At 36.6% G+C, this 72,089-nt stretch overlaps 2 pseudogenes; one reads left to right on the top strand and one right to left on the bottom strand.

Moving 5' to 3' along the window:
• The first annotated feature begins 3,957 nt into the window (after positions 1-3,957).
• LOC132267852 (small nucleolar RNA R71) lies at positions 3,958-4,056 on the top strand (annotated as a pseudogene).
• A 45,586-nt stretch (positions 4,057-49,642) lies between these two features.
• On the bottom strand, positions 49,643-49,741 carry LOC132267826 (small nucleolar RNA R71; annotated as a pseudogene).
• Between the last annotated feature and the right edge of the window lie 22,348 nt (positions 49,742-72,089).

Here is a 72,089-nt window from a genome sequence, read left to right as displayed (position 1 = left end):
CTGGGCCTGACTCGGCGTGGATGATGCCTACGAGTAATAGTCTTTACCTTAGCCATGGCCTGCAAAACAGAAAGAAAAACACTTGCAGAAGAAGTCAGTACAGGCATAAAGAAGTAAAGTACAGTACATAGAAAAATGTATGTCAAATAAGATAAACAACATAGAACATGAATCTACGCAAGTGATGATGGAGCTAAATAAACAGTGACATTAAGTGAAGCATGCTAAACAATATAAGTATGGAATGCATCCAATGTGGAAAACACAGGCATTGAGCATGTATAAGATAGCATGGAATCACAAAAGAGAGTGTATGAAGTGTGGGATGCAAATATGTGAAGTTCGATCGATCACAAAAATGTGAGATTGATCTCTATAAGATCGATCTGAGATAAGTTTGATCGATTTTTGAATGATCGATCGAAAAAAACTTCGATCGATCGAACTGGTACGAGAAATTCGAAAAGTCACAAATCTGTGACGTGGATGGCACGGGGGCACCCAAGCAAGCTTGTGGGGCCCTCTCACACAACAATAACACAGTATGGGTCACTTGTCAACTCTATCACATTCGGAATCAAATATATACATATATATATATATATATACACATATATATACATGTATCATTAAGTCAAAAATGGCAAGAATCAAATATGGGAATCTCAGATCTAGTATGGAATCATCACAGGCATGTAAGTTGAAGGAAACACAAACTTACCTAATCCGAGGAGAGAAGTGGATCGGGAGAGAGATAGACGACATCTGAGACGAGGGAGAGAGATTTGAGGTTCGGGAATGCCGCCGGAGGTCTCGCCAGAGATGGGAGAGGTAGGGTTTGCAGCGGCGAGGGAGATGAGGGCTTAGATCGATGTTGAAATCGATCTAATGACCCTAAGGTTTTATTTTTAAAAACTGGTCCCGACAAGTTCGATCAATCAGGGAAAATTTTCGATCGATCGAATATAAATCGATCTAAAAATATTGAGATCGATCTCCCGACAAATTTTTATTTTATTTTATTTTATTTTTTTTGGGAATGAAATGTTTTGGATTTTTGGAAATTAAAAATTAAAAGTATTTTTTTGAATTTTTGGAAATAAAACAAAAGAAAATTGTTTTTGGGATTTTAAAAAATTTTAAAATGAAAATAAAATTTGAGTTTTTGAAGATAAAATAAAATAAACACTAAAAATAAAAATAAAAAGAAAAATAAAATTGGAGTCAAAGTCAAAGTCAACAAAGGGGCACAGATCGATCAAGCTGAGATTGATCGAGAAAATGGTTCGATCGATCGAATCAGGTAAAAACCTGCAGACAAGTTCGAACAATGCACAGAGAGGCCTTTTTCATGGATCTCAAAATTTTTCTAAGTGTGGAGTGAAGATCGATCCAAGAAAAAGTTGGATCGATCTAGGAACTTTCAGATCGATCCAAAGAGATTTTCGAATGATACACAGAGGGCTGATTTATGTAGGAATATTCAGATCGATGGAACAGAGAAATGATTGGATGCAGGAATGGGTGTTCGATTAATCGAACCTCATTTGAGATCGATCAAATAGGGACAAAATGCCTATTTTCAAAATGAAAGTGCATGCATACTCAATCAAAATCCTAGCCATGTGTATGAATTCCAAAGCATATCTAGATGACGCAAGAAATGAATGATAAAATTGAAATGAGGGAGGAATAGGGTTGTAAACCCTACGAAGCATTTACTAGTCTTTAATGTCTCTAGTAAGACGTTGGGTTCTTTTAGCCTGGATCAAACATCTTATAATGCATCCCCTCCTTAATGGGGTGATAGGTCCTTTGAATTCTACCCAACAAACGGTTCCCTAAAGAACTTGTTGGATTAGGTTCAAAGGAATTTGTTGGTTCTTTGTCAATGTGATCTTTGGGCTTCCATGCCCTCTCAAAGTAAGTTTTTGAAACATCATTCTTTAGACTCAAGGTTGAAGATGAACTTTTTGAAGTTTTGGTTTCAACCAAAGACTCCATTCTTTCACATTCATTGTCTAGACATTTTGTACAACATTTACTTCTTCATGCTTGTCAAATGAATTTGGGGTCGGATTAAAGATATTTAACTTCACTTTCATATGCCCAAATGAGATTTTCATTACCCCCGTCCTCCTTTTGTTGTTGGCATTTGCGGTTACCAAGAAAGGACGGCCAAGGATAACGGGAATTTGGCTCTTGGGATTTGGAACTGGTTCCATGTCAATGACAACGAAATCGACCGGGAAGAAGAATTTATTAATTTTAATCAAGACTTCCTCAATGATACCCTGAGGGTTTTTGATGGATCGATCGGCAAGTTGTAAAACTACCGATGTCGATTTCAAATCTGCTAAGCCTAATTTGACATATACCGAGTATGGAAGAAGGTTAACACTTGCTCCTAAGTCTAGAAGAGCCCGATTAATGACATGGTCACCAATGATGCAAGAAGTAGTAGGTGAACCGGGGTCCTTAAACTTTGGGAGGGTGTTATGTTGCAAGATTGAGCTCACTTGCTCGGTCAAAACCACTGTCCTAGGTGCTTGGCTCTTGTTCTTCCTCTTTTGGGTGCAAAGATCTTTCAAGAACTTGGTATAAGCCGGAATTTGCTTAATTGCATCCAAAAGTGAAAGATTAATCTTTACTTGCCTACACATTTCAATGATTTCATTAGTCTTGGTCTTTTGTTTATCTAGATAAATGGATCCTTTCAAGACATCCGAAAATGGAGCTCTTGGCTTAAAAACTTTTTCAAAACTTTTCTTTGAAACATCATCAAGACAAGAATTTTTAAAATCCTTTTTCAAAGCTTTGTTCAATTCATCCTTCAAATCAATTTTGGACTCACTTTTCAGATCATTTTCTAACAATTTCTCATTTGAATGATCATGCATATGCAATGAAGGAGGAATATGATATGAAACGGGACGGGTGCCAACTTTTGGTTGCACCGGTTCACTCTCTTCATTTGACGTACCTACCTTGTTGTCCACAATCTTCCCACTTCTCAAGGTTGTCACCGCATTGACATGCTCAATTGTGGGACCTTTTGATGAGGAATGAGTCTCCATAACACATTGTTGCTTTAGTGGGGAATTTAAAGGCATTTTCCCCTTCTCTCTAGCATTCAAGGTACTAGCTATTTGCCCTACTTGGGTTTCTAGCTTAGCAATGGATTAAGAGTGAGAATGAAGCAATTGAGTATTCGCCTCTAGAGTACCTAAAGCGGTCAAAACTTTCTCTTTAAAAGCGGGACTCCTAGAATTTTCTTGAGAATATGATTGATTTGGGAAATGAGAATTAGAAAATTAATTTCTATGTAATTGGAATGATGACGATTTAAAACCTTGGGAACCTTAGCCTTGCATTGGTGGCGGAACATACTTCCCTTGAAAATCACCTTGGAGAGGGTTTGAGCCTTCCCCTTGGCTTTTCCAAGAAAAGTTTGGATGGTTCCTCTAACTTGAATTGTAATGAGTGCCATAGGGATTATTCCCTTGATTAACAAATGTAGCATTGACTTGCTCATAGAGCTCACTTTGCACATGTCCATGGGGACAATTGGAAGTAAAATGCAAGATACTTGAACAAGTCATGCAAGATTCATTAGATGTACGATGATGAATATGACTAGGGTAGAAAGATACTTAATTTGCCAAATTTTGGTTGATCAAAAATTGATCAAACCTGTAAGATAAGGATTTCATTTTAGCGGCTATGTCATTGGAGTTGTCAACTTGATATAAGCCGACATTCTTCCTTCCACCTAGGTTTCTACCATTTTTAGAAGATAAGGACCTATGCAAGGAATTTTCACTCATACTTTCATACAATTGCCACATATCATTTTCATGCTTATCAAGATAAGAACCACCCGTAGATGCGTCAACCATACCCTTGTGATTATCCGGTAAACTTTTAAAGAAATATTGAACTAGTTGCCACTTAGGTATGTCATGATGTGGGCACTTTCTAAGCAAATCATTGAACCTTTCCCATGCCTCATGAAACATTTCCTCATCCCTTTTAGAAAATTCTCTAATTAAAGTTCTCATGGCATTGGTCTTAGAAACCGGATAGTACTTTTTCAAGAACTCTTGTTGTATTTCCGCCAAAGAGGTTATCGAAAAAGGCCTAAGATTGTTGAACCAATATTTTGCTTTGTCTTTAAGGGTGAAAGGAAAAAGTTTAAGTCTTAAAACTTCTTTCGGCATGTCCGTGTATTTCATGGTGGAACACACTTTAAGAAACTCATCCAAATGCTTATAAGGTTCTTCACTAAGAAGTCCATGATAGTTAGGAAGCATTTGAATGGTTTGTGGTTTGATTTCATAGTGATGTGCTCTAAATGGAGGAAATTGAATCCAAGTGGGTGCATTATATTCATTAGGCACATAATGGTCTCTTAATGCAATGGGAGGATTCACAATTGGTGGTGCTACACAAACACCTTGATTAGCTTGAACCATGGGAGGTTGTGGAGCAAAGATTGGTTGAGGCATTCCCAATGGAATTTGGCCTTGTTGTTTTGGTGAGATGAATGGTCTAGGCATGCCTAATGGTACTTGAACATTTTCATGATGCACATTCTGTGACCAAGGTTCTCCACATGGTCGTCATTCAAATTCTCCATTGGTAAAATGAAGTGATGAGAACTACCTCTTTCCCTAGGATTATGAATAACCGATTCAAGATAAAAATTAAGAGGGACAAAAGTAGGATTTAATGACCTACAACCATGCATGCACTAGCAAAGACAATAACAAGAAATAAGCAAGTAACAAACACTTCGCCCCCACAACAAATCAATCAACAAATCTCCACATACAATGATTCCATACTCCCATGCTTGAACAATATGCAAAGATAGGTAAATAGCCTCCACGCGGACTCAAGATTTAAATAAGAAATGAAAAACAAGCCTCCACGTGGGTCGACGATTTAACTAGAGATTGAGTTAGAAATATCTCACAAAGGGTCCTTAAGCAACTTCAAATCATTTTCAACTTCCAAGCTTTGCTATGCTTTGCATTTTTTTTCAGATTTTTAGTCCTTTTTGTGCTTTAGCTTAGCTTCTTGCTTTGAATTCTCCTTTGCTCAACTTCCTTCACTCAATTCACCTAGCCAAATAAGAACAAACACAATAAGTAACCAAAAATAAAAATAAAGTAAAGACATGATCAAAAGAGTACTAATCCCTAATTATTTCCAAAACAAGGCGTTGCCAATTCAATCCCCGGCAATGGTACCAAAATTTGACGAGGCTGCTTGTATACGCTAAAATAATGTAGTGAATGTGCGGTTCAAGAAAAGCCTTTTTGGCCAAGTTTAAATTTATAAAAATCACAACCACCACTACTACTAACGTAGCAAGAATGAGTAGGGATTGTCCCAAGGGATTGGAGGGTTACTAGTAATGGAAACAATACTTAGGGTTAGTAGGTCGAGTGATCAAAGGTAGATTGTTTGGTTGATTAAACTACAATTAAGATTAAGCAAGCTCAATATAAAACAAGTAATTAAAGGATAGAGAAAACAAGAGATAGAGGTCTTGGGACTTAGAGATCACCACTAAGCATCACTTTTCTATACACTCAATTCATAATTAATGAGAGGGAAAATATATGTTGCAATAATAGTAAGTGTACGTGGTTGTTTCAACAAGCATGGATGACCAATTAAGTGTATATTGTCTAAACAATACAATGAATAGCACAATATATCAAACTAAGCCATTAATCCTTCCTTTAAGCTCACAATCCCAAACACATCACATAATTAGAGAAATATACTACTTGCATTCATAAGTATGGAATATCAAACAATAAGTATGAATTATCCTCCCATTTAACAACTAAGGTAAGTACACTACATCTAAGCTAATGACATGAAAATTAAACTAATTAAACTAAGGGAGAGGCACAATTCATCAAGAAATAAGTATGAACAATCGAATAAACCACAAGAGCATTCTATTAAGCACTATGTCTTGACAATCTCTAGATCTATAGCATCAACACACATAGACATGCATCAACAACACAAGAGATAGAGATAAACACATGAACATCTATTCTAGCATACATAGACATATGGATAGAATGAAATGATCAATTGGAAGAATAAAACCACACAAATTATTGAATAAACAAGATCTATTTATATAAATATGTCAAAACATGTATTATAACACAAATCCCCTAAAAAATACATAAATCAAGGTAAAGAAAGCATGTTTAGGGCTAACTCTAGCCCCAAGAGGATGTCTAGCCACTCATAAATGGTGTCCTCCAACCCTCAAGGGCTATCTCCATGGTAGAAATGCTCTTCTTCTTGAAGTAGATGGAAGACCTCCCAAGAATGTGTCTCTAGCCTCCTCTTCTCTTTTTTTCCTCTCTAAGGATAATAAAAAATTGTATCTATCAACTCCTAAAAGCATATATGTAAAAGTGGCTCATAATCCTTATATAGGTAGCTCAAATGTCACACCCAATGGTCTAGGCTCGTATAAAATGACTCCTCTAATGATTGCACAATGAGACAATTTTTAATGAGTTGGAAATTAATCTAATTCGCACTTGAGAGGGTTCGATCGATCGAACCTATACTGAGATCGATCGAACTTGGCTGAGATCTATCAAACTTTGGCTGGATCGATCTCCCATGGCGACACCTTTTTGGATAAGGACAGATATGAGATATTTTGGGGAAAGAGACAAAAGTGGTTGGTAGGGTAGTACAACAGGATAAGATGGAATCTTTTCGATTAATCTAGGAATTGTTGGATCGATCGAACTTTGTGGGATCTTTGGATAAGGACAAAAGAGCTTGGATCCATCTTGGAAAGTCTAGATCGATGAACTTTCGATCGATCGGAGTATTCTTGAGATCGATCGAACATGCTAATTTCCACACTTTGCTTCATTCTGCTTCCACTTTGCTTCTTTCTTCCATCCAGCTTAAGTTAGCTTCTTTTAAGCTCTTATTTGGCTGAATTAGCTTATTTTGGGGATAAGCACCTGAAAAGGATAATAACACGAAATTAGTCTAAAACGGGAAAGTAAGATAGATAAAGATTCTAAGATACCTAAGCTTAAGGGGTTTAAATGCGCACTTTTCAGCGCTCATCACTCAACTTTGCTAAATTCCTTCTTGGTGCGTACCAAAGGTAACAAGTTGGTTAGAATCAAAACTCACTATCCATGGAAGCGTCAAAGATGCACAGTATGCTCCATATTTGGTCACTCCACTTCTAATTGTACCCAAGCTACTAAAAAACACAGTAATCCGACTTCTCATAATGATTCCTAGAATTGGCAATTGGTGACTAGGAAGAACAAGAGTTTTATATGCTACACCATTCCCAATCCTTTCATATTATCTCACCTTAATTCAAATGATGCTTCATCCTCTAGAGATATACAGAAGAGTTCTGATGCTATGCCACCAAGTGAGGATGTTGCATTTGGTTCCCAAGTTGAATGTTGCAGTAAGGAGGATGTTTTTGGAGGTTCCCCCCCTTACACCCTTACCCACAGTACAAAATGAGAATATGAAAGCCATTAATTTCAGTGATTTATCCCCCCACATAAGGTCCCAGTCAGGCCTCCTTCCAGTTCTAGCTTCAATATCAATTTCCAACAGGTTTGATGGTTTACTTACTGAACGGAACAATAAATATTCAGTTGAATTGGCAATAAGCTTAGATGATGATAACATATCCTCCTGTAATAATCCATCTTATTCTCCTCTTATGGAGAAGATTCAAGACATGAAGCCAAGGAAGCCAGTGCACTCTAAGAACTCAAAGTAAAACTTGAGATCAAAGAAGAAGAATCAAGTCTCAACTCTTAAGGGGTTTAGAGGATTGTGTAGTTTAACCACCTTATCTTCTCAATGATTTGGGTTGTTTGGAATATAAGAGGGTTGAATTCTCCCCTCAAATAGGTTGAGGTAAGGAATTTGATTAGAGATTCTGGTCTTTGCTTGATTATTGTACTAGAAACTAAAGTTTGTAACTCTAATATAGACTCAGTACATAAGAATATTGCTCCTTCATGGCATATTAGGTGCAACAATCAGTCTTCAGTTTTGGGTAGGGTATGGCTCTTGTGGAAACCTACCTTGATTACAATGCTTGCTATCTCTAAATGTAGTCAAGTTCTCAACTGTTCTGTGTTACTTATAGACTCAAAGGTAAGATGTTTGGCCTCTTTTATCTATGCTGCTAACACTACAGTGGAAATAAAAGTACTATGGAGGTTTTTAAGTCAACATTGCATCTCTAATGAGCCTTGGATATTGATGGGTGATTTCAATGTGCTATTATATGTGAATGAGTCATTTGGGGGTGCTCTCAAATGGAAAAATGGTATGTTAGAGTTCAAATAATTCTTATCACTGAATAATCTTGAAGATATGAGATACTCTGGCATCCTACACACTTGGTCTAATCAAAGTTTTGGTTGTGCTAACATTTCTAGGAAATTGGACAGAGTACTTGTTAATCATACATGGATGTCTACCTTTCCTCAAGCACCATGCTCTTTTTTACCCTAAGGCATCTTTGATCATTCACCAATGGTGGTGACACTTCGCTCCTTTGCTCCCAAAAGGAACATACCATTTAGATTTTTTAACTTTTGGGCCCTCAGCTCTGATTTCCTACCATTGGTTGCTCACACTTGGGAGATGAAAGTTCATGGTTCTAGAATGTATACACTGGTTCAGAAACTTGTAGCCGTTAAACAGCCAATGAAGCAGCTCAACAAAAAAAAGTTCAGTGTTATTTCCTTGAGGGTTGCAACATGCAGGGATGAACTCTCACAAAACCAACTAAACCTGGATAAAAATCCTTTAGATGACCTCCTAAGACTGAATTAGAAGGAACTAGCTCAAAATCTGTCTAAGTTATGCCTAACTGAGGAAATGTTTTACAAGCAAAAATCTCAGGTTCATTGGCTCAGGGAGGGTGACCACAATACAGCCTACTTCATGAGGAATTTCACTTCAAAGGCCAATAGAAGAAAGGTTATGTCACTTCTTAATCATAATGGTGATCAGGTACATGGCAATGACCTACAAAAAGAAGTCTATCCTTGGGCACAACTACACTCATTACACAGGTATATCCTCCTTCTCTAACCTTATTACTAAAACTGTACTTGCTCACCTCCTTCCCTCCGTCACTGCCATCCCCACTGACATGGAAATCCAATCCTGTATCCTTTTATTCCATCCCTATAAAAGTCTTGATCCAGATAGATTTAACTCAAGCTTCTTCTCCCATTCTTGGCCATTATTGGGCAAGAGGTAATCTTAGCCATCAAAGATTTCTTTATCTTAAGGAAAATGCTCTAGTAAATCAACTGCTCTTACATTGCTCTAGTTCCTAAGAAACCCAATCTTACCACAGTCAATGATTTTAAACCCATTTCCTGTTGTAATCTAATATACAAAACCATCTCTAAACTTTTGGCAAATAAGCTTTCCCCCATTCTTCCCTTACTAATAAGTCAATCCCAGAATGCATTTACTAAGGGGAGACACATCTCTGATAATATTGTGTTGGCTCATGAGCTATTGAATGGTTACCACAAGTCCAGACACCTACCAAATTGCACTCTCAAAATTGATATCAAGAAGGCATTTTATACAATCCACTAGCAGTTTATAATTGATTTTCTTAGAGTTTTTTGCTTCCCTCAGTAGTTTGTGGATTGGATCACCAAATGCATTACCATACCCACTTACTCTATTTCCCTCAATAGTGAGCTATTTGGGTTCTTTAAGGGGAAGAGAGGGGTTAGATAAGGGGATCCAATCTCTCCTTTACTCTTTGTTTTGGCAATGGAAGTGTTTTTACAGTCATTTTCATTTCATATTGGCCTTAATCCTGGATTTAAATTTCATTGGAGGTGTAATAAAATGGCCATCACTCACCTCTCATTTACTGATGATATCATGATTTTCTCACATGCCAACATTGCCACAGTTTAAACTTTTCTTAATATTCTTAACCAATTCTTATCTTGCTCTGGGTTAGAGATCAATAGAATAAATAAATTTATCTTCTTTACTGGTGTAGATGCTCACATTAGGAATGCTATTCTCCAGCTCTTGTAATTTGCTGGTTCCTTGCCAATAACATACATTGGTGTCCCACTGTTATCTTCTTCTATTGTCTCCAGGGACTGTCAATCATTGGCTGAAAGGTTAACTGCTAGAATCAGTAATTAGACCTCTAGATTTCTCTCATATGCAGGGAAGGCTATTTTAATCAAGTCCATACTTTGTTCCATACAAGTTTATTGGTTACAAACGTTTATTCTCCCAAAGAAAGTGTTTGAACAAATCAATTAAATTATGAGGAGATTTTACTGGTCTGGGGTGGATTTGAAGAAAAGTGGTGCTAAAGTTGCTTGGTCAACTATATGCAGACCTAAGATCAATAGTTGCCTTGGATTTCCTAACTTAGAGCTTTCTAACATTATTGGTAACCTAAGGCATATTTGGAAGCTATGCATTAAGATAGACAGCTTGTGGGTTACCTAGACTTACAGATATCTCATTAAGGCAAGGAGTATTTGGACAATCAAGCCTACTACACTGAGCTCTAGATTCTGGAAGAGACTTTTGAAATTGAGGGGACTATTAAGAGGACTTATTAAGTACAAGGTTAGTGCTGGCACTAACACTATGATGTGATTGGATTTTTGGCTTCCAAATGGTCCAATAGTCTCTCAATCGGGGCTCACTGAAATGGAAAATTTTCAACTGGACACTTATGCCACAATTGATAGCCTAATTTCCAACTTTCAATCCAGGTTCCTGCTTTCTTTCAATCACATGACTTCATTTCACAACTGCACAGTCTTCCCCCACCCTCTAATTCCCAAGACACACATGAATGGTTGCCCATTCCATCACTAAAATACTCTCTTACTCACACAATGTCATACGTTAGTCCCCTCTCAATTATTTTCCCTAGGCACCATCTCATCTAGTTCAAACACCACATTCCGAAGCATAGCTCAATTACTTAGTTGGCATTTAGAAATAGATTCTACACACTTGTAATACCCCTAATTTTAAAAGGATAGTCTCGGCATTTATTTATTATTTTTATTGTATTTTTGTTGATTATTTGGTTTAATTATTTTTACTTATTAATTTTATTTAATTGTTTACCTATGTGACATGTATTTAATTGGCATTTATTGTTTAAGTATTTTAATTGTTTAATTATGAATTTTATTTTCGTTAATTGTTTCTTGTTTTCTTTAATTGGGTTGTGTATTTAGCTATATATGTATTTTCTGTAATTGGATTAGTTGGTCATTCTAATGTGTAAATTGGTTTATTTAAATGTTTTAATTAGATTAAATTATAGATTAAATTAGTATCAGTTACTATATTAAAATAAATTACTAACTGGTCTAATTTTAAACAGTAGGGTTCCCTAAGAGGTTACGCGTATGTAGCCGGGTCTCTTATAACCTAGATTGCTATATGGGCCGACTGACTAGAGTTTTACATTAGGGCTCTGGCTTTAATTAAACAAAGCTTAGGCTTTAGGATTTTTACGCCTATTTATACATAGTTGTATCTATATTAAGGGTTGGAAAACCCCTACTCACATAACATAGAGACAGAGAGTTACAGAGTGAGGTTCTGAGAGAGCAGAGCAAGTTTGTGAGGTTTCCAATGGAGGCTGCAAGATTTGGCTTAGGAAAAGGGAAGAACAGAAGTAATAGGAGGCTAGACAGTGTTGCAGTGGTTGCCGGAAGTTAGGATGACGGCAACAAGTTTTGAGTCTAAAACTACAGGCAAGTTCTTCTCTTCCTCCTTCCATCTGGATTGTGTTCTGTGCACCTAGATAATCTCTAGGGTTTAATTAATTATTAAATCAGAACTTAAATGCTTACCATATAAAATATTGATGATCTTTGCATGTTAAAATAAATTATGTTAAATGCTTGCAAGTCTTGTTTCAATTCTCTGTTTAAGCATGTTTTGTTGTTAGCAATTTTAGTTTCTGTAATTGTTTTTAACCTCTGTAAATAAATCATGGGGATGATTATGGGCTGTTATAGGAATCTTAAGATCAGTAGCGAAGAGGAACAGAGGGGTTGGACTAGAATTGTTATTGCAAAATAGTTGCAGATTTGTTCCTAACGCGTGTTAGTTCGGTAGCCAATTTAACCTCTGTAATTGATTCTAATGGTTGTTATCAAACCTTTGGGATGCTCATGGGTGTTAATAAGATGCTTAAAATCTACTTTAGAAACCAATAGAGTGGTAGGAATTGATCAGAGAAGGAGCAGATGGATTGAAACGAAGCAACGCGGACAGAGGCTCTCAAAGGAGGTGAGAGCCGGCTCCATGGATGTGGCACCCGGCACCCACATCAAGTAGAGCCAGCTCTAAGGACTCCTAGAGCGGGCTCTAGGCTGAAAGGGCCTGCTCCCAAAATTTGGAGCAGGCTCCCTTTGCAATATACGATTAATTTTATTTATTTTTAGTTTTTAAGGCACTGTTTGGTATTCTGGACACTGTTTGAGCCTTGGGATGCTTCTAATGGATTGTGGGGACTTTTCAGAGGATTTAATTACTTGATTCTAAGTGTGTTTAAACTAGTTGTTGCATGGTTTAAGTCTCTAAGATAAAGGATAAAACAGTATAAAAGCGTATGACTTAGTACACTGTTATCGGATGGGACGAAATAAATTGTTTAGGTTAATTTAGCAATTTGTTGGACTATAATAGGATTATAGAATTTATTCTAAATGCATGATAGAGTTATTGATATATTGGATTGGGTCTATGCATGCTTTGGATGCTACTTGTGTAAACTATTAAACTGTTTCCTACAATTACATGGTTTAATTCTGGGATTTAAATTGCTGAAATCTTAAATACTTTTCTGCAATTATTTGGATGGTGGTTTTGGACTGTAAATTACTTGTTCATTATGTATACATTGTAATTCACCTGGATATGGAGGATTGTATGCACCGGTATGGGACGGTGACATACTGGTGACGGTTTAGCTCCAAACACCTAAACCTAACCTAACGGATTTAAGGAATGGATTTATAAATATTGAATCCTAATTTTTGTTAAGACATGTCAACTGCAACTAAGTTGAGTGGCTTCCTGGATTAATGGATGGAGGTTAAGTCACATCAACACAATAAGTTGAGTGACTAACCAGTTGGTTTGTTGTATGTCAGTTTATTAAATATTTGAACTACATACCCTGGAATTGGATGGATGTTATATATATGTTTATGGTACCACGAGCTGAGCTTGAGTCTCGGACTCGTTGGTTAGGGTGCGTATATGTGGTCGATGCGTAGCTGGTTATAATAGGTTGAGGTGTACCCTGTTGGGTCTAGGTACTCATGCCCACCTTTGGGTGCGTATTCGCATTTTGCCTTCTATTCAGGTTGAGACCCCTATTATAGACTAGTGAATGTCCCTTAGTGTGGATATATTTATACGTATGGACTAGATAGATATTGTGAGGTGTCTACGGTGTATCTGCGTATCGGGTCATTGTATGGATTGCAGTTAGATTAGAACTTGCTCGTGGGTCTGACCCACTCCTTTATTATTCTTTTCAGGTACAGGACGGTTCCAGCCTTAGAGCTTGATCGTGCTTGTCAAGGGCAGTCTCACATTCATCTGATTACGTAGAATTTTCTCGATATTTCTAGCATTTTCTATTTTAACTTTTCAGTTTTAGTTGAACTTTTGGTTAGGGGTCCACCAGTGGATTCCTAAGTTGTAACCTTGAAGTTTTTGGAGGATTGGAGTTTCATTATGTCAGTTATGCATGGAGGGTTTTATAATTAATGTTTCTTTTAGTTTTATTCCATCTTTATTATTTCATTTTGTTATCTATGTTGGCTTTAAAATACTTTAATTGTTTAATATTCGCTCAGGTTTGGGCCTGGGTCTGATCAACCCGTGTCTCGGATCCGAGGGGTATCACAGTTGGTATCAGAGCACTCCAGGTTCATGTGTCTCTAGGACGTTTCGTATTAAGACTTCCGCGTAGCATTTTTTTTATATAGAGCTTATGTTTAGGATTCGTTGAATTCTTTTACGATTCGTTTAAACTCGTACTGATGTCTGTCTTTCTATGTTAACAGCATGGTTAACACTAGAAGAGGACAGAACATAAACAGTCGACAGAGGAGAGCGGCACGTAGACAGCAGGAACGTCTACAACGTCGGCAAATGGAAGAAGAGCAGCAAATGCCAGAGTTTCAAGAGGAGCAGGAGGAAGTTCAACAGACTCAGGGTCGGGTCAGAGATCCAGAGATTCCTCCACACCTCAATGACCTTGTTGCTCGGGTTATAGAGGCTGGGGTAACAGCTGTACTTCGGAACCAACCACAGGGTCAGCAGGCACCTGTACCAGCACCAGTGGTTCAGACAGATTCTTGGGGAAAGGCTAAGAGCTCTTTCACAAAGGGGAGTCTACCTGTGTTCTCAGGCTCAACCGATGCGAGAGCAGCTCACCAGTGGAAACAGGACATTGAGCGTTATCTTCATTTGGTTCAGTGCACGGAGGTTCAGAAGCAGATGCTTGCTACTTTCAAGCTAGTTGGGGACGCACTACAGTAGTGGGAGTCAATTACCACCCCAGAGGAGAGGATGACATTGTCTTATGATGAATTCAGTGCTCGCTTTGACGATAAATCTTTTCCCTATGCAGTTAGGGCAGCTATGAAGACCGAGTTTCTAAATCTGCAACAGGGAAACATGACAGTGGCGGAGTATGAGTAGTAGTTCACATGCTTGTCTCTCTTTGCATCGGAGGAGGTGGACACAGAGGAGAAGAAGCGCAACAGTTTTGTCAAGGGACTGATGTAGTCTATCAAGAGAGCTATTACAGGTAGTCCAGCCTATACTACCTATGCTCAGGTGGTAGACGCCGCTGTACAACAGTATCAGTTGACTGTGGACATCAGACAGGCTCGTGGTGAGAAGCGGGGTGATAAAGACTCTACTAATCAGTCAGCTGAAAAGGGGAACGGCAATGGTCACCGGCAGAATGACAAAGGCAAGTTCCAGGGATAACAGCCTTGGAAGAAGCACAAGGGTGGTTCAGATGTTCATCGGAATGGGGCACCTATTCAAAGGCAACAGAATGGGGGACCACAGGCAGGACAGGGTCAGCCACAGGCTAACCGACAAAGGAGGCCATTTGGTACTTTCTAGGGTAGTTGTTATACTTGTGGAGAGTATGATCATACCACCAGGCAGTATCCTAAAGCAGGACAAGGATAGGGACAGGGACAGTATGTGCAGCAGGGACAGAGGGTGCCAGTGCCTCTACCAGTTCCACAGGTTCCACGGATTCAGGGATAGACACATCTGGCTTTACTGGCACCGCCGCAAACTCAGGGACAGGCACCACAGTAGTTGCACTATGGTAGGGTGTATAACCCCATACCACAGGATGTTCAGGCACCTCAGACTATTGAGGGTAAGTTTCCTATTCATGGTTTACATGGACGTGTTTTATTTGATACGGGTGCTACACACTCATTTGTAGCTAAGACTTTTGTTGCTTTATTTGGGATGAGGACGAGGGTATGCACTAGACCTCAGGGTATTTCTACACCATTGGGCGATACAGCTATTATACATGAGAGTGATGGGCCAGTGACACTAGATATTGGCAGACTCAGATTTCTAGCCAATCTATTGGTCCTGGACATGCACACTTATGATGTGATACTTGGGATGGATTGGTTGTCTCACTACCATGCCCAAGTTGATTATTTTGATAGATCTATTATTTTTACCATACCTGGTCAGGATATATATGTAGTAGCTATGCCTCGTTCTAAAGGGGGCGGTAGCACCTATTTGTTCCATGTGGAGGAGGAAAATGAGGAGGGGATTACTGTGTCATTGGATAACATACCAATTGTACAGGATTTCCCGGATGTATTTCAGGAGATTCTAGGGTTGCCACCTAGTCGCGAGATTAATTTTGTGATAGACTTAGCTCCAGGTACTGCGCCTATTGCTAGGTCACCCTATAGGATGGCACCGGTGGAGATGAGAGAACTGAGGGATCAAATTCAACAGTTACTCAGCCAGGGTTTTATTCGTAAGAGTACATCACCTTAGGGAGCACCGGTTCTGTTTGTGAAGAAGAAGGATGGTTCGCTTCGTCTGTGTATAGATTACAGGGAGTTGAACAAGATTACTATTCATAACAAGTATCCTTTGCCCAGGATTGATGACTTGTTTGATCAGTTAAGGGGAGCCACATACTTCTCCAAGATTGATCTGCGTTCTGGGTATCATCAGCTGAGGGTTAGGGAGCAGGATGTTCCTAAGACAGCATTTCTCACGAGATATGGTTCTTATGAGTTTCGTGTTATGCCGTTTGGGACGACTAATGCACCTGCAGTGTTCATGGACTTAATGAACAGAGTTTTCCGGGCTTATTTGGATCAGTTTGTTATTGTTTTTATTGATGACATCTTGATCTATTCTCGGTCGGAGGACGATCATGCTCGACATCTTCGGTTAGTCTTGCAGACGCTTCGTGAGCACAAGTTATATGCCAAGTTCGAGAAGTGTGAATTTTGGCAGCGGGAAGTGAAGTTTCTGGGTTACGTGGTGTCAGAAGGGGGATAGCGGTTGATCCAGCCAAGGTTTCAGCTGTGGTAAAGTGGGGTCAGCCTACTTCACCTACCGAGATTCGAAGTTTTCTCAGTTTGGTAGGATATTATCGTCGGTTCATCCAGGGGTTCTCCAAGATAGCAGGACCACTCACTCATCTGACGAAGAAGGGTGTACAGTTTGTGTGGGATGAGCACTGTCAGCGGGCTTTTGATGAGCTAAAAAGGAAATTAACTTCTGCACCAGTTCTGGCTACTCCACAGAGCGGGATAGAGTATCTTGTCTACACGGATGCTTCATTGCAGGGTCTTGGATGTGTTTTGATGCAAGAGGAGCGACCGATTTCTTATGGATCTCGAAAACTTAAGCCTCATGAGCTTAATTATCCAACACATGATTTGGAGTTGGCAGCAGTAGTCTTTACCTTACGTATTTGGAGGCATTATCTGTTGGGTGAGTCCTTCAGATTATTCAGTGATCACAAGAGTCTGCAATACTTGTTCACTCAGCGGGAGCTGAATATGAGGTAGCACAGATGGTTGGAGTTTGTAAAAGACTATCATTTTTCTATACAGTACCATCCAGGGAAAGCGAATGTGGTGGCGGATGCACTCAGTCGCCGACCTGTTGGTAGTCTTTCTGCTCTATTCACTACTGAGTGGAATGCTTTGAAGAGTGTGGATGAGTTATCAGATGCTTTTATAGCTTGCATGGTGGTTACACCTTCCATCATTCGCAAGGTTTTACAAGCACAACTCACGGATCAGCAGTGCATTGACAAGGTTACAGAGATAGCTTCTGGAGAGGTTCCATTTTACTATGTTGGGGCTGACGGAGGTTTGAGGTACAAGGGACATTTAGTAGTACCTTCTGCTGATGGTTTGATGAAAGATGTGATGACTGAGACTCACTACTCTGAGTTTTTTGTTCATCCAGGAGGCGATAAGATGTATCAAGATATGAAGCGGCAGTTTTGGTAGGCAGGTGTGAAGAGGGACAATGCTCTTTTTGTTTCTTAGTGTAGTACTTGTCAGATGGTTAAGGTTGATCATCAGAGGCCGCCAGGAGCTCTATAGCCACTACCAATTCTGGAGTGGAAATGGGAGAGCATATCTATAGATTTTGTGGAAGGGTTGCCAAATTCTTTCAAGGGGCATAATTCCATATGGGTCATTGTGGATAGGTTGACCAAGGCAGCTCATTTCTTGCCTATTTGCACTGACTACACTTTGGAGCAGTTAGCAAGGCTTTACATCTCAGAGATTGTGAAGCTACATGGCATTCCATTGTCTATTATATCAGACAGGGATTCGAGCTTTGTATCTGGATTTTGGAAGAGCTTCCAGCAGGCTTTGGGTCCGGAGTTACATCTTAGTACTGCTTATCATCCTCAGACTGACGGACAGACTAAGAGGGTGAATCAGATTATGGAAGATATGCTTCGATCATGTGTTCTTGATTTCAAGGGCTATTGGGAGGATTACTTGTCACTTGTAGAGTTTGCCTATAACAATAGTTTTCAGAAGACTATTGGGATGGCACTTTTTAAGGCGTTATACGGCCGACCGTGTCAATTGCTTGTTTGTTGGATGGAGGTTGGTGAGAGCAGATTCTTGGGTCCTGAGTTTATCAAGGATACTTCTGAGAAGATAGCTCTTATTCAAGATCGCATGCGTACTGCCCAAAGTAAGCAGAAGAGCTATGCGGATCATCGCACTCGTGCTTTGGAGTTTCGGGTTGGGGATCAGGTTCTTGTCAAAGTATCTCCTATGAAGGGTGTTATGCACTTTGGGAAGAAAAGGAAGTTGTCTCCGCGGTTTGTCGGTCCATTCACGATTACGGATCGAGTGGGAGCTGTGGCTTATCGGTTGGCACTTTCAGATAACTTGGATCGCGTTCACATCGTGTTTCATGTTTCCATGTTGCAAAAATTTCTACGCGATGAGGATCGGTATAAGCATATCGATGTTGGGGAGATTGAGTTGCAGCCGGATGTAACTTATTTGGAGCCACCATGTCGTATTGTTGACCGTCGGGATCAAATGCATCGCAATAAGGTTATCCCTTTGGTTCGTGTGCAGTGGAGTCATCACAATGAGGCTGAGTCCACTTGGGAACGGGAGGATGTCATTCCCTTGCAGTTTCCTGAAATATTGGAAGAAGGTAAGAGCGAATTCCGAGGACGGAATTCCTTTTGTTAGGGGGGAAGAATGTAATACCCCTAATTTTAAAAGGATAGTCTTGGCATTTATTTATTATTTTTATTGTATTTTTGCGTGATTATTTGGTTTAATTATTTTTATTTATTAATTTTATTTAATTGTTTACCTTTGTGACATGTATTTAATTGGCATTTATTGTTTAAGTGTTTTAATTGTTTAATTATGAATTTTATTTTTGTTAATTGTTTCTTGTTTTCTTTAATTGGGTTATGTATTTAGTTATATGTGTATTTTCTGTAATTAGATTAGTTGGTCATTCTAATGTGTAAATTGGTTTATTTAAATGTTTTAATTAGATTGAATTATAGATTAAATTACTATCAGTTACTGTATTAAAATAAATTACTAACTGGTCTAATTTTAAACAGTAGGGTTCCCTAAGAGGTTACGCGTATGTAGCCGAGTATCTTATAACCTAGATTGCTATATGGGCCGACTGACTAGAGTTTTACATTAGGGCTCTGGCTTTAATTAAACAAAGCTTAGGGTTTAGGATTTTTACGCCTATTTATACATAGTTGTATCTGTATTAAGGGTTGGAAAACCCCTACTCACGTAACATAGAGACAGAGAGTTACAGAGTGAAGCTTTGAGAGAGCAGAGCAAGTTTGTGAGGTTTCCAACTGAGGCTTCAAGATTTGGCTTAGGAAAAGGGAAGAATATAAGTAATAGGAGGCTAGACAGTGTTGCAGTTGGCGACAAGTTTTGAGTCTAAAACTACAGGCAAGTTCTTCTCTTCCTCCTTCCATCTGGCTTGTGTTCTGTGCACCTAGATAATCTCTAGGGTTTAATTAATTATTAAATCATAACTCAAATGCTTACCATATAAAATATTGATGATCTTTGCGTGTTAAAATAAATTTTGTTAAATGCTTGCAAGTCTTGTTTCAGTTCTCTATTTAAGCATGTTTTGTTGTTAGCAATTTTAGTTTATGTAATTGTTTTTAACCTCTGTAAATAAATCATGGGGATGATTATGGGGTGTTGTAGGACTCTTAAGATCAGTAGTGAAGAGGAACAGAGGGGTTAGACTAGAACTGTTATTACAAAATAGTTGCAGATTTGTTCCTAACGCGTGTTAGTTTGGTAGCCAATTTAACCTCTGTAATTGATTCTAATGGTTGTTATCAAACCTTTGGGATGCTCATGGGTGTTAATAAGATGCTTAAAATCTATTTTAGAAACAAACAGAGTGGTAGGAATTGATCAGAGAAGGAGCAGATGGACTGAAACGAAGCAACAGGGACAGAGGCTCTCAAAGGAGGTGAGAGCCGGCTCCATGGATGTGGGAGCCAGCTCCCACAACAAGTAGAGCCGGCTCTAAGGACTCCTAGAGCTGGCTCTAGGATGAAAGAGCCTGCTCCCAAAATTTGGAGCAGGCTCCCTTTGCAATATACGATTAATTTTTATTTATTTTTAGTTTTTAAGGCACTGTTTGGTATTCTGGACACTATTTGAGCCTTGGGATGCTTCTAATGGATTGTGGGGACTTTTTAGAGGATTTAATTACTTAATTCTAAGTGTTTTTAAACTAGTTGTTGCATGATTTAAGTCTATAAGATAAAGGATAAAACAGTATAAAAGCGTATGACTTAGTACACTGTTATCGGATGGGACGAAATAAATTGTTTAGGTTAATTTAGCAATTTGTTGGACTATAATAGGATTATAGAATTTGTTCTGTTTATTGGATTGGGTCTATGCATGCTTTGGATTCTAGTTGTGTAAACTATTAAACTGTTTCCTACAATTACATGGTTTAATTCTGGGATTTAAATTGCTGAAATATTAAATACTTTTCTGCAATTATTTGGATGGTGGTTTTGGACTGTAAATTACTTGTTCATTATGTAAACATTGTAATTTACCTGGATATGGAGGATTGTATGCACCAGTATGGGACGGTGACATACTGGTGACGGTTTAGCTCGAAACACCTAAACCTAACCTAACAGATTTAAGGAATGGATTTATAAATATTGAATCCTAATTTTGGTTAAGACATGTCAACTGCAACTAAGTTGAGTGGCTTCCTGGATTAATGGACGGAGGTTAAGTCACATCAACTGAATGAGTTGAGTGACTAACCAGTTGGTTTGTTGTATGTTAATTTATTAAATATTTGAACTATATACCCTGGAATTGGATGGATGTTATATATATGTTTATGGTATCACGAGCTGAGCTTGAGTCTCAGACTCATTGGTTAGAGTGCGTATATGCGGTGGATACGTAGCTGGTAAAATAGGTTGAGGTGTACCCTGTTAGGTCTAGGTACTCATGCCCACATTTGGGTGCGTATTCGCATGTTGCCTTCTATTTAGGTTGAGACCCCTATTATAGACTAGTGAATGTCCCTTAGTATGGATATATTTATACGTATGGACTAGATAGATATTGTGAGGTGTTTACGGTGTATCTGAGTATCGGGTTATTGTATGGATTGCAGTTAGATTAGAACTTACTCGTGGGTTTGACCCACTTCTTTATTATTTTTTTCAGGTACAGGACGGTTCCAGCCTTAGAGCTTGATCGTGCTTGTCAAGGACAGTCTCACATTCATCTAATTACGTAGGATTTTCTCGATGCTTCTAGCATTTTCTATTTTAAATTTTCAATTTCAGTTGAACTTTTGGTTAGGGGTCCACCAGTGGATTCCCAAGTTGTAACCTTGAAGTTTTTGGAGGATTGGAGTTTTATTATTTCAGTTTTGCATAGAGGGTTTTATAATTAATGTTTCTTTCAGTTTTATTCCATCTTTATTATTCCATTTTGTCATCTGTGTTCGCTTTAAAATACTTTAATTGTTTGATATTCCCTCGGGTTTGGGCCTAGGCCTGATCAACCCATGTCTCGAATCCGAGTGGTATCACAACACTTGACTCAAAGCCTATGTTGAACAAGCAGTACACAACTGCTTGTTTTTTGTGCAATACAAACTTTGAATCCCTAGACCATTTGTTCTTTAATTGCAATTACAGCTCTCACATTTGGAGGTTCATTTAAGGGGTCTCAGGTTTCTCTTTTCAGTCCCACTCTTGGATAGATTTGGTTACATGGTGCTCCTCACATTGGACATCACAGAAATTTCTAGTGCACAGATTACTTTTCTCTACTGCAGTTTACTTCTTATAGATGGAAAGGAATTCAAGAGCATTCAAGAACATATCCACTCTTCCTCAATCAACACACCATCTCACTGATCAAATCTTCCATTCATTCGAGATTAGCTTTTATCACTCTTAGAAGCACCTCACAGTTAAGCCAAGTATTGTCCTTTAATGACCTACAATACCTCTACTACAAAGGTTGCTTTCTATATGGAGGTCACACATGTTTGGCTCAGTAGGATTACCACCTTTTTGTAAGCATAGTGTTGTTTCAAGACTTGTTGTGCTAAAGATCCAATTTGCTGTTACTTATAGCCTCCTATAAGTTTTGTTTTCTACTGTCTGCAGTTTTTGCTTATACCTGTAGTATCTTGTCTATGGTTGTAGCTTGTTTTGGGGAGCCTTTTCTACTCTCATGTATATTCCTTCCACATTTCTATATATACAAACTTACCTTTTAACTTAAAAAAAAAAAAAAATGTTGAATCGCGTAAACAACATGAATTTGGGTTGAGCCAACAATTGTTCAGACAAAGGGAACAAATTTGATGATAATCAAATGAATTTCACAGGAACGTTACCCCAAAATAAAATACTAGAGATCAAATAGAAAGAGGAAGAGAAACAAACCAACCCCAAAATGAAATGCTAGAGACCAAGTAAAAAGAGGAAGACGAAACCACCCAGACCAACCTTTTCTATTAAAATAACTTATATTGTATTTTGGAAATAATTTTTAAAGTTTATATATATATGAAATACAACTTAAAGGGGTGGTGAAATTTTAGTTACTCACTTTTTTTAATTGACGTGGCGCTTTCATAGCCAATTATTTTGCACCGGATGGAATCGGTCACTGTGAGACTAGAAAGGATTTTGCACCCCTAGGGATGACAATTTTTCCAAACCCGACGGGTTTCCAATCCGCCCCGCTTTTAATGGGGTAGTTTTAGCATCCCTCGGGGCCAAATATGATAAAATAATTAAAAATCCAAAACGGATTTGGCTGGAGGCGGATTTAATGATAAACCCGCCCTGCCCCGATTATATATGTACCTTTAAAAATTATATATATTTAAAATATATATTTAATATTTTTGAGGCCCTTGTTACTTTGCTGCACATGTCAATGTTCACTACGTTATACTCCTTTCATTTAGGAGATATATATATATATATATATATATATATATATATATATATTTATTTATTTATTTATTTATTTATATTCACTACGTAGTAATTTAAAAGTTATGCCAACTTATTTATTTATCAGTCCAATTTGAGCACATTAGGCTAGATTTTTATACTAAATAATAAAAGTAGCATAACCTTCCGTGTCGTGTTACCACAATTAAATGGAGTATGCGGAATAGAGTAGATATATTTTTCAGAATAGGGACGGAGATGATGTACCAATTAAAAACCCGTCACGAAATAAAGACGAGAATGACATGTCAATGAGATTCGAAGATAGGTGTAGATTTATGTATTCATATTATAATTTTGTCAATTTGATTAAATCGTTTAATTAGTGATGTTATTTTTGAGTTCAGGATATCAACATCTCTCTTGTAATTAATCAAAACAGATCCACTTTAACTGACCATAACTTGTTTCAACCTTTATAATAGGTAACATATTTAATATTTAGTATGATTCATAGTGAAATCCCTGCGTAACCAGTTTTAATAAATGGATATGACAAAATATCTTTGATATGCCTGCTAAACAAGGCAACTCTTGCTGCTAATAGCTGTTATGATTTCTTAAAGGGTAAATTACAATGAGTTCTCTAAAGTTTGATCTAAATACATAATTCCCCAATCTTCTCACTAGCATCCATGCTTGTGCTTTTTCTTGTAATAACCTCCCCCTCATGGACGTAAACTCTTTGGGTGATTTTATTCTTCTACCACAATTATTTTATTATTAAAAGTGAGAAAATAACTAGGTATTTGAATTACCATTTTGCCCACTATAAAAAACACTTATTTTTTCCTCTTGTTCCCTCTCTTCCTTCTCTCTCCTCTCTTCATGGCCACCGCCACAACCATCTCTCTCTTGTCTCTCTTCTTCCTTCAATATGTTCTCTCAATTTTATCTCCACATTCAATTGCCGCCACCCCAATGCACCACTTCCACCACTATCACCTTTTGAATCCAAATCCTGTAAGAGAAGTCTTAACCACAATGTTTCACAAAGTCCAAGCGCCATACCTCTGAATTCAGCTTCTGCACTCAAGCGAGCAACAACATTCTGTTTCTTGCTTCTCCATGTAATAAGACTACCTCATATAAAAGTAAAGTAACCAGAAGTATATCGCCTATCATCTATATCTCCAGCCCAGTCAGCATCAGTATATGCATCTATGTTTTGATAACCAGCATTTTTATTGAATAAAATTCCTTTTCCAGGATCAGATTTCAGATACCTCAAAATGCGCATAACTACAGTCATATGTTGTTTCCAGGATCATGCATAAATTGTCTAACAATGCTTAATGCATAAGCCAGATCCGGTCTCGTGTGCGCTAAGTACATCAATCTCCCTACAAGTCTTTGGTATCTTTCTTTATTAGCAGGTACTTGATTGAACTCAACACATAGCTTCAGTCCTTCTTCCACTGGTGTCTTAGCTGGTTGACATGCTGTCGTGCTAGTCTCTTGTAACAGATCTAAGGCATATTTTCTTTAAGATAAAAAAATTCCTTTATTAGATTAAGAAACTTTGATCTCAAGAATATATCTCAAAGGACCTAAATCTTTTATTTCAAATTCTCTGGATAAATACTTCTTGAAAGCCTTCATTTTTTCAAGATTACTCCCTGTAACCACCATGTCATCTACCCTGTTGTTTCTTCAGGAATAATGTGTGGTCAGAATTGCTCTGATGGTAGCCAAAGGCTATCATAGACTTTGTGAATCTTCCAAACCATGCTCTCGGAGATTGTTTCAACCCATATAATGATTTCTTTAACTTGCACACCTTCCGACTATAGTTTTTGGGTATCATGCATCCTGGTGAGAGATCCATGTAGATTTCTTTAGATAATTCACCATGCAAAAAGGCATTCTTCACATTGAATTGTTGCAATGGCCAATCCAAGTTCACAGCTAAAGATAACAAGACTCGAATTGTGTTGATTTTGGCTACAGGTGCGAACATCTCTGTGTACTCGATTTCATAGGTTTGGGTGTAACCTTTTGCCACCAATCTTGCTTTAAAGCATTCAACTGTACCATCGGCTTTATACTTCACAGTGAAAATCCATCAACATCCAACAGGTTTCTTTCCTGGTGGAGGATCAATGAGTTCCCAAGTTTCCTTTTTCTGCAAGGATTTCATCTCCTCGTTCATAGCTGCTTTCCACCTAGGGTCAGCTAAGGCTTCCTGCACACTGTTAGGAATATATACAGTAGATAATTGAATTACAAATGATAAATTTGATTCTGACAAACAATGGTTCGACACATAATGATTCATGGGATACTTAACTTTACTAGAAAGTTCGGGTTCATATGTGGGTTTAGGAATACCTCTAGTGTGATGCTGTGGTAATTGTTTTCTGAGTGGCTCAGGTACTACATCAGGAACATCCTTAGTAGGCGATTGGTTAGATATATCAGTTGAAGGGACTCAAACTCAAATGACGGTGGGGTTGGCGCCATACTTTCTATTTCTTAGCTTGTTGCGTTGATGTTTATGGACGTGTACAAATGTTATATAACTAAATACATGAGGAGGTAGATTTGGGACGGTTGGGGCAACAACTGCTTTAGTGAGAGCTTGCAATGGTGTCTAAAAATCAATAGAGCTGGAAGGTACTCGATTGATTAGATATGCTGTAGAGGTAAGTGCTTCTCCCCAATATGATAATGGCATATGAGCTTCTATCAATGAAGCACGAACAACCTCCAACAAGTGTCAATTTTTTCGCTCTACAACCCCATTCTGCTGGGGTGTATTGGAACAAGTGGTTTGATGAATAGTTTCATGTGCTTCCAAATACTGTTGAAGCTCAAAACTCTAATATTCTCCACCATTGTCACTACGGAGAATCTGAATATGTGCATTGTATTGAGTTTCAACCATCTTATGGAACTTTTGAAACAATAAGTTCACCTCACCTTTGGACTTCATCAAGCACAACCAGGTCATCCTGGTATAGTCATCAATAAAAGTAACAAACCAACGTGATCCACCTAAAGTAGGGACTTTAGATGAACCCCAAACATCAGAATGTATAACCATAAAAGGAAGTGGACTTTTAGTCATACATAATGGAAACCAAACCTGATGACTCTTTGCTAGTTCACAAACATCACAATGGAAACTAGAAACATCAAATTTTGCAAACAAACTAGGAAATAATTTTTTCAGATAACCAAAAGAAGCATGCCCCAGATGTCGATGCCATAGCCAGATTTTAGATTTCTTTTTCTCCCCCTCAGAACCATCTACTGTCAATGCTTGTCATAGCTTGTCGAAACTTTTCGACATCAAGTCCAAGTAATACAACTTCCCTCGTGTAATACCACACCCAATTGTCTACTTTGTTTGGATGTCCTTAAACACACAAAAATCAGGGCAAAAAATTACAACACAAGATAAGGCTATGGTTAGTTGGGAAACTGACAAAAGATTATAATCTAAAGATGAAACAACTAACACAAAATCTAACGACAAATTATCATTGAGTGTCAAAGATCTTTCCCCAATAACTGGGGCCGAAGTACCATTGGCAGTATAAACAAATTTTTGTGAGGATGAATGAAGATGTGAGACCTGTCTAGAATCAAATGTCATATGATCTGTGGCACTATAATCAATTATCCATGCACTATTAGCAACAGGTGGAGAAATATTTAAAACCTTACCGCCATTATCTATAGTTACTACCAACCCCAAGGCCTTTTTAGCACTATCATCCTCTTTCTGAACAACTGCTGCAGTGGAGGTCTTCGTCGAATTCTTCTTCCAACGGCTATGATCCCACCATTCCGGATATCCCACAAGTTTGAAACAACTACTTTTAGTATGACCAGTCTGGTTGCAATGGGTGCATTCGTAGGTAGACTTGGTCGCACCGTCAGTGGCTTTAGGTTGATTGGGCTTAGGATGGTCTTGCCAGTTTTGCTTAGATCGGTTTCGAGCCATCATGACTGAAGCTTTAGAGGCATAATTTGAGTCAGTAAGACTAATCCCTGCATTAAAAACACCTTCGGATTGAACAAAAATAGGAACTGATTTCGTCCCAAATGATTAAATATTCTTTTCACTCATTTTTATTTATTTATTTATTTATTTTTTTCAAATCAGACAAATACCAAACTAAAAAAATAAAAAAAACAAATTTGATTTCAAATACAAACTGGCAGATAACAAACATGAATATGCTATTAAAGCATATTAATAATGAAAAGTCACCATATGTGTGACTTAGTGATTCTGATCAGAGATTCAAGTGTTAGCAAGTCCAGTTTGCTTTTTAGGTGATGATGACGGAGGCAACTTTGACTTTGTGATGACGACGGCAGCAACCATTTTTTTTTTTGATATATATATATATATATATATATATATATATATATATATATATTTCAAAAAACAAAAAACAAAAAATATATTGAAGTAGCCCAATTAGTCGCTGTTAAGCAACAGAAACAAAAAATAAAACAAACTGAGATACAAACAGAGATGGCAGATCCGGCAAAACTGGATGAGCGGCCGGCAATCTGATGATAGAGACAGCGGCTGTAGGTTCTCCTCCTTGTGCGACGACGACGATGGATCCGACGACGCTATGGACAACGGTTCGGCCGTCAAAGGCTGCAGATCCGGCGATGATGATTGAGACGGCACACCGATGCGGTTGTGGCATGTGGTGGTAATTGCTTGTGATGGCTGCAGTGAATTTCAGGGTTGATAATTTCTGGGTTGGTTAATTTATGTGTATATGGATATGAGATGCCTATTGATGTATGGGGCTATGTATGGGTTTGTGTATTGCAAAGCTAAATTCAAAGAAATCAAAAACTTCAAAGAAATCAAAAAATACGGTTCAATGATGGCTCTGATACCATCTTGAATTTCAGAGAAAAAATATGAGAATTAAAACTCAATTCAATATATTACCGTGTTAAATTCAATTTATAGAATAAGACCTAGCTAAAATAGGTAACTAATTATACAATAATTGAAAATTTAATTACCTATCAATTAGCCCTAAATCAAGAAGTAAATAATTCAATCCTAGTTGTACAATCTGTATAATCCCGGATAAAATCTCAACATCACCGCCACCCTAACATCCATACACGTACTATCAACTTCTATACTTTCACTAAATGGACAATAGTCTAGCTGGTACAAACTTGGTCTCCCTAAAAGAAAGGTCTGAAGTTCGAACTTTAATGAAAACATATGTACGTGTTATGTTTGAGTTTGTTTTACCATAAAATTAAAAAAACCATCCTTACTTTCAATCGCATTGCACATGCTAAATATACATATTGCATTTATATACCTAACTGGTGAATATAGTTTTAAACCTAGGCCTTTTTTCTTCCCCACGAGTTTTAAACTTCAACATTTTTTTTTATTTATTTTTAAGTTAAGGGTAAGCTTGTATTGAAGCATGACTAACAGGAACATTAGGCATAATAATACTTGTACCTACTATTCGTCTGTTATATATTAAATATACAGACTACAAGTTAATTTACAACAATATAATTACAATAATAATATTTAAATAATTAATACTATAGTAAAGCAAATTATGTCTTAAGATTTTTGTCCAAATATATGATCTAAGTAAACCATATACTATAGTATTATTATTTAAATAGTATGCAAAAATATAATATATATATATATATATATAGTTATTATTATAAAACAATAATATATATCTATAGTTATTATTATATAACAATAATATATATATATTATTGTTATATATAAGAAATAAAATAAAAACTATAAAATAAAAGAACAGATTCGTCCCGCTATGGTGCTAACGGACTCAGTGGTGTCTATCTCACAAAATACAACGACTTCTCTTCTTTCGGTAGTAGCACTACAAACCGAAGAAATAGGCGAATCGATTCGGTGTAATACTCTCTCTCTGAAGTAGACTCAAACTCGGACTCAAACTCAATGTCATCTTCTCAGCAATGTGCCTTTTCAAATGGGTGCAACCATGGGTCATAATGGTTTAGGAAAAACTGAAAGTTTTTTAAGTTTCCTAGCCAAAGGCCCAATTTTGTTTAGTAAAAAATTAACCACACTTTACAATTAAGCCCAAACCTGGACCTTGTTGGGCGAGGCATGTGCGTGGTAAACGGTTTGGACCCAAGCTTGCCTAGGTCCTGCCCCTCTTAAAAACTTGGATGTCCTTGGGCCCAAACCCAAATCCCATACTTGGCTTATTTAAACTTCAAATGGTTTTATCATTTTTTCCATGTAGGACAAGCACTTCCCACATTATGTATACCTATTTAGGCTTATCTAACATCTCATGTTGGAGCTAATTTCTTATTTACCTGAAAAAAGATTTGAGAAAAAAATTTTACCACATTGATCTCCTTGTAAAGAGGAACGCAAATGTATTTTATCTTTCATTTAAAGTTTGTGTATTGTATGTCCTGTTTCGAACAGTTTTTATTATATAAAAAGATTGCATGCCTTGTAACGTTGGCCCACAGTTCAATGACTTCAGGTGGACTTCAAATGAATTTATGGAAGGTATTTTGGCCAATTTTATAATCCGTGAACTTAATGGTCTTCTCTGTCATTACTCCTTTATTTCATATTAGGAAATTCACAAATTCAACGTGTCTGTTTCTTATATATATACAATTATATATCAATTATATTATCTTATTCTTATCATATTTTCTTTTATTTTATATATGGTAAGTGCGAAAAAAGCCCCTACATTATTAATATAGAGCAAATAGCCTCTGGTGTGGCATAAAACATTTGATTCCTACTCTTAATTTGGTACAAATATGTCCAATCCAATCCGAATAAAATATTATAATGCCCTCTTGTTAGTAGAATGAAATAATATTAGAAAATTCAGACAATGTAAAATGATTATTTTAGACAATCTCTAGACAAATTCGTTCCCAAGTATGGGAGCATTGAGAAAGCACTCAGGCTATTTTTTAGTTACATGGAATTGGAGTTTGGAAATGAAATTGGTAAAATTTGAAAAAATTTTGGTTCAATTTTGTAAGTTACTTTTCTCCGATTTTAAAATTCTAATTCTATATAACCAAACACAGCTTAAAAATGCTTCATGGAATGAGAGAATGATGTCGCTCACATTAAGTTCAATAATAGGAGGGTCCGCTTTCCGTAGTCATTCTGAGGAATCAATTTGTCTAAGTTCAATAATAGGAGGGTCAGCTTTCCATAGTCATTCTGAGGAATCAATTTGTCTTTTCAAGGGATTTTCTAGTCACTATAAACTATTTTTAATTTAACTTAATTTAGTCACCAAATTATATATAATTTTGTCAAGTATATTAAACTAATGAACATTTATTTTGTTTGCCCTTATATATGGAAGGAACAACTTTCTCAACAATTGCATTAAATTCTCTCTTATCTCCATGTCCCAAATATATTCCAAAGTCTTTTTAATTACATATTTATTACATTTTTTAAACCTGAAAATAGTTAATTACATGATTTCACAAACATCAAAATCAAAGATGTCCTGGCCTATATATACCACCCATAGGAGCTCTACTATTGCATTGCAAAGAAAAACAGTTTTTCTATCCTTTGTTTCTAGCTCTTTATTCAGCAACTTGAAAGACATGGAGAAGGCTTCTCTCAAAATTTGTTTTTTGGCCATCCTCTTGGTTACTGCATTCGGTTTGTGTCTCACTTTCTTCTCTCTCACTCTACAGTCTACACATACAATCGTGCACACAAACCTATAGTATATCCATTCTTATATATTAGGTGAAGTCCGGTGATGTTGATAGCCGCATAAACAGAGTCCGAAAGAGGGGGTTTAGGAACTGTAACTTGTAATTTTTTTTGTCTTTTCGTATAGTAAAATTTTTTGCTAAATTTACATTTTGGATTTAAACTTTTCGCCAAACCACGTAAATCTTTATAATCTCGTGTAATGTGTATGAGTTTACTTCTCTGTCAATTTTTTAATTGTATTTTTAGTTCACGGTGTTTGTTACAATAATATTAACGAAAAATGGTTGGCAGGAATTGAAGGAGCACATGGACAAATAAATTCAGCTTGCAAAAATGACAATGATTGCAAACATATTTGTCCTCCTCAGTCCCAGTCCAAACAATGTTCTCGTGGCGTTTGCTTATGTACTCCAGCTGGTTTGTTTCTCACTTTCTTTTCTCAGTCACTCTACAGTCTATACATACAATCGTGCCACACACATATATCATATTTGTAGTATATCTGTTCTTTTATATTAGGTGCACGTGATGTTGATAGCCGCGCTAAACAAAGTGCGAAAGAGAGGGGGTTCGGAACAGAAACTTAGTAGTATATACTTTTTATTTTCATATAGTAAAATCTTTTGCTAAATTTACATTGTGGACTTAAACTTTCTTCCAAATCAAGTAAATCTTTATATTATATTCGTGTAATGTTAATGCAGCATTTGGTGTACAGGAATGAAATGTCCATTTCCCTAATTTCAACTATTTCTTTATTTGGTATGTAATTTAAAATGGGAATGGCTATTCGATTGGAATGAAAATCCATTCCACAACTAAACCTATGCAAGTAATTTTTTTAAAAAAAATGAACTTTCCAACAAACCCTCATTTTCCAAGTTCAAAAATCACCACCATCTTCCATCACAACCACCTCTCCCTTTCATCACCACCACCACTACCACCGCCTTCCACAACCACCACCGACTTTCACCACCACCCACTGCTTTCTACTACCACCATCGCTTTTCACCACCGACATGACCTTCATTTGCCCCAACTATCGCCGCCGCCACCGTCTCATCCTTCCACCACCACCATTACCCCCTTCCACCACCGTCATCACCTTTCACCACCACCACCGCCACCTCCTTTCACTGGTGCCACCGCCTTCCACCACTACTGCTGCCACCGCCTTTCACCACCGCCACGGTCTTACACCTTCTACCGCCACTGCCATCACCTTCCACCACCTTCTACCGCCACCGCCATTGCTTTCCATCACCTTTTACCACCACCACCATTGCTTTTCACCACAGCCACCGCCTTCTACCACCATTACCGCTACCGTCTTACACCACCACCATCACCACCGCCATCACCTTCCACCACCCACCTTCACCTTCCACCACTGCTACCTTTCACCACCACTGGCGCTGCTGCCTTCCACCACCACCACTACCACCTTCTACCACTGCCACGTCCACTGCCTTTCACAACCACCACAGTCACCTCCATTGGCTTCCATCATCGCCACCTGCACCACTATTACCTTCCACCACCACCAACACTGTTGTTATCGCCTTCCACCACTGCTACCTTTCACCAACACTACGGCCTTCCAACACCACCACCTACACCACTATTGCTTTCCACCTCCACCACCGCCTTTACCACCATTTATATTTAAAAAATTATAAAAGAATGTCATTTTATTAATTTAATTTTTACTAATATGGATATTTTGGAGAACTCAATTTGAATTTTATTTTATTCTAAATTTAAAATTGGTCCAACCAAACACTAGAATGGTTATTATCATTACATTCCTACACATTTTATTTTTAAAACTAAACAATAGAATGAGAATGATCATTCCATTCCATTCTCATTCAATTTTCATTTGCATTCCATTTCATTCCATTCCTTCACACCAAACGCAGTATAAGAGTTTACTTTTTTGTCATAGTTTTAATTATATTATTAGTTCACGGTGTTTATTACAATAATATTAACGAAAAATGGTTGGCAGGAATTGAAGGAGCATGGTCGCAGAAGCCAGCAGCCTCTGAAGACGGACAAATGAATTCAGCTTGCAAAAATGACAATGATTGCAAAAATATTTGTCCTCCTCAGTCCCAATACAAACAATGTTCTCGTGGCGTTTGCTTATGTACTCCTGGTTTGTTTCTCACTTTCTTCTCTCTCACACTCTACAGTCTACACATATGATCGTGTGTGCATAGATATATCATATGTGTAGTATATCCGCTCTTTTATGTTAGGTGCAGGTGATGTTGATAGGCGCACTAAATCGAGTGCCAAAAATAGGGGGTTTAGGAACTAAAACTTGGAATTAAAATTTTTTTTTTTCCCTCTTCGTATATTAGTAAAATCTTTTGCTAAATTTACATTGTGGACTTAAACTTTTATCCAAACCACTCAATTTTTTATATTTTTTATGTAAAATCTTTTGCTAAATTTACATTGTGGTCTTAAACTTTCTTCGAAATCAAGTAAATCTTTATATTATATTCGTGTAATGTGTAATGCAGCGTTTGGTGGGCAGGAATGGAATGTCCATTTCGCTCATTTCAACTATTTCTTTATTTGGTATATAATTTAAAATGGGAATGGCCATTCCATTGGAATGAAAATCCATTCCACAACTAAACTTATAGAATGGTCATTCCATTCCCAAGTAATTTTTTTTAAAAAAAAATCAACTTTCCAAAAAACCCTCATATTCCAAGTTCAAAAATCACCACCATCTTCCACCACAACCACCTCCCCCTTTCATCACCACCACCACTATCACCGCCTTCCACAACCGCTATCGACTTTCACCACCACCCATTACTTTCTACTACCACCACCGCCTTTCACCACCGACACCACCTTCTTTTGCCCCAACTATCGCCGCCGCCACCGCCACATCCTTCCACCACGACCATTACCCCCTTCCAACACCGCCATCACCTTTCACCACCGCCACCGCCACCTCCTTTCACTACTGCCACCGCCTTCTACCACTACTGCCGCCATCGCCTTTCACCACCACCACAGTCTTACACCTTCTACCACCACCGCCATCGCCTTCCACCACCTTCTACCGCCACCGCCATCGCCTTCCACCACCTTCTACCACTACCACCATTGCCTTTCACCACATCCACCGCCTTCTACCACCATTGCCACTACCGTCTTACACCACCACCATCACCACCTTTCACCACCCACCTCCACCTTCCACCACCACCATTGCCTTTCCCCGCCACCGCCGCCGCCGCGTTCCACCGCCACCACTGCCACCCTCGCTACCACCTTCTACCACCGCCACGTCCACTGCCTTCCACCACCACCACAGTCACTTCCATTGGCTTCCACCGTCGCCACTTACTCCACTATCACCTTCCACCACTACCAACACTGTTGTTATCGCCTTCCACCACTGCTGCCTTTCACCAACACCGCCGTCTTCTATCATTGCCACTGTTGCTGCCTTCCAACACCACCACCTACACCATTGCCGCTTTCCACCTCCATCACCGCCTCTACCACCATTTATATTTAAAAAACTATAGAAGAATGTCATTTTATTAATTTAATTTTTACTAATATAGATATTTTGGAGATCTCAATTTAAATTTTATTTTATTCTAAATTTAAAATTGGTCCAACCAAACACTAGAATGGTTATTATCATTCCATTCCTACACATTTCATATTTAAAACCAAACAATAGAATGAGAATGATCATTCCATTCCATTCTCATTCAATTTTCACTTGCATTTCATTTCATTCCATTCCTGCACACCAAACACAATACAAGAGTTTACTTTTCTGTCATATTTTTAATTATATTCTTAGTTAATTCACGGTGTTTGTTACAATAATATTAACGAACAATGGTTGGCAGGAATTGAAGGAGCATGGTCGCAGAAGCCAGCAGCCTCTGAAGACGGACAAATGAATTCAGCTTGCAAAAATGACAATGATTGCAAAAATATTTGTCCTCCTCAGTCCCAGTACAAACAATGTTCTCGTGGCGTTTGCTTGTGTACTCCTGGTTTGTTTCTCACTTTCTTCTCTCTCACACTCTACAGTCTACACATACAATCGTGTGCGCATAGATATATCATGTGTAGTATATCCACTCTTTTATGTTAGGTGCAGGTGATGTTGATAGGCGCGCTAAATAGAGTGCCAAAAAGAGGGGTTTTGGAACTAAAACTTGTAATTTTAAATTTTTTTTTTTTTCCTTCTTCGTATATTAGTAAAATCTTTTGCTAAATTTACATTATGGACTTAAACTTTTATCCAAACCACTCAAATTTTTATATTCTCTATGTAACGTGTATTATTTTACTTTTCCGTTATTTTTTAATTGTAATCGTTAGTTCTCAGTATTTGTTACAATAATATATATTAATGAAAAATGGTTGGCAGGAATTGAAGGAGCATGGTCGCAGAAGCCAACAGCCTCTAAAGACGAACAAATGGATTCTGGTTGCAATAATGATAATGATTGCAAAAATATTTGTAAGACCAGATTCAAACAATGTATTGGTCACCTTTGCGTATGTATTGGTTTGCTTATGTAATGATGGGTGTGTGGTGAAAATCACCTGCAGTTAAATAGTATGTCATTTTCACCATTTTAGAATAAGTGGAGGAGAATTGGCCACATCAATTAAAAATTTTGAATAACTAAATTTTCACCACCCTTGTATTTCATATATAAAAGCTTTAAATATTATATTCCATAAATTTAAACACATTTAAATATTGTATCCAAAATATACCTGTCTTCTTCCAAAATGTTGTCTTCTTCCTTTCTCTCTCTAAAAGTTTCATCCCTACCATTAATGGACTCTCCAAGGACTCAAAGTAACTTTTGAACTTCAAAACTTCACTTTAAAACCCAAACACACTCCAAAAACCCATGTAATTTCACTGGAGTATTATGCAGAAACTCTATAGTGTCATCCATAGACCTAAGCTTTATTCATGTAAATCTCAATTTTTGGTCTATTTTTTCTTATTTGATTAAAGAGCACAAACATCACTGGTTCGCACTCTTTTTAGTAGAATTTTGTTGGGATTTTACAGTATAACATAAGCATGAAATATAGTTAGTACTGCTTAGGATACAAAATACGTATTACTTGGAATGTTAAGTAGGATTATGTTGGAATGTTACGGACAATGTGTATGGACTTAAATTACAAACTGTTGGGATGTTATCTACAAATAATCTATTAGGAATATGTTGGAATGTTGCGTACAACTTATATTGACTTAAAGTACAAATTGTTTGAGATGTTATGCAGTACACAAATAATTAAACAAAAAAATCATGGCAGTCCAGATGTTGCTTTGATCCAATATTGCTAGTTAATTTGGAATAAAATGACTTAGTATAAGAACAAAGAGAAGTAAAAAAACAAATGAACGAAGGAATAGATCTAAGAAATTTATAGAAACAAAGGAATTGAGCCTTCTCGCGTTCCAAATCTCCACACAAACTGCAAAATCGGGGTTGCTGAAATATTTTGGAAAGAAATCAAAATCTTGGTTACTAAAATGGTGAGATTTTGGAAAGAAATCAAAATTAATATTTTGGGAAAGAAGAAAATGGCGGGATTGGGTTGCAGAAATGGGTTGCTGAAAATAAGGGAGGGAAGAAGAGATAGTATTTGTTAACAGTGTATACACATATATATATATATATATGGAAATTGAGTATAAAACAAATAAACATTTTTTACCCACCTTTGTAACTATTGTTCATTAACACAAAAAGGAAGAAGTGGGCAAGTGTTGGACCGGAGGTGATCCTGGTCCATGGGTGTACCTAAGAAAAGATATACGGATATATAGTTCATCAGCTATAATGGAATAAAAATCTTTTTTCATTATGTCAACTGTGATGAAATGAATTAATTAAGCAATAAAAGAAGCGGTTTTTTACACTGCATTTTAGTTTTATTTTAATTTCCATATATGATGGTAAATATTTCTTGTGGTTGATATATAATTGTTGGTACTTAAATATAAACGTACTGATCTAATTTGAAGGGGAAATTACTTAAATTTGATGACTAAACATGTACATGATTATATTTTTATGAATTAAAGCATGAAAAATAGTGTTATATAAAATAATAATAATAATAATAATAATATCACAATACAAATAAAACTAAACTGACACTTTAACTCCTGATCATGGTTGGCAGTATCGATCACGATCGCGATAGCGGTGAAACAGATTCTGACAAAGTCAATTTAAACTGACTAATAAAGATCGCATATAGAATTTTTAAAAAATACCGCAAATCGAATGATACGACTAACCATTCTCCCGAATGTGTGGAGAAGGGGGTTATGCCACAGTTAGGGTGTCCATGCCTTTAGGATTATCAAGTCAAAAATTTTATGCCATTCTGGTCAACTTGGACGTCAGTGCTTTCATTTGCATACTTAGTGGTAAAAAAATTAGTAAACTCCCAAAATAAAAAAATAAAAAATAAAAAATTAAAGGGAAAAAAGAACAAACTTTTTTTAAACACTCTCTCTTATTTAAATAAATTGGAAAACTTTAAATTTCTGAAAAATCATAATATCAGGAAATTTTTCTTATTAATTATATGAATTAAAAAATTCTCATTAGTTAAAAGCTTTCCCAAGAGAACTATTTTCCGTTTTATTTTGTCTTATATCTCAATGTATCATGATAATCATCGAAGAACTGGTTTATTTATATTAATGTCTTTGGTTCCTAAAACATTGGTTTGATACAAACTTAGGTTCAAGGCAAAAGTAGTAAATGAGTTCTTCTTTTGTTTTATATATTAATATTAAGGGTAAATTATATATTGAAAATTACAAAATTGGACATCGACAATGAGTATCCTACATAAGTGTGGAACCACCGACGGTGATAAGACACAAAACTTGTGTGAGACATTCATCAAGCTTATTTATTTTACATGGTTCACCAAACTCTAAGGTTACAATCATGGAAGAGAGAAATTTCACTATTATGAATCAAGGAAGAAAATATACAACCACATGTCAAAACTACACTCGCTCACTCCTCATCTCTTTTGAGATTGCATATATACACTCGGCAATTATATATACTTTTCTCTCTCCTCATAACATTCACCCTTAAACCCCTTACATTTTTTCTCTCCTCTCTCTCTAAACCACTCACACCTATCTCTATTTATAGTCTTAAAAACTCAATTATTTGTTGGACAAGTATTTTTCAACTTACCTATAAGGAGTTACCATAATGATCACAACTCTAAAAGAGAAATATAATGGGATATAATTTCCTCCACAAATTTTAGCCTTCCAAAACAAAAAAGGAGACTTATTTTTTGCACACAAAATTTGAGCCACAAACCCAACAATCTCCACCTTGGCTCAAAATTCTATCTTCACATGTTTTTCCATAGCTCCATCTCAAACAAAGGTCTCTTTATAGATTCACCTCAATTAAAGATTTTTCCACCTCAAACAAAACACCATGATGAAATTGAGAAACACTCTAACAATCTCCACATTTTTCTCAAATTCCATCATCCTTCTTCTTCAATCTTCCCTATTCACCCTATTGGTGTTCAATTGCTCATGCATGGCAACCCACCAATTTTTAAACTCATCCTCATCAATTGCTTTTCTGGCTTAAAGTAACAAACCTCTCCTCTTTATTTTTCGTATTCCCCTTTGCTCTTTATCGGGCTTAGAGTGGACTCCTTCATTCTTCACACCCTTACCCCATCTTGAGAACTAGCACCCATTTTTAGCTTGTCCCCAAAACTTATTCCTCATGGGCTTCATACCATCTATCTTCTTCTTCGTGTCATCCTCAACTCTGATTGAATCTCTATAGCACTTCTCGATTAAACTTCTGCTCTGACAAATTTCACACTAATTTTCTGTTACTATCTTCAGGACCAATCACAGGCTCTAACCCACCTTGGCTCTAGTACCACTTGTTAAGGATAATTAACTCCCTCCAATCCACTCAACATGCTGCTATTGTTGAGACTAAAATCCTTCATTCATCACACAACAGAAGCATTATCACATCACATCAATACAAACATATATAGAGATATCAATCACACACATCCACGCATAACACAATATTTTACATGGTTGTTGTGAGATTTATATATACCACTCACAAGTGCATGAATCTTTGCAGATAGGGCTTATTTGTAAGGATGTCGTACCCAAGGGACTTATGTAAAATAAGTTTGTCAACAGATTTTTTAAATTCCAAATTAACTTGAAAGTAGAATAATCGAATTGTGATGATTAATTCTAAATTAACTAAGTCAAAAAAACAAAATAAACTAAAAAATAATGATTAAATAGGATGTAGAAAACAGAGAAAGAGAACTAGGGGAATGACTTTACCACTAACGTCGCACCACCAGTTAATTGTATCAGTTTATTAGAGATATATCATATAACATGCATAGGAAATTAGTCATGGTTATAAGCAGATGTTAATTTAGCTAGAAAATAATATAATTTAAAGCTAAGCATGGACTATCTTCGATTGGTATAAACTATCTTCCTAACTACGTTACTCTAGAATATAGCATGGTCTATCTTTTCTATGCATAATCCATCAAATCTCTAATATTATATTTAGATAAAAACCATTGTGTAATCATCTCATTCACAACTACAAGAAGTGAATGAGTTGTGTTCAATCACAAGATTAAAGTATCTAAGACAAGATAAAAAAAAATTTATAATTGAATTAAAACTCTAAAACCGATTCTTATTGAAAAATCAATTAAAAATTCTATAGATTACACAATCACGTATGATAAAAATTATTCTCCAATAATTAAATACAATTAAACGAGTGTGCTAAGCTAGGGCTACCTCACAACCCTAGCAAAGTGTTTAGCCAAGCATGACTAGAATGGAATTCTTCATGGTTAAGGAAGACATCTTCACCACCATGGATTGATCCCTTCTTACTTCTGAATGCTTCTCTCTATGATCATCCTTCAATGCTGTAGAGGACTCCCTTTAAATAATAAAAGATCAGCCCTCAAGTTCCCTTTTTCATATAGAAGACATACATAGAAATTCTGTTAAATAAGGACTCCAAAATTCGTACAGACTTTCAGGCCAATTTTAACAACGTAAACAGCTGTTTTATGGAATCCTCGTGAAATACAAAATTGTAGCTCTTCGAATTTCCTTTCAATCAACGTAAGAATTAACTGCTTTGACACTCGAGGAGAGAGATACCGCTAGATTACCAAAACGGGTTCAAGTTACCATTTTTGGCAAAAGTTTTCTTTTTGGAGAAGGATTTTCCCTTTTTTTTCTTTTTTTCATTATCATCAACTTGTGGCTTCTTTTGGACTATTTTCTAAGTATAATTAGACTTGGATCTTTAACATTGCTTGGTCCCACGAAATGTCATCTTTTAAAACTCAGAATCATTGGTCTTGACTGATTTTACAATTAAAACCCTGAAATAAATAAAAACAATAAAACAATGTAAAATCACAACTAAACTGTTATTAAGAGAATAAAACTTGTAAGTAAATGGGTTAAAATGTATAACATTCAGCGCCTAACACACCCCCAAACTTACATATTGCTAGTTCCATAGCAATAAAACTAAAGAAAACATAAATGCCGCTTTCGTGGGAATCACCATTGCATTTAGTGTATGCAACAAGCATTTTAAACCCCTAGGTTACCCCTAGTGGACGAGTGAAGTCTCGTGAGGGTTTTCAGAGATTATACCCACAAACATACAACATAATTCAATCCTTTGGCAATCAATTTATTCTCTACACAAAAGTACTTTAAAAATTATCAACTGACAATACTCTTTTGTCCCTATTTTCATTCTTCATCCTAATGTTTCCCTCTCAATTATATAACAAGAATAATAGCAAAATCAATCCCCAATGTTGTGAAATTTGTGAACTAGCAAATCATCTATGTAGTAATGTCTTTTTAATTGAACCCAACTTCTATAACTTCAATTCCTCAAATCCCTTCTCAAGTTATTTTCTATGGCAAAAATATTAACAATGGCTCACCCAACTCTAAGGTTATATCCATGGGAGAGAGAGATTTCACTATTATGAATTAAGGAAGAGAATATACAACCACATATTAAAACCCAGTAACTCACTCATCATATCTTTTGAGGCTACATATATAATTGTATACACTCGAGAATTACATATGCTCTTCCCTTTCCTCACAACATTCACCTTAAACCCCTTACATTTTTTCTCTCTTCTTTCTCTCTCTCTAAACTTTCTCAAACCCATCTCTATTTATAGAGTGTTAAAAACCCAATTCCTTTTTGGACAAGTATTCATTAACTTGCCTACAAAGAGTTACCATTATGATCACAACTCTAAAATAAAAATATAATATATTACAATTTCCTCTACAAATTTTAACCTTCTAAAACGAAAAAGGAATCTAATTTTCTGCACACAAAATTTGAGCTACAAACCCAATAGTCATATACAACTTTGACTACCCAAGAGTTAGTACATGTGTAAACAAATGCAAATAAGGTGTGCTACCAAAAAAATAAATAAATAAAAATAGGGGCATCCATTCTTAATGAAATGTGGATAATTTTGAACCACCGGCATGCACAATCTCATGTGTCCAACTTAGAGAGATCGTGGGTGTCATTAAAGTTTAAAAAAAAAAAAATAATAAAAAAAAAAAAAAAAAAAAAAAATAAATAAATAAAATTATGGTCTCCTACACGAAGTCTGGGTTACGTTATATGAAAGAAAAACTTTGTAGTCTAGGCAATGTTAGAAATTGGGAATGAAAATTTTTTGATTAGTTAATAAAGATGTGTTGGATTGAACATGTGTGATCATTGGTTAGTTATGGGATGAAAAGATGCAACTCAAACCAATAGACATAACATATTCAATGTACACCATTTCAACCTATTGCAGTGGGTGTGTCTAGTGATGAATAGGCACATATAAATGGTTATATCCAGTAATGAAGAGACACATATAAATGGTTATATCCAGTGATGAAGAGACACATATAAATGATTGTGTCCAGTAATGAAGAGACACACCCAATCCGAAAAGACACTTCTATTTCTATAAATACCTAATTGGGTTGCCATAATTCAATGGTTCAACTCATTTTCTTCACTTTCCTTCTCTAAACTTGGACCCAACCAAAGTGGGTTAAAGCCAAAGGTCAAGTGGTCCGAGCTACTTAGACCATAATCTAATTTCGTCGAGCCATATTAAAATTGGTCCGAACTATTTTGTTCGGATTGCACTAAATTCAACATTTATATAGTATAGCTGCATTTTTTTTAGTCAGATAGAGTATTACATGGAGGGGTTCGCTTTATCCACGAGTTTGTAGTACTGCTATTGGTGGATGTAGATCGTTGTATCCTGGGAGACAAATGACATTGAGTCCACTAGCATCGTGTGGGGTGTAAATTGTCTTAAGGACATAATATCAAATATTATCCTTGGTCCAGGTTCTTTACTTATTATTATTATTTTATTGCATTGTTTTGCATATTTAATTAAATATAGAGTATCATATTTAATTAATTATTTCTTAGCATATTTTAATTATCTCATAGTATATTAGTATAAGATTTATTATCTTAAATGTCACATGAAACATATATATTTTCTAATAATCATAAGACAATTTATTCCTTGTGTAGATTTTATTATATACTTCTATTTAAGATATAAATTAAGGCTGCCACTCGAGCGGGTTGGGTGGGTTTGAGGTATAACTTGAGCCTAACCCACCATATGAAATGCTAAACTTAAGCCCAATCCTAACCCTATCTTCAACCTTAACTGCTCAACCCAAGCCCAACCTATCATTCTACTTTTAAATTCTGGTTTGCAACTCAGGCTTAGATTCAGGATTAAAACTTCGGGTTAATTCAGGTAACTCATATGGCTAATCTTTATATTGAAAATTTAATATGATCTTGAATTAGTTTTAGAATAAATTACTCTTAAATAAGAAGAAGTTTAAAGACTTTTTATAGATTTTTAATAAATTACAAACAAATTTAAAAAAAATTAATTCTCCTAGATATTAACATACAATAAGTTAATATTTAACAAAAGAATTGAAAAGAGAAAAAGTAATCACAGTTTAAATATTATAATATATATATATATATATATATATATATATATATATATATATATATATGAAAATAATATTAGAATTCGGGTTCAGATTGGTTTAGGTTGTTAGCACTTCAACTGAAATCCAACCCTAATTAAATTCGAGTTAAGATTTTTCTACCCAAGCCCAACCCTAATTGTCTAAACCCGTGAAAAATCGTGCTGGATTCGAGTTAGTTCAGGTTACCCAACCCAAGTTGCACCCCTAATATAAACAAGAGAGATTATACTAATAATCAAGATAAAATAAAATAATGTTATATATATTATTATATGATAATATGCTAAATATTGATGTGCTTAGTGTGACAGTTCTGATTTTTCAAGCCAATGCGTCCTGTGATGACCCGAAATGGATCCAAAATGCGGAAACAAAAATAGAAACAAGGTCTTTAAGGATATACGACATCCCTAAGACACCAAGGTGACCTTCCATGAAGTCACAAAACTTAAAAGAATCAAATGCGGAAGCTAAAATTATAAAATGGGAAAGGTACTTGACTAGGGGTTAAATGGTCCTTTCAAACAAAACTGGATGCAACTGAGCTTTCCTATTAGATAGACAAGGAAAAATTAATAAATCTAAACTTAAGAATCACTTGATTCGGAGTCCGGAGAAAGAAGATATAAAACTCCAAAGTTTCATAACAATAAACTTTTGGGTTTCAAATCAGTGCGGCAAGGGTACTTGACAAGGGGTAAAATGGTCTTTTTAGAAAGCAGTGGATGTAACCATGCATACCATTAGATAGACAAGGAAACATTAATAAATCTAGACTCAAGAATTACTTGATTTGAAGTCTGGATGTAGAAGATATGAAACTCCAAAGTTTCATAAAAATAAACTTTTGGGTTTCAAATCAGTGCAGCAAGGGTACTTGACAAAGGGTTAAATGGTCTTTTCAGAAAGAACTGGATGCAACCGTGCATACTATTGGATAGACAAAGAAAAATTAATAAATCTAGAATCAAGAATCACTTGATTTGGAGTCCGGATGTAGAAGATATGAAACTCCAAAGTTTCATAAAAAAAAAAAAAAAAAAAAATGGTGCTCAAGTGCTGCTGCCAGAAAATCTGCAGATGCAAAAAAATATTGTTGTCTAGAACAGAGAGCTGAAACGGGCTAGACGATGACATTTTCTAGAAAAACAAGAAGAAGAAACCCCCCCTAAAATCTAGTTTTTTACCAGACCTCTTAAAAGAAAACGAAAAAGACGCGCTGCGAGTTACCCAGAATACCCCCAAGAAAATCAGGTTAAAAAATTGATAAAATGCATAACAAAAAACTGAACTTCGCGCAGGATTTCTGGTACCAAGACGACATTTTCTAGAATAACATAAAGAAGAAACTCCCCCTAAAATGATGTTTTCTACCCGACCATATTGAAAGAAAGAATTAAAATAGCTTCAAAATGCCTAGAATGCCCCTAAATTAGATTATGCAGTAAATGTCAAAAATAAATCCATAAAGTGCTCATTTTGTGAAATATGACTTTAAACCTAAAAATGATCATGCACACAAACATAAATAGTAATTTTGAGCACGTGGGAATGGTTCACAGCTCTTGAGAATGGCCGAAGCAAAATACGATCCCTCGACAAAAATGGCGAAAATGAACTTGAAATGAAAATTTTGAAATTTGAAAATGCGTAATGAGGTTAAATGACTGATTTGTCCTTGGCCACACTTCAAGAAAAATAGAGGGGACCCGATGGAAGTGAAAAAATGCAATTCCCACACCCAATGTAAACATGGTGAAGCTATGACTTGCCATTTTTCTATTTTTTTCATAATATAACTTAAAGTCAAAATTACATAGGATGCAAAATAATAGTCATTCGCCTCCAGCCTCATCTCATACATGTCAAATACATTATAAAAGGTGCACTTATGTACACATTACATATATGAAATCAAATATACAAGTTTCGACATAAAAAGCAATAAAAAGGCATTTCATGCTAATACTTGCATGAAATGGAAACTTTAAGTCTACAAGTCATCCAAAGAATGATGTGCATCCCGAAACCAAGTCTTCTTACCAGAAACAGGCCACATTCAGTGAGGAGTGTAATACCTCTAATTTTAAAAGGATAGTCTCGGTATTTATTTTATGGTTTTATTGCATTTTTTTTTATTTCATTATTTGATTATCTACCTATTTATTTAATTGGTTAATTGTTTATTTGACTTATTTGTTTTAATTTAATTGTATGCTTATGTGTAATTGAAGTACTTGTTTAATTACTTAATTGTTTAATTGCATTATTTGTTTTTTTTTTCAATGTTTATTTTATTCTAATTTAAATTTTATTTAAGGATGGGCATAGACAGTAGTAATGGACCAACCATTAGGGTCTCATGGACTACTTGGATAAGAGATTTAATGGTATGGTTTTATCCATGGATGGTTATACATATATATATGGGTATATTTGTATATAGGATTATATTAATTATTAATTAAAAATAATAGTTAACTTAATGGTGATTTTCAGTATATGTATATAGTATTAAATTATAAAGGTTTATATATATATATATGTATATGTGTGTTCTCGTGGGATTAGGGTGCCGATATATTTATTAGGGATTTAGCTTTTTGTTTTTTTTTTTTTTTCCTTAGGCAAGTAGAATTAGGTTAAAATAATTTTTCCTATATATATAACATTATGTCTGCCAAGGATTTTAGAACCCTATTCATGTAACGGTGGAGGCAGAGAGAAATAACAGAGAGGTTCGAGAGAAATTGAGAGAGGGAGAATTAGGGTCAATTTGGTGCAATGACCAAGGGGGGAAAGGAAAGGGAGGGTGATGGAGGGGGATTAAAAATTTGTGTTTGGCAAAAATTGTTGGAAGGAAAGGAAATGGAAGGGAAGGGTTTGGAGGGTTAACACAAGCCTTCAACAGTAAATTTCTTAACCTCCCAAAAATGGGAGGAAATGAAGGGAAAGGGAAGGAGAGGCTTGGTGTGTGATTTTAGATGCCAATTTTGCCCCTTGATTACATGTGAATTTATTACAAAACAAGAATTACAGACCTTGATTAGTTGATTTAGCAATTGCAGTGTGATGACCCTGGATTTTTCAACCTAGTGTGTCCTGTGATGACCCGAAACGGATCCAAAATGCAAAAGCAAAAGAAGAAACTTTAGAGATGTACGTCATCCCTAAGGCACCAAAAAGACTCCATATGAAGCCATGAGACTCAAATAAGCCAAGCAATGAAACAAGAATGCCAAACCCAAAAAGAAATGAACCAAGGGCAAAATGATCATTTCACACTGAAATGGGTGCCACCGTGCACACCAGTGAAAAGACAATGAAAAATCAACAAGGATAGACTCAAGAATTACCTGATTCAGAGTCCGGATGACAAAGATATGAAGATAGAACAAACGGCGTCCTGTGACTAAGTGTCATCGGGAACCTATCTCACTAAAACCATTATAACTCTCACTACAATTGGTGTTTCAGGGTGTGGTTGGTACCATTGGAAAGTGGACTTCAAGATCTTGAGTTTAGGCTCAATAATGACCTAATTTGGACCTCGGATAAGTAAGTTATGACCATTTGAAAATAGGTCATCGCTGCAGCCAAACTTAGTCGGCTGAGTTGGCAACTTAGTTGGCTGAGTTAGGCCGAGAGCATCAAAAATGACCAAAATAAGGTGCGAATCAATTCAGTTAGCTCTTTTAAGAACCCAGTCGGCTGAGTGGATGAAAGATTTGGCTTTTTTTGGAACTAAGCTGGCTCTTTTGGGCTGAGGCATATTGCAATAGCTTTTTGAAAAAAAAATAGCAGAAACAGAAATATAAAAGGAGATTTGGGATTTTCGAGCCCAAGACGAAATTTTTTTGGAAAAATGCCGTGAAGAAACTACCCCTAAAATCACATTTTCTATATGACGGAGTCAAGACTGGAATTTATTTATCGAAGAAAAACCCCAAAATACCTTTAAACCCTAATATGCAAGAAAAATGTAAAATGAATCCAAAGGAGGCACATTTCACCAAGGAAGGAGTTTTTCTTGAAAACAATCATGCACATAGACGTAACTTACCATTTAGGACGCACTACAATGATCCATGGCTTAAAAATACCGCCAATGCAAAATTTGACCTCTCAAACCTTAAATGCGTGAAAAATGCCTTTTACGGACAAACCATGCAACAACTGGACTTAAATGCTTTCAAAAGGTTATTTGGCCTTTGGCCACACTTCATGCATACAAAATAGGTCCTAGTGGATGTGCCGGAACACACTTTGCACCACCCGATTTGAAAATGAACCTTTAAAGGCTCAGATTTTACTATTTCAGCCCAAAACGCAAAATATGAAACTAAAATGTGAAACCTAAAACAAAATGGTGTTTGGCCCTTAGCCACACCTCATACATGGTAAATGAATGGCAAATAATAAAAATTTCATACACAATGCACACTCCGGTGCAAAATAGCATACTAAAACGCATAGTTTTTGATGAGTGCTGAAAAGTGCGTATTTAAACCCCTTAAACTTAGGTATTCTAGGATCTTTATCTATCTTATTTTACCATTTTGTATTGATTTCATGTTATTTCCATTTTCAGGTATTTATCCCCAAAATAAGCTAACTCAGCCAAATAAGAGCATAATTGAAGCAATTCTGGGATGATTCAAAGAAAGGAGCAAAGTAGAGCAAAAGAAAGCAAAGGATGGAATTTCAGCAACTTCGATCGATCTCAAGAAAAGTTCAATCGATCCAACTTTCATCGATCTCAGCACTTAAAGATGGATCTGAGCCATGTTTGTCCCTGTTCAAAGATCTTAAAAGTTCGATCGATCCAACTTCTTTCTCTGATCGATCGATCATTATTGTCCTTATCCAAATGATTGATCTTATCCAGTTGTACCACCCTACCAACCACTTTTGTCCTTTTCCCAAAAATATCTTAAAAATATCTCAGATTTGTTTTTATCCAAAAAGGCGCCGCCATTGAGGATCGATCTAGCCTAAGTTCGATAGATCTCAGCCATGTTCGATCGATCCAAGTCCAAGGTTCGATCGATCGAACTTCCTCCAGTACGAAAAAGTTAAATTTCTAGCTCACAAAAAGTTGTCCTTTATCTAATCATTGGAGAATATTTGCTGTACGACCCCAGCTCATTTTGGGTGTCATTTGACCTACCTATATAAGGATAAGGATTACTTTTTACATCATATGATACCATACCTTAGAGAACTCTTAGGGAGGAAACAAAGAAGAGGAGGAGGCTAGAGACACCATAGTTTTTGGCGCCGTTGCCGGGGATTGATTGATTGGCAACGTCGTATTTGTGGAATCAATTAGGAATTAGTGCTCTTTTGATTGTGTCTTTACTTTGTTTTCAATTTTGTTACTTTTTGTGTTTTTTCTTGATTGACAAGGAGCATTGGGCTAAGAAGGTGAGCAAAGGAGTATTTTAAGCAAAAGAGCTAAGCAAGCAAAGGAAAAATGCTAAAAATCTAAAAATTGCTAAACTAAGCTATAAATTTGGAGTTGAAGTGCTAAAGGACCTTTGTGAGCTTCTCTTTACTCAAACTCTTAGTTAAATCATCGACCTGCGTGAAGGCTTGTATTTCAATTCTTAGATAAATCGTGAGCCCGCGTGGAGGAAATTTACTTTTTCTTGCATATTGTTTAAGCATGGGAGTATGAGAACATTGTATGTAGAGGAAGTTTGTTAATTATTGACTTGTTGTGAAGGTGAAGTGTTTGTGTCATTGCTTGTTGTGTTGCATTGTGCATGCATGGTCGTAGATCATTGAGACCCACTCTCGTCCCTTTAAATTTTCATCTTGAATCCATTGTTCGAAATCCTAGGGGAAGAGGTAGTTCTAGTCAATCCATTTTATCAATGGAAGGACATAATGAGGACCATGTGGAGGACCCTGGTCACATAGACCAACAAGGTATCCTCCACCCAATGTGCATCATGATAACGTGCAAGTTCCATTAGGCATGCCAAGGCCATATGTTCATCCACCATAACAACAAGACCAAGTTCCATTAGGAATGCCAAGGCCAATCTATGCTCCACATTCAAGGCAACCAAGGTGCCTATGTTGCACCTCCAATTGCTAATCCTCCCCTTACTTTAAGAGATCACTATGTGCCTAATGAATATAATGCACCCACATGCATTCAATTGCCGCCATTTAGAGCACACCACTATAAAATCAAGCCACAAACCATTCAAATGCTTCCTAATTATCATGGACTTCCAAGTGAAGAACCTTACAAGCATTTGGATGAGTTTCTTGAAGTATGTTCCACTGTAAAATATACGGACATGCTGGAAGAGGTCTTAAGGCTTAAAATTTTTCCATTCACCCTTAAAGACAAGGCAAAATATTGGTTTAACAATCTTAGGCCTTTTTGAATAACTTCTTGGGTGAAAATGCAATAAGAGTTCTTGAAGAAGTACTATCCAGTTTCTAAGACCAATGCCATGAGAACCTCAATTTGAGAATTTTCACATGGGGATGGAGAAATATTTCATGAGGCATGGGAACGCTTTAACGAATTGCTTAGGAAGTGTCCACATCATGACATGCCCAAATGGCATTTAGTTCAATATTTCTTTGAGAGCTTATCGGACAATTACAAAGGTATGGTTGATGCTTCCATGGGTGGCTCTTACATTGATAGGCATGAGGATGACATGTGGCGTTTTTATGAGAGCATGAGTGAAAATTCTTTACATTGTACTTTATCTTTGAAGAATGGTAGAAATTCTAGTGGTAGGAAGAGTGTTGGCTTACATCAAGTTGACCACTCCAATGAAATTGCCGCCGAGATGAAATTATTATCTAAAAGGTTTGATCAACCAAAACTCGGCGAATCAAGTATCTTCCTTCCCTAACCATTCTCATTATGCATCTAATGAGACATGTATGAATTGTTCAAGTGTTTTACATTCTACTTCCAATTGTCCCCATGGACATGTGCAAAGTGAGCATCATGAACAAGCAAATGCTATTTTTACTAATCAAGGGAAAAATCCTTATGGAAATCATTACAATCCTAGTTGGAGGAATTACCCGAATTTCTTTTGGAAAAACCAAGGGGAGGGCTCAAACCCTTCCCAAGGTGGTTTTCAAGGAAAATACATTCCACCTCCACTACAAGGACAAGGTTCCCAAGGTTTTAGATCATCATATCAATCACAAGGAAACCAATTTTCAAATTCTCATTTTCCTAATCAACCATCATATTCCCAAGGAAATATTAGAAGTCCCGCTTTGGGCATTCTAGAGGGAAATACACAATTACTTCATTCTCACTCTCAATCCATTGCAAAGCTAAAAACCCAAGTAGGGTAAATAGCTAGCACTTTAAATGCAAGAGAGAAAGGAAAAATGCCTTTGAATGCCCCACAAAAGAAATAATGTGTTGTGGAGACTCATTCCTCATCGGAAGGTCACACAATAGAGCATGTCAATGCGGTGACTACCTTGAGAAGTGGAAGGATTGTGGACAACCAAGTGGGTATGTCCAATGAAGAGAGTGAACCGGTGCAACCATAAATTGACACCCGTCCCGTTTCACATGATATTCCTCCTTCATTGCATGTGCGTGACCATATAAATGAGAATGTGTTGAAAAGTGATTTGAAAAGTGATTTTGAAAAGAAAGATTTGCAAAATGATTTAAAAACTTCTTGTGTTGAAGAGACTTTAAAGAAAAATTCTGAAAAGGTTTTTGAACCAAAAGCTCCATTTCCGGATGCCTTAAAAGGATCCATTTCAAATGACAAGCAAAAGGCCAAAGTCAATGAAATCATGGACGTGTTTAGGCAAGTGAAAGTTAATCTTCCACTTTTGGATGCAATCAAGCAAATTCCGGCTTATGCCAAATTCTTGAAGGACTTGTGCACCTAAAAGAGGAAGAACAAAAGCCAAGCACCTAGAAAAGTGGTCTTAACCGAGCAAGTGAGCTCAATTTTGCAGCATAACACTCTTTCAAAGTTTAACGACCCCGGTTCACCTACTACTTCATGCATCATTGATGATCATATCATTAATCGGGCCCTTCTTGACCTAGGAGCTAGTGTTAATCTTCTTCCATACTCGGTATATGTCAAATTAGGCTTAGGAGAATCAAAACCAACGTCGGTAGTTTTACAACTTGCCAACCGATCAATTAAAAAGCCTAGGGGTATCATCGAGGACGTATTGATTAAAATTGATAAATTCTTCTTTCCCATTAATTTCGTTGTCATTGACACGAAACCGGTTCCAAATCCTAAAAGCCAAATTCCCATTATCCTTAGCCGTCCTTTCTTGGCAACCGCAAATGCCAACATTAATTGTAGGATGGGAATAATGAAGATCTCATTTGGCCACATGAAGGTAAAGTTGAATATTTTTAATCCAACCCCCAATTCATTTGACAAGCATGAAGAGATTAATGTTGTAGAAAAGTGAAGCAATTGAGTTTTTGTGTGAGACCAATGTTTCAAAAAGTCCGTCTTCAACCTTGAAACTAAAGAAAGGTTTTTCAAAATCTTGTTTTGAAAGGGCGTGGAAGCCCAAAGATTGTTTTGACCAAGAACCGAAAACGTCTTTTGAGCTTAATCCAACAAGTTCCTTAAAGAACCATTTGTTGGGTGGAGTTCAAAACACTTATCACCCCATTAAGGAAGGGATGCACTATAAGATGTTTAATCCGGGATAAAAGAGCCCAACGTCTTGCTACAGACGTTAAAGACTAGCAAAACATTTCGTAAGGTGTCAAAACCTTATTCCTCCCTCATTTCTATCTTTAATTTCAATTCTTGCGAAGTCTAGATACTTTTTTTTGGTTCATATGCATTACTAGGAACTGTGATTAGGATTGCATGGACTTTTATGTTGAAATTGAGCATTTTGCATAAGTTCGATCGATCTCCAAGGAAGATTCGATCGATCGAACTTCGATTTGCATCCAACACTTAGAAAATTTTCGACCTGCATCCACCTGCATCCAAATCACCTCTCTGTCCCATCATTCGAACTTGTTCTCAGATCGATCATAAGTTCTTAGATCGATCTAAACTTCAAGTTTGATCGATCTTGAGTTCCAACACTTAGAAAATTTTCTGAACCCAAAAACCTGCATATTTTAGCTCTCTGTCAGATCGATCGAACATTTTGTTCAAATCGATCTCTGTTCTTCATCTCACTATCTTTGACTTTGTTTTTACTTTTTAATTTTAAAATTCGAAAAATATTTTTTTATTATTATTTATTTTATTTTATTTTATTTTCCAAAAATCCCAAAAAGATTTTATATTATTTTAATTCTTCAAAAAAATCCAAATATTTTTTATTTTCAATTTAAAATTTTTATTTTTAAATTTTAAATTTTTATTTAAATTTAAATTTAAAAAAAAAATTTCAAAATTTCAAAAAATTTTCAGAAAGAGATCATTTCAGTTCGATTGATCTGAGGTCTCAGTTCGATTGACTGAACTGGTTTAGGGAAGTTTTTAAAAATGAAACCGAGGGTTTGTAGATTGATTCTAAAGATCGATCTAACCCTCTCAAAACCCCTTTGTCTCTCGTCGCTGCTGCACCCACCTTCTCTATCTCTGGCGAGATCCAAACGTCGATTCTCTTTCTCTCTCCTCTCGGATCTTCATCTCATCTCATCCTTTGATTTGGGTAAGATCTGAATCTCATCTTGTATTCAAGCTTCGATTTGCTTCATACATGCTTTGAATGTTAGATCCATGCTATTTTGATGATGAAAATCTCCATAAATGAAGCTTTGACTCACTTTGTATATATATGTATATATGTGTATATATGTGTATATATATTTTGTTAGATTTTTAATTTTCAATTTAATTTTGGGAGTATGGGCCTTCTTAGGTGATTAGGATTGATGCTTTGTGTGTTGATGGGCCCAAGACTATGTTCGTGAAGGCCCCGTGCCATCCACGTCACAGATCTGTGACTGTCCACGTTCTTCGCAGAGTTCGATCGATCGAACATATTTCTCAGATCGATTTAGTGAGATCGATCGAACTTAGTTTCTCAGTTTCTCAGATTGATCAGGTGAGATCGATCTCACAATTTTTGTGATCGATCGAATTTCACAGATTTCATATACACATTCCATGCATCTTATCGTGTGTCCATGCTATCTTATTCATGCCCAATGCCTGTGATTCTCCACATTGGATGCATTTTACACTTATACTGCTTAGCATGATCACATCTTATTACTTCCATAGATTCATGTCATTTATCTATTTTGTCTATCTTACTTGACATAAATGATTCTATTTTGTGCTTTAAATTCTTTATTCTGGCACTGACTTCCCTTGTAAGTTTTCAATTATTTTTCAGGCCATGGCTAGAGTCAAGACTGTAGCCCACAGACACTGTCACCGCCGAGGTAGGTAGACTTTGGATAACGTGGTTGGTCCATCTTATGCCCAGGACCCCATACAGGAGGAGCCAGCGGAGCCCATACAGTCTCCTCATTCTGACAGCGAATTACACTCTGATGCTGGCGCATCTCCTTCACACGGTGACGCTGAGGCTGAGCACATACCATCTCTACCACCACAGCTAGCCTAGGAGTTAGACCAGCCATTACGTAGATACTCACACTTTCAGTAGCGCACGAGTCAGTCTTCAACACAGACTTCTTTTCCCAGTTGGTACTTACCCGATCTGCTTATGATGAAATACTACGGAGGGGCCTTGCAGCCATTCTTGCCCCTGTCACATACCCAGTGTACCCGAGGCTAGTACGGATGTTCTTCCAAAACCTCCGGCTTGCCCCGCGTAACATGGCGGAGCTAAGGACCTCCATTGATGGCCACCTGATTTCTATTACTATGGACACATTATCCAGATCGTGCCATTATCCATATGACTGCCCTCCAGAACTACAGGAGACATATCCCAGGCTATATCGGCCTTCATATACAGATATGGCCTCTTTTCTTATAGGACATTATGCCGTTGGCTAGACCTTCGCTACCCGCACCTATTTGCCAGATGACTTGTGGTTCTTTGACTCAGTCTTATTCTGTAACGTCTTCATGGCTGTCCATAAAATTCAATAAAAAGGCGACTACTTGACAGCTCTGTACGCTTTTTATATAGGGCATTGGCTGTCTATCCTTGTGCTCATCTGGAGCGTGATAAGGAAGCTTTATGATGATCACATTAGCAAGGAATGGTCCAAAAGGGCGAAGTCCCTCCCATTTGGCCACCTCATCACCCAGATCTTGCTAGACCAACGCTATCCTTTCCATCCACGAGAGCACCCTGAGCGAGGATCCTGTCACTTCCAAAAGAAGGACTGGGATAAAAGCTACAATGCTATTACCAAGAGATTACAAGATGACGCAGTAGAGGCGGCAGGGGAGCTAAAGGTTGAGGAGGTAATAGCAGCAGCAGACCCGACAGCGGATGACGCTACAATCGATCCGGCTGCCATACATATGGATATTGATTTGGAGCAACCTGCCAAGGACGCAGAGTAGCCCTCTCCAGTTGGGTCACCCATTCACGATGTGGAGCAGGCTCAGGATCATCATTCTCCCGATCCAGCCACACCTGAGGCTCCAGCAAAGACACCCGGCTTTGGAGAGCGACTCTAGGCTTTGGAGGATGCTGTCGTATCTATCCGCGCCGACACGGTCTCTCTCCAAGAGGATGCTATCTCTACTAGAGCTGATATTGCTACCCTTTATACGGATGTTATGACTGCATTCAGGGATCTATCCAGAGACATCCGCGGAGCGCGACTTGCCCGTCCTACCTCTTCTTCCTGATCTCTCTATCCCTTTCCTCCTGTTATTTTATATATCTGTGATCTCATTATGTTTTTGATACTGTTATACTATTTTTGCAGCCGTGTCTGTCAGCTTTGATACTGGATGTACTGTAATTTATTCTTTGTTTATATATGTTTTCTTTATGGATGTCATATTTTCATATTCTTATAGCTATATGTTTGACTCCATCAGGTGCATCCCAGTGACTTCAGTGAGAGAGAGTATTGCCCAAAATTTTCAGGACCACCCTTTTACGTCTCTCTAATTTTCAGTTGCTATCCCATTTACACTTTCATGTCCACTGTGCACTGTTATTATCCTTTTTGTTATTTGATGAGTTTATCTGAGTGCCAAATTTCAGGACCACAGTTAATCCCAAGTTTGGGGGGGCTATGCCACTCACTTTGGATACTCCAGTCCCAGCCATTCTTTGCCTTCATTGCACTGGTATACTATTTCCTTTTGTTTTCTTTGCACATTGAGGACACTGTACCATTTAAGTTTGGGGGTAATGGTGCTTTGCAGTGTTTGTTTTTAAATTCAAATTTTGAGCATGTCTTGTGTATTTGAGAGATTTTCTATGATTGGTTCATGACTAGCTATGATTTTGATCTTTTGAGGACTATATTGCTTAAAATTTAAAAATTGCTTGACTTGAGAGTCCAATACTCCTTGTATGCCTTGTGGATGCTATTTAGGAGTAAATTTTTCAAAAAATTGATATATTGCTTGCATTTGTAGTCCACATCATCCTAATTTTGTGATTATTTTGAGATTTACTCTAATATTCTACACTAGCACAAGCGCACACTAGCATTCATTTGTGGGGTACATGCTTTGTTAATTATTGAATTGGTTATATCCCAATTGGGCTAGTAGTGCATTGAAAACTTTTATTCTTGATAAAGGTGGATAACAAACCCTTTTCATTGAGTAGCTGGGATTCTAGCCTCATCAAGCACTGAACTTCTCACGCCGAAAGGTGGAGGGCCCAAACTCTAGGTTAATAATTGAATTCAAAAATAAAAAAATAAAAAAAATAAAAAAGAAAAAGAAAAAGTTGTAAAAGCAACAAAAAAGGTGAGGACTTCTCCCAAAAGGTGAGAAGTGGGAAATGATTAGATGGAGGTTATCTTGATTTGTAGCCTAGTTGATTTGAGCTTGTAAGTCCGTAGGGGTGTTTGAACACCTAATGCCCTAAAGCCGTCTGGTTTGGGAGTCATTGACCTAACGCTCGACCTCATGGAACGCTAGAAAGCTTAATAGATCAACACATTGCACTATGCTTCCATCTTTGATCCTAAAAAAAAAAAAAAAAATCGAGTGAAAAGAATAAGCGCACTTAGAACAATAAAGCTTTAATAAAAGGTCCACTTTTTGTCTTGATGATCGGTACTAGATTTGTGTGCTAGTTTGAGGGTAAGGATGTGATTAATTCTTTAGTTGGCTAAGATAGCAATATATTTGATGCCGGTCCACTCAAAAAGGATTCTAGAGTTGTTTTAATTTGCATGATCATTTTCTTGATGTGTGGAGGACCATACTTCTTTGCTTGATGTTGAGATTTTGGGAGATTGCTTAGAAATGTTTGGAACATTACATACTTGAGGTAGTTTTCTCCCAATGCTTGTTTGCAATATTGGTACCTCTTTTGAAAGAATGAGCTTAATGTTTGTGGGTATCATTTTTGGAAACCCTCACGAGACTTCACTCGTCCACTAGGGGTAACCTAGGGGTTTAAAAGGCTTGTTGCATATGCTAAGTGCAATCGTGTTTCCTACGAAAATGGCGTTATCCATTTATTGCTTTCTAGTTCATAGTTATATAGTTGTTCATTTCATTCCTTTACTTTCTAGTTCATTGCTAGGGACTAGCAATATATAAGTTTGGGGGTGTGATGAGCGCTGAAAAGTGAGTATTTAAACCCCTTAGGCTTAGGTATTCTAGGACCTTTATCTATCTTATTTTACCATTTTGTATTGATTTCGTGTTATTTCCATTTTCAAGCACTTATCCCCAAAATAAGCTAACTCAGCCAAATAAGAGCATAATTGAAGCAATTCTGGGATGATTCAAAGAAAGGAGGAAAGTAGAGCAAAAGAAAGCAAAGGATGAAATTTCAGCAACTTCGATCGATCTCAAGAAAAGTTTGATCGATCCAACTTTCATCGATCTCAGCACTTCAAGATGGATCTGAGCCATGTTTGTCCCTATTCAAAGATCTTAAAAGTTCGATCGATCCAACTTCTTTCTCTGATCGATCGATCATTATTGTCCTTATCCAAATGATTGATCTTATCCAGTTGTACCACCCTACCAACCACTTTTGTCCTTTTCCCAAAAATATCTTAAAAATATCTCAGATTTGTTTTTATCCAAAAAGGCGCCGCCATTGAGGATCGATCCAGCCTAAGCTCGATAGATCTCAGCCATGTTCGATCGATCCAAGTCCAAGGTTTAATCGATCAAACTTCCTCCAATGCGAAAAAGTTAAATTTCCAGCTCACAAAAAGTTGTCCTTTATCCAATCATTGGGGAATATTTGTTGTACGACCCCAGCTCATTTTGGGTGTCAGTTGACCTACCTTTATAAGGATAAGGATTACTTTTTACATCATATGATACCATACCTTAGAGAACTCTTAGGGAGGAAGCAAAAAAGAGGAGGAGGCTAGAGACACCATTGGAGACTCTTCATCAACCAAGGAGCAGATTTCTTCCATGGAGCTTGCCCTTGAGGGTTGGAGGACATCATCCATGAGTGGCTAGACATCCTCTTGGGGCTAGAGTTAGCCCTAAGCATACTTTTTATTTCTTGATTTATGTATTTTTGAGGAGATTTGTATTTATATTCATGTCTTGACACTTATATATATATATATATATATATATATATATATATATATATATATATATCTTGTTTATTCAACGATTTATGTGGTTTAATGCTTCCAATTGATCATTTAAATCTATCCATATGTCTATGTATGCTAGAATAGATGTTCATGTGTTTGTCTCTATTTCTTGTATTATTGATGCATGTCTATGTGTATTGATGCTATAGATCTAGAGATTGTCAAGACATAGTGCTTAATGCTATGTTCTTGTAGTTTATTTGATGGTTCATACTCATTACTTGATGGATTATACCTCTTCCTTAGTTTAATCAGTTTAATTTCATGTCATTAGCTTAGTTGTAGAGTATTTGTTATGTAACGACCCGGTCATTTACCTCCCTTTCCTTTTCCTGAAATTTTACGAATGAATTTTTTTCGTTTAATTTTTCTTTCTGAACTTTGTTTCTTGTCGCTTAGTGTCGTCTCGAGTGCTTAGAAATGATTTCTGAGACTCTTTTCTGTGGATTGACAACTTCCTTTGAGGACCGAGTCATTTATGCATTTTCACTTTTCGGACACTATGCGCTATTTCGTCCTTTTCCTTATTATGTCTTATCTCCGTTTGTCACTTGTTTGGAAAAACCTCAATTTTCATGCTCGGAGTTAGTTTTTGACTTCATGTACCTTCATCTTCAGTGGTTTTTTCGAAATACGTGTCTTTACTTTTGCGAGAAAGTACTCTGGTTGCTCCCGATATCCATAGGGGCATGGATGCATAGTTCTTTGGAATTATTTTCTTTTCTTGGGGTGTTTTTTATAAATATCTTTTAAAAATATTTTATTTCAGGGGTATCTAAGAAGATATTTTTGGAAGATATTTTCATTCTGGAGCATTAGTGCAGTTAACCCTTTTTGTTGGGGTCATTGTGCAATTAACGAAAGTTATTACAAAAATATCTCGTCTAGAGCCAGGATCCTCGTACGAGATTCATTTTCACTTTTCATTGACTCGTAAATTCATAGAATTCCGTTCTGGTCCTTTTTCTCCAGTTGCAGAGTTTTTGGATCTAGTTGCCGCCGAACTTGTTTGGGACATAACTTTCTGGTCGAGACTCAGTTTTTAACGTTGTTTCTTCCGTTATTCATATTTTCTCATTTGGAATCTTTTTTGTTCATGGAGTTTTTTCGTTTGAGCGCGTCTGCTCAAAATCCACTTTTCTAAACCTGGCGGGGCCCTTTCGGGGCACTTTTAGGGTTTTTCTATAAATAGGGGACTTAAAGAGAAAAATCAAAATTTTTCCTCTTCTCCTTCCTCTCCCATGGCTGGCCAAGCTCCCTCCCATGGCTGCCACCTTCTCGCTCCTCTTTTGGTTCACTTTTATTTGATGAAAAGTCTTCGGCCTTAACGTTTGATGCTTGTCTTGACGCCGCGCATCTTATGCCCTTATTAGAATCCATTTCTGACGATTTTTCGAGTTCGGGTTTGGAGTCAAGTTGAGATTTTCATGGGGCTTCTTGCGGATTCTTATTCACGGTGTTGTCCCCGACAAAACCTCTCGGTATCGTTGAATTCGGAGCACTTTTATTTTGGTGGGCCTTGAGATTTCATCTCAAATTGAGGTAGAGGGTGTTATAATTTAGTTTTCTTGTCATATTACACGCTATGGATGCTTGTACTACTTGTATAAATGCTTGGTTATTAAATCTAAAAATTTTAATTAATTGTTTCTTTGTGTAAGATTTAATTTTTTCGGTTGCTCATGACTTGTTTTAAATATGTGGCATAATATTAAATTACCTCTTGACATGGTCATTGACATATATTAAATCTAGATTATTTGGACAAGAAATGAAGATTTTATTTAATATTTATCTTGAATAAAATATTAAATCATGTGGCCTTATCTAGCTTTAAATCAACATGTGATAGCATATTATATTAGGCCTTAGCATGCCCTTCAACATAGATTAATTTGAGAGTAAATGGTGATGTTTTAAAATCTGGAGAAGAATTAATTATTTGATTAATTAATTTATTTCGGGTGTACTATTCACCCCATTGGAATTCCGACTTGACATTCATGATTTACATGCCAAGTAGTTTCACATATATTAAATCTAGAATATTTGATTAGGTTTTATAACTTTTCAATTATTATATTTCCAGTATTATAGTTTAATACTCAAGGTAGTATCTTGCTTAGAACTTACTTGTATCATGGTTTTAAAACGAGTCTTGTCATATTGTATAACACACTTTAATTTGAGGTCATTTGGATGACTTTTAAAATCTTGAGACTTTAATTAAATAAATTAATTAAAATCCATTCAATGGTTCCATGAGCTAGATTAAGTTTCTAACCTTGTATTCATGATTTCCTTGATAAGTTCATTCACGTGTATTACATTGAGCATAGCCGGATAAGTTTTGAAGCTTATATTTCATTATTTCCCTTGTATGGAACTTAGCTCACATGGTCGTAACTTGTACTTCATGAAGCTTCTAGCTTTTGTCATGTATCTAGACCCTTTGTATCTTGGTTTCATTAGTGTACTTCATAGACTTGTACATTTGTATTGGAATGGTTTGATTTCACATGTGTTATTTTGTAAGTAATTAAATCATTTATCTCATACTTGTGGTATATATTTACTTCAATAGATTTTATGTGCTATATATCCTGGATTTAATTTATATAGATGAATACTGTGTTTTCGTGACATTTCACATGCCATTGTAGTAGTGAACTTAGGGCATGACTTATGTGTTCCAAAATCTTGGTTGTGCATGAAACGTGGTTAATGCATTTCGTGTATTTGATACAATCTTGACTTGCGCAACTTGTTGATTTTGGGACACGGGATATCAATCAAGAATTGTAATGGCTAGAACTTGGTTCTAGTACAGGGAAGGTACCCTTGGGTTAATAGCCCTAAAGTGATCCCAAGAACAGGGGAAGGTACCCTTGGGTTAATAGCCCTAAAGTGATCTCAAGAGCAGGGGAAGGTCCCCTTGGGTTGATAACCCTAAAGTGATCCCAAGACTAGGGGAAGGTACCCTTGGGTTGGTAGCCCTAAAGTGATCCCAAGAGTATGGTTTTAATCCGGGCGATATCTAACTTTCCACATTGTTTGATTTCACTCTTTAGATTTCAAGTGTTGCATCCCTCGAATTTTTAAGACTCCTTCGTGTTGTAGGAAATGTTCAATCCTTAATTAACTGCATAGATATTATGCCTTGTTCTTGGATTCATGTGTTTTCCTTGTCGTGTTACTTGGAATGTTCCAATCGTGTTAAATTGCATAGATATTATGCCTTGCTCTTGATTTCATGTATAACCTCTTTTCGTGTTATATGAAACATTTCATCCTTGTATAATTACGTAGATATTATGCCTTGTTCTTGACTTATTGTATAATCTCTTTTCGTGTTTCATGGAATGTCCCATCCTTGTTTAATCGCATAGATTATATACCTTATCCTTGATTTCAAGTATACTTCATGTCGTCTTAATTGGAATATCCTAATCTTGTTCACTTGCATAGACATTATGCCTTTTTCTTGATTCCATGCGTTATTCTTGTCGTGTTCTTTGGATTGTCCCATTCTTGACTTGTTTCATATATGTATAAATATCATGATTCTTGTTGATATTACTCCATGGTAGCTTAGGATGATCCCTAAGTCTAACCTTTGACATAGACATTAGGTGACATGATCCCTTTTTGAAATGATTCATGTTGTCTAAAAATCTTAAAGAAATCGAGTCGTACATGCTCATCCCCTACGAATAAACTTGCTAGTCTTGTTTATTCACCCCGAAGTTACTGGGTGTTTTGCAGGTAAAGAAGCTTTGTTGTGGGATACACAACTCTCTTAGACATGCTAGAAGTCTTGAACTATTTTTGATGACATTGAATATGTACATGTTAGCATATCATGTTTATTTTCGTTTATTTTGACAAAACTTGTATTCTTTGATTCCACATATATAAAGTGTACATAAGTACACTCCTTTTCATTGTATTCAACATGTATAAGATGAGGCCAGAGGCCAATATCATGTATCTCGTATTCTATACACTTGTGCTTTCAAAGTTCATATGGAAATATTAAAAAATCATGTGTTGTTATGTCATAACTTTTGCATCGGGCGTGGGAATTCCATTATGATTCTTTTATATGGTCTCATTGATCATGTATGAAGTGTGGCCAAGGGCCAAATGGTCATTTGAAGTCATTTGTTGATTTTGGTTTTCAAAATTCCCATTTCAAGTTCATTTTCGCCTTTTTGGCCGTTGGGGTGTCGGATTTTGACTCGGCCATTTTCGGGAGCCGCGGACCATTCCCGTACACTCAAAATCATCATTACATTTGTGTGAATGATCATTTCCATGAAAAACCCTTTTGTTTTTGTTTTGAGCCTCCTATGGACTCGTTTCACCTTTTTGTTGAAAAACTCGGTCCAAGGGCATTTTAGGGATTTCCTTTAGGGGGAGTTTCTTTACGACATTTTTCTAAAAAATGTCATCTTGACCTCAAAAACCGCGCTCCAAACTCATTTTTCTGCTAAAACACTGTTTCTGCTATTTAAGTTCAACCCTGGTTAAGTTGAACCGGTTCAAGAATAGTTGAACTGGTTCAAGGGTAATTTTTGGTTCAGCATGGGCATTCTGTCGATGTTGAACCGGTTCAAGAAATGTTGAACCAGTTCAAGTCTTCTAGAGATTTTAGCTTTGGCTTTCCAACTTCAAACTGATGTAACTTCTTCGTTTCAACTCGGAATTAGTGCATTCTTGAGTCTAAACTGACCATGTCGAAGTAAGATTTCCAATGGTACCAATTTTAGCTTCAGATTCTTTTCCTAGCTCAAGATATCCTCATTTTAGGGAAAAGGTGTCGGATTTATTTCAAACCGGGATAGGGTTCTTTTGAGATTTCTCTTCCTTTGGCCTTGGGACTTCATGTGAAGTTACCAAAGGTTGTTTTTAATCTAATTGGACTTGTTGAAAGTCAAATTCCTTCCTCATTGGGTAAAATGACCATTTTACCCTTGGTCCTTCCTTCGGTAGGGTTTTCATACCCTTGTCCTTGTTTTGCTTCCGCACTTTTTTCCTTCGAGTTCCATGATCCCATGGGAGGTCATATTAGGGTCTTAGAGGTGTTTTGTGCCGTGGGAGACCGTTTTATTGTTTCTTGCTTCCACATCTGGATCCATTAACGGGTCAATCTTCGGTTCATCATTGTAGTACAGGGTTGAATCAAACCCGGGTCGTTACAAGTGGTATTTGAGCGTCCTGGTTTGAATACCTTAGACGATGGGTTTTGGGTGCATATCATGTTTGTGTTTCTATGCTCTACGTGTTTAAATGCTTCTTAGAAACATGTCTTGTTTGATAACATGTCTTGTTTGATAACATGTTTTGATTTGATAACATGTCTGTTTACTTATGTGGCACCTTGAGTAGATAGTCTAATGCTATGTTGCATGCTAGATGTCTCCTTTTATGTCTGGTTTTGACATTGTCTAGCAGGATCTGTCGTATCCCTTGGATGCATTCTTGTTTCACGAGTTTCTTCCTTGGATAGGAGAAATTCATTTTGTAAGAACATATGTCGGGAACTTTTTTTGTCTGTCTTCTTGTTTGTTCTGTCGATTGATGCGGGTAAGGCTCATATGAGCATAGAGGACTGTGATTCATTTCTTTTCCTTGTCTAGTGGAATGAGACGTGGGCTAGGGAGGCACCGTTTCATTTCCTTTCCCTTCATAGCTTATAGATCTAAGGCCTTAAGTGTAATAGTGCCAGTGTCACTGTTGTCAAAGTTTTGGGATTAGGTGCCCCAACTCTCGCAAATGCTTGGTTCCCGTGGTGCTTTTGGTAGTGATCATTTTCGACATTGATGTCATCCATATCGATAGGTTTTCAGAGTTGACCTGGTTGGGGCAGGTTATGAATTAGTGCCTTATACTATCATGCTACCTTACTGATGAGTAAGTGTGGGCGAGTTCTGATCACTGTTCATATTGCCTTATCACTATTTTCTGTTGTCACGTTTCAACGTTTTGTTGCCTTGGGATTCTCTCAGTAGTTGACGTTGAGTTAACGTGCCAATTCGTATGAGGTGTTATCTCGATTCGTGGTTTCGCGTTCCTTCAGTTGATCTTGAGGCTTCTGTACTTGTTTTTCAGTGCTTTATGAGCTGTCTTTCGTTTGACCTTTTGTTTGGTCTTTGTCCTATTCTTCTTCCGGTGTGTTCTGAATTTCGGGAACGAAATTCCTTTAAGGAGGATAGGTTGTAACGATCCGGTCATTTACCTCCCTTTTCTTTTCCTGAAATTTTACGAATGAATTTTTTTCGTTTAATTTTTCTTTCTGAACTCTGTTTCTTGTCGCTTAGTGTCATCTCTAGTGCTTGGAAATGATTTCTGAGACTCTTTTTCGTGGATTGACAACTTTCTTTGAGGACCGAGTCATTTATGCATTTTCACATTTCGAACACTATGCGTTATTTTATCCTTTTCCCTATTCTATCTTATCTCCGTTTGCCACTTGTTTGGTAAAACCTCACTTTTCATGCTCAGAGTTAGTTTTCGACTTCACATACCTTCATCTTCAGTGGTTTCCTCGACATACAAGTCTTTACTTTTGCGAGAAAGTACTCTGGTTGCTCCCGGTGTCCATAAGGGCATGGATGCATAGTTCTTTGGAATTATTTTATTTTCTTGGGGTATTTTCATAAATTTCTTTTGAAGATATTTTATTTCAAGGGTATCTAAGAAAATATTTTTGGAAGATATTTTCATTCTGGGGCATTAGTGCAGTTAACCCTTTTTGTAGGGGTCATTGTGCAATTAACGAAAGTTATTGCAAAAATATCTCGTCTGGAGCCTGGATCCTCATACGGGATTCATTTTCACTTTTTGTTAACTCGTAAATTCATAGAATTCTGTTCTAGTCGTTTTTCTCCAGTTTCAGAGTTTCTGGACCCGGTTGCCGCCGAACTTGTTCGGGCATAACTTTCTGCTCGGGACTCAGTTTTTAACGTCGTTTTTTTTCATTGTTCATACTTTATCATTTGAAATCTTTTTTGTTCATGGAGTTTTGCCGTTTGATCACGTCTGCTCAAAATCCACTTTTCCAGACCCGGCGGGGCCCTTTCGGGGCACTTTTAGGGTTTTTCTATAAATAGGGGACTTAAAGAGAAAAATCAGAATTTTTCCTCTCTCCTTCCTCTCCCATGGCTGGCAAAGCTCCCTCCCATGGCTGCCACCTTCTCGCTCCTCTTTTGGTTCACTTTTATTTGATGAAAAGTCTTCGGCTTTAACGTTTGATGCTCGTCTTGACGCCGCGCATCTTATGCCCTTATTAGAATCCATTTCTGACGATTTTTCGAGTTCAGGTTTGGAGTCAAGTTGAGATTTTCATGGGGCTTCTTGCGGATTCTTATTCACGGTGTTGTCGCCGACAAAACCTCTCATTATCGTCGAATTCGGAGCACTTTTATTTTGGTGGGCCTTGAGATTTCATCTCAAATTGAGGTAGAGGGTGTTATAATTTACTTTTCTTGTCATATTACATGCTATGGATGCTTGTACTACTTGTTTACATGCTTGGTTATTAAATCTAGAAATTTTGATTAATTATTTCTTTGTGTAAGATTTAATTTTCCCGATTGCTCATGACTTGTTTTAAACATATGGCATGATATTAAATTACCCCTTAACATGGTCATTGACATATATTAAATCTAAATTATTTGGACAAGAAATGAAGATTTTATTTAATATTTATCTTGAATAAAATATTAAATCATGTGGCCTTATCTAGCTTTAAATCAACAAGTGATAACATATTATATTAGGCCTTAACAAGCTCTTCAACATAGATTAATTTGAGAGTAAACGGTGATATTTTAAAATCTAGAGAATAATTAATTATTTGATTAATTAATTTATTCTAGGTGTACTATTCATCCCATTGGAATTCCGACTTGACATTCATGATTTGCATGCCTTGTCGTTTCACATATATTAAATCTAGAATATTTGATTAGGTTTTAGAACTTTTCAATTATTATATTTCTAGTATTAAAGTTTAATACTCAAGGTAGTATCTTGCTTAGAACTTACTTGTATCATGGTTTTAAAACGAGTCTTGATATGTTGTATAACATACTTTAATTTGAGGTCATTTGGATAACTTTTAAAATCTAGAGACTTTAATATGAATTAATTAAAATCCATTCAATGGTTCCATGAGCTAGATTAAGTTTCTAACCTTGTATTCATGATTTCCTTGATAAGTTCCTTCACGTGTATTACATTGAGCATAGCCGGATAAGTTTTGAAGCTTATATTTCATTATTTCCCTTGTATGGAATTTAGTTCACATGGTCGTAACTTGTACTTCATGAAGCTTCTAGCTTTTTGTCATGTATCTAGACCTTTTGTATCTTGGTTTCATTAGTGTACTTCATAGACTTGTGTATTTGTCTTGGAATGGTTTGATTTCACATGTGTTATTTTGTAAATAATTAAATCATGTATCTTATACTTGTGGTATATTTACTTCAATGGATTTTATGTGCTATATATCTTGGATTTAATATATATAGATGAATACTGTGTTTTCTTGACATTTCACATGCCATTGTAGTTGTGAACTTAGGGCATGACTTGTGTGTTCCAAAATCTTGTTTGTGCATAAAACGTGGTTAATGCATTTCTTGTATTTGATACAATCTTGACTTGCGCAACTTGTTGATTTTGGAACTGGGGATATCAATCAAGAATTGTCATGGCTAGAACTTGGTTCTAGTACAGGGGAAGGTACCCTTTGGTTAATAGCCCTAAAGTGATCCCAAGAACAGGGGAAGCTACCCTTGGGTTGATAACCCTACGGTGATCCTAAGACTAAGGGAAGGTACCCTTGGGTTGGTAGCCCTAAAGTGATCCCAAGAGTACCGTTTTAATCCGGGCGATATCCAACTTTCCACATTATTTGATTTCACTCTTTAGATTTCAAGTGTTGCATCCCTCGAATTTTTAAGACTCCTTCATGTTGTAGGAAATGTTCCATCCTTAATTAACTGCACAGATATTATACCTTGTTCTTGGATTCATGTGTTTTCTTTGTCGTGTTACTTGGAATGTTCCAATCATGTTAAATTGCATAGATATTATGCCTTGTTCTTGATTTCATGTATAACCTTTTTTCGTGTTATATAAAACATTTCATCCTTGTATAATTGCGTAGATATTATGCCCTATTCTTTACTTCATGTATAATCTCTTTTCGTGTTTCATGGAATGTCCCATCCTTGTTTAATGGCATAGATTATATGCCTCATCCTTGATTTCAAGTATACTTCACGTCGTGTTAAATTGGAATATCCCAATCTTGTTTACTTGCATAGACATTATGCCTTTTTCTTGATTCCATGCGTTATTCTTGTCGTGTTCTTTAGATTGTCCCATTCTTGACTTGTTTCATATATGTATATATATCGTGATTCTTGTTGATATTACTCCATGGTAGCTTAGGATGATCCCTGAGTCTAACTTTTGACATAGACGTTAGTTGACATGATCCCTTTTTGAAATGATTCATGTTGTCTAAAAATCTTAAAGAAATCGAGTCATGCATGCTCATCCCCTACGAATAAACTTGTTAGTCTTGTTTATTCACCCCGAAGTTATTGGGTGTTTTGCAAGTAAAGAAGCTTTGTTGTGAGATACACAACTCTCTTAGACATGCTAGAAGTCTTGAAGTATTTTTGATGACATTGAATATGCACATATTAGCATATCATGTTTACTTTTGTTTATTTTGACAAAACTTGTATTCTTTGATTCCACATATGTAAAGTGTACATAAGTACACTCCTTTTCATTGTATTCAACATGTATAAGATGAGGCCGGAGGCCAATATCATGTATCTCGTATTCTATACACTTGTGCTTTCAAAGTTCATATGGAAATATTAAAAATTCATGTGTTGTTATGTCACAACTTTTGCATCGGGCGTGGGAATTCCATTCTGATTCTTTTATAGGGTCTCATTGATCATGTATAAAGTGTGGCCATGGGCCAAACAGTCATTTGAAGGCATTTGTTGATTTTGGTTTTCAAAATTCCCATTTCAAGTTCATTTTCGCTTTTTTGGCCATTGGGGGGTCGGATTTTGACTCGGCCATTTTTGGGAGCCGCGAACCATTTCCACGCACTCAAAATCATCATTTACATTTGCATGAATGATCATTTCCATGAAAAACCCTTTCATTTGTGTTTTGAGCCTCCTAGGGACTTATTTCACCTTTTTATTGAAAAACTCGGTCCAAGGGCATTTTGGGGATTTTCTTTAGGAAATAAATTCCATTCTCATCTCTGTCACATAGAAAATGTGATTTTAGCTGGAGTTTCTTAACGATATTTTTTCGAAAAATATCATCTTGACCACAAAAACTGCGCTCTAAACTCATTTTTCTGCTAAAACACTGTTTCTGCTATTTAAGTTCAACCCTGGTCAAGTTGAACCGGTTCAAGAATAGTTAAACCTATTCAAGGGTCATTTTTTGTCCAGCATGGGTGTTCTATCCATGTTGAACCGGTTCAAGTCTTCCAGAGATTTCAGCTTTGGCCTTCCGACTTCAAACTGATGTAACTTCTTTGTTTCAACTCGGAATTGGTCCGTTCTTGAGTCTAAACTGACCATGTCGATGTAAGCTTTCAAATGGTACCAATTTAAGCTTCAAATTATTTTCCTAGCTCAAGATATCCTCGTTTTAGTGAGTGGATGTCGGATTTGGTTCTAACCGGGATATGGTTCTTTTGAGATTTCTCTTCCTTTGACCTTGGGACTTCATGTGAAGTTATCAAAGGTTGTTTTTGGATGTTTTTAATCTAATTTGACTTGTTGATAGTCAAATTCCTTCCTCCTTGGGTAAAATGACCATTTTACCCTTGGTCCTTCCTTCGGTAGGGTTTTCATAACCTTGTCCTTGTTTTGCTTCCGCACTTTGTTCCTTCGAGTTCCATGACCTCATGGGAGGTCATCTTAGGGTCTTAGAGGTGTTTTGTGCCTTGGAAGACTGTTGTTTTGTTTCTTGCTTCCGCATCTGGATCCATTAACGAGTCAATCTTCGGTTCGTCACTGTAGTACCGGGTTGAATCAAACCCGGGTCGTTACATGTTAAATGGGAGGACAATCCATTTTTGTTGTTGATATTCCATACTTATGAAAAACAAGTAACATGTGTCTCTAACCTTGTGATGTGTTTGGATTGTGAGCTTAAAGAAAGGATTAATGGCTTAATTTGATATGTTGTGCTATCCACCATGTTTTCTAGATAATATATGCTTAATTTGTCATCCATGCTTGTTGAAACAACCACACACACACACTTTGTTGCAATACATGTTTTTTCCCTCATTAATCATTCATTAAAGGTGTAGAAAAGCTATGCTTAGTGGTGCTCTCTAAACCCCAAGATCTTTCTCTCTTTTATTCTCTCTATTGTATTATTGTTTACTTTAGTTCAATTTGCATCTAGTTTAATTCAACCAACCAATCACTATTTTGATCACTCGACCTGCTAACTCTAATTTTGATTCCTTAACCTAGTACGACACCTCAATCCCTTTGGATGATCCCTTCTCACTTATACTACATAGTATAAGTGTTAAGCGGTTTATAAATTTAAATTATGGTGCCCACTTGACACTAATTTCCAAACTCAAAGTTTTGTGCACCGCCCGAGAAAACACCAGTTTTCATAATATTCTCATTAAAGGCAAAATTCTACATTTGTGAATATACATGAATTTCAAATGAAGTTCGGCCCTTGGCCTCATATCATATACACGAAATAAGCGTCAAAAAGTGTGCTTAGGCACACATTACAAGTTTGGAATCAAATACACACATTTGACAAATAAGATTACAAGTGGCATTCCAAGCCAACCTTTTACAAGAAATGAGAACTTCATGTTTACAAATCATCCATGGCCTAGTGTGCATCCCCAAATCAAGGTCCCTGTACCTAAAAAATGTCCCTATTACGTAAGTGAGTAACATAAAGCTACTCGTAGGAGACGAGTATGCATCGACCTAGCATTTTATAATTATATCACCTTAAGGTGAAACATTTAACGGGCCTCATGCCACCTAACGTCTCTATCCAAGTGAGACTCAAGGATCATCCTAAGCTACTCATGCAATTGAAATGAACTACGACATACAAGTATACATGCTCAAGTACACTAAACCGTATTAAAACATGATACACGACATTCAAGTACACATGCTCACAAGTATACTAAATCAAGTTAAATAGGATAAACAATATCTATCATACATACACAAGTATAAGATATATGTATAGAGTACTCATAAATCAAGCGTACAAACACAAGTATACTAAGCTAAACACGTACGCACAAGACAAGTATACATGGCACAAGTATACTAAAATGAAATCCGCACACACAAGACAAGCATGCTAAGCGTAAATACACTAGATAGAGTTTAGATACATCAACAAGGATACAAGTTCAACTATACAGTTTCAAGTATACTAAATGAGATCAAAATACATAAGCAAGCACAAATTCTCAAGCTACAAGTAATCTATGATTAACAACTTGAAATTGAATGCGAAATCAAAGTAGAAAGACTAGGACATGTGGTCACTAGACCACGCAAGTGTTTCCGGGTAATTACGACCCACAAGGCACTACTTAGTGCGCACATGCATAAGTTATTCCGGGCAATTACGACCCACAAGGTACTACCTAGTGCGCACTTATGACTTAGAAGACTTTTGTCTCTATACTAGAGTTAAACCCTAGCCATCACGTGAAATATGTCCTTACAAGCTTTCCAAAATCAATAAGTTCAAAACTTATACAAAAAATCAATAAGTTAGACCAAATTTATACCAAATCCAATAATGCATAAAACCATCTTCCATGCACAAATAAGGTTGAATCCACACAAACCATGTCCTAGAATTCAAGTCTAGATAACATATGACATGTCAAGCCTCTAATATGCAATTTAAATGACCAACACACTTAAAAGAAAATTAATTAAGCTCATGAATTAATTTTTCTTTAGATTTTCAATCAACTCCAATTGTCCTCAATTTAACATAGGTTAAAGAACTCACCAAGACCTACTTTAATATCACATTACAAGTTTTTTTTTTGGTTAAAAATATCACATTACAAGTTGATTTCATGCTTATTTCAACTATGTGAATTAAACTTTCATAGAAGATAAATATCAAAATAATTTTTGCAATTCTTATTCAAATGCTCCAAATTTAATATATGTTACTCAATATATCAAGGTTTAATATCCTAGCATGCCGTAATTCAATTCTAAGTCACATACACCCATTAGAATTAAATCCTATACAAGAAAATAATTAAATTAAATTCTAGGATTTATACAAAGCATGCATACAAGTTGTATAAGTTCATAAAACAATCAATACAACACATATATAATCCTAATACATCCCTTACCTCAATTTGAGATGAAAATCTCAAAAGCCACCAAAATGAAACTGCTCCGAATCCGACGAAACTCCTAGGTTTTGTCAGGGACAACACGATCTACATGAACCCCCAAGAAGCCCAATCAAAATCACAACTTCACTTTAAACTCAAACTCAAGAAACGGTCAGAAATGAATTCTAATAAGAGGGAAAGGTAGAGCACGTCGAGGGGAACGATAAATGTTGAGTTTTCACTAAGGAAATCAAGTGGAGGAGAAGAAAGAATAAAGGCAGCCCCTTAGGCTCCCATGGCTGCTGGACAAGAGGGTGAAGAAGATGATGGAAATCTGACTTTTTGACTTAAGACCCCCTGTTTATAGAAAATCTCAAAAAGTGCCCCGAACGGGCCCCGCCGGGTCCGGAAAAGTGGAATTTGAGCAGACACGCTCAAACTACAAAACTCCGTGAACAAAAAAGAACCCAAATGATAAAAATGAACAACGGAAGAAATGGCATCAAAAACCAAGTTCCGTGCAGAGAGATATGCCCTAAACATGTTTGGCGCTAACCGGAGCCAAAAACCCGAAAACTGTAGGGTTCGACCGCAAGACAATGCTAAGAGTACACGACTCGAAGAAATGTGAAAATGAATCCCATACGAGGATTCAAGCCCCAAGGAGACACTTAGCAACTAACTTTCATTAATTGCATAAAGGCCCCTACACAAATAGATAACTGCGCAAGTGACCCTAAATGAAAATATCTTTTGGAAGATATT

Source organism: Cornus florida, unplaced genomic scaffold (genome assembly GCF_030987335.1).
Source record: "Cornus florida cultivar Cherokee Brave unplaced genomic scaffold, ASM3098733v1 CherokeeBrave_3.0.0_Hap2_Chr07, whole genome shotgun sequence".
Classification (NCBI taxonomy): Eukaryota; Viridiplantae; Streptophyta; class Magnoliopsida; order Cornales; family Cornaceae; genus Cornus; species Cornus florida.
The sequence above is the reverse complement of the archived record's forward strand: the minus strand, read 5'-3'. Positions and strand labels throughout refer to the sequence as shown.